The sequence below is a fragment of the Catharus ustulatus genome, chromosome 2 (genome assembly GCF_009819885.2).
Source record: "Catharus ustulatus isolate bCatUst1 chromosome 2, bCatUst1.pri.v2, whole genome shotgun sequence".
In the NCBI taxonomy this organism is placed as follows: Eukaryota; Metazoa; Chordata; class Aves; order Passeriformes; family Turdidae; genus Catharus; species Catharus ustulatus.
Window position 1 is genome coordinate 39,410,305 of NC_046222.1, and position 72,089 is coordinate 39,482,393.

Consider the following 72,089-nt stretch of genomic DNA (forward strand, 5'->3'; position numbering starts at 1 on the left):
GTGGAGAGAAGATTTAAGTACATAATGTTCACTATCAGTGACAACCCACAGGAAGGTCAGTAATCCTGAATGACAGAGTATTCAATTTTTGGGTTTTTAAAATAAAAATTTTAAAAATCGGAGAAAAAAGAATTCAGGAAACTGCAGCTTAAGTTTGTCAAGTCATGTGTCAGACAAACAGTGAAATCAATGTTGGTACAATCCAAATTCAACCCTATTTGTGTCACCCTACGTCACAGTTGTGGATGACCTCTTATTATCTCTAATGGACACATGTGTTCCGTAAGTGGATCAAGTTTTGCCCACACCAATGGGTGGGGAAATGATTATTAGGTTTCTCCCGACAAAAGAATGGTGTATTGTCAATTTGCATATCTCAATGGTGTACTGGTGGGTTTTTTAACGTGGTACCTCTGAAATTTTGAGTGGAAAAGACTATATATTCTATTGTTCTTCATATCCTACTTTAGAGACCTTAACTTTAAAAATTGAAACTGGTTTTGATTTTCCTTCCCTTCTGTGAGAGCTTAAACGTATGGTAGCTTGAATTGCCTAACCCCTTACCACACAGTGCATTTTTCAAATATCCTGTTTTCAGGATATTTGATGTTTGATATTTAATTTTTGAATTAAAATTCAAAAGTAAAAAAATAAGCTATTCTTGTTTTATTTTCCTTTCCAAATTTTCATCCATGACCCATACCATTTCTTCATAACCCACGAAGACCTCATCTACTGCCAGCCAAGTTTCACTTCATAAAGCAGATACACTCCTTTCCTTTACATTAGTTTTAAAAATAAGGCCAGCACAGCATGTTCAAAATTGCTTCCTGAATTCTTCATTTGCTGTTTTGCTTTCAGTCACATTCTGCATGCCAGCCATACCAACTCTGACAGTATTTACTTTCTTATTGTTTGAGTTAATAATCATACTGAATTAAAAAACAATTCTGAGCTACTTCCACAAACATACCTCCAGGCATTTTGTACAGTTAATGAATTACAGTCAATGCATGAATAGTTAACATTTACTATAAATATAGCTTTGTCCTAAATGATTTTGTCCTTTGTGCTAGAAGACTGACAGAAAAGCATGATTATTACTGCATGCAGATGAAAAAGTAGTTGGAGATTCTTTTGAACCTGACACAATAAAATTCTAACTAGATGTATATTTTCAACATTACGAAGAAGACTCTGGTGCAGTGAATGATTAAATACACATAAAACCACCTCAATAACTTTAATAGATGAAGTTCACCTGGAATAAAGACCATCACAAGACCACTGCCCTTCTTAATCTATTACAATAATGTTTCCCTCTTAAATACTGCCAGAGTACAGTAATTTCACGAATACAAGCCGCAGCAAGAAGACTAAAATTTTGGTGGAAACCCGAAAATGCGGCCAATATTCCGGTGCGGCTAATCTATGGACAAAAATGTGATGTCTGCCCTTACCTAGTATCATGCTGGTCCAGTCCCGAGCCAAAACAGTCTGAAATCCATGGTTTCCCGTTGTTCCGACGATGAACCAATCAGAGAACAGTTTATTGCCTGCCTGTGGATGGCGGCGTTACTGAGGGGCGGGGGTTGTTATCGGGGTGAGTTACCTCGGCAGTTTGATAAAAGTGTGTGATATTTCTCTGTACTTTTTAAAGTGTTTTCAGTCTTGTGCGGCTACGGGGCGGGCTGGGGGAGCCTCTCTCCCCGCAGGGAGAGGGATGAAGCGGGCAATCGGCTCGCAGGGAGAGGGCTGTGGGAGCTGCTCAGCCCGCAGGGAGAGGGCTACAACGGCCGCTCCCCCCGCAGTCGCAACGGCTAAAACGGGGCCGCTCCCCCCGCGGGCTGCGAGGGCCGGAGCGGTGCTCCCCCCGCGGGCCGCGGGGGCTAAAACGGGGCCGCTAGCCCCCGTGGGCTGCAAGGGCCGGAGCGGCGCTCCCCCCACGGGCCGCGGGGGCTAAAACGGGGCCGCTCCCCCCGCGGGCTGCGAGGGCCGGAGCGGCGCTCCTCCCGCGGGCCGCGGGGGCTAAAACGGGGCCGCTCCCCCCGCGGGCCGCAAGGGCTACAACGGCCGCTCCTGTGCCAGCACGGAGCACGGAGATGTGGCTCCGCTCGGAGCTCAGCTGCCTGCCCGCGTGGCTGAGCGGCTGTTTAAAGGCAACGCGGATCCATTGGGAATGCTCGCAAAATGACCACACTATTGTTCCTGTCTTTTTCGGCTTGTAAATAAAGGGTGTGTCTTTTTTCACTTGGAAACGTTTCCGAGGTCGGCAGTAAGCCAGTAAGCCCCGGCGATCCCGCGATTGTGTTACTAAATGACGATTTTGTGAAAGTTCGCTGCGAACTAAAGTGCGGCTAATATTCCGGGTGCGGCTTATCTATTAACAAAGGCAACAATGTTGCCAACACACCAGCAGTGCGGCTTATATTCCGTGCGGCTTGTATTCATGAATTTACTGTAACTGAAGTGATGTTTAGCCTTTATATTGTTTGCCACTGAAGACAGACCCATAGCACTGCCCCTAAACAGCAGCTATACCTCAGTGGTAGATTGTTCAGATAGGTCAGCTTTTGTTTCAGGCAAAACAATGAACCCAAACAGCAAGTTTCAATTTACACCATGATCTCTTGTTCTGCCTCCCAACCCTGTGAAACATGATCCATCTTACATTGCAACTGAATGGCACCACTAAATCAGCTACTGCTGACTTAGCTGGTGGTCCTGTTGATTATCAAAGTCAAAGGGCCAGACTCCTGCTGCATTGGGTTTGCTTGGCCATGTTTTGGAAGCAGGGGGTGGCAGGGGTGGTTTCTGTGAGAAGCTGCTGTAAGTTTCCTCCATATCCTGCAGAGCAAATTCCAGCCAACTCCAAGATGGATGTACCACTGGCCAGGGCTTGGCCAATTAGAAATGATGGTAACACCTCTATGATAATATATTTAAGAAGAAAAAAAAAAAAAAGGTATTGCACAGAAATAATTGTGTAATTGTGGCCAGAGAAAAGTGGGGCAAGAATATGTGACAGTAACAGCCCTGTAGACTCCAAGGTCAGTGCAGAAGGAGGGCAGGAGGTGCTCCAGGCACTGAGCTGAGATTCCTCTGCAGCCCCTGGTGCAGCCCATGGTGGGGCAGCTGTGCCCCTGCAGCCCATGGGGGTCCGTGGTGGAGCAGAGATCCACCTGCAGCTCCTGGAGGAGCCAGACCCCACCCTGGAGCAGGTGAGTGTCTGAGAGGAGGCTATGAACCCATGAAAAGCCCATGGTGGAGTAGGATCCTGGCAGGGACCTGCATGCCCATGGAGAGAGGAGCCCATGCTGGAGCAGGTTTCCTGGTAGGACTTGCATCCTGTGAGAGACCATCCCTGGAGCAGCCTAGCCTTGAAGAAGTGCATACCATGAAAGAGTGACCCACATTTTAGCAGTTTGTGGAGAGCTGTTTACTGTTGGATGGAGAAGTTCATGGAGCACTGTCTCCTGTGGGAGACGCCATGCTGGAGCAGGGGAAGGACTCCTCCCTGAGCAGGGGCGAGAACAATGTGTGATGAAGTGACCATAACCCCCATTCCCTGTCTCCCTGAGCTGCTGGGGTGCAGGTGGTAGAGCTGGGAAGGTGGGAGGGGTGGGGGGAAAGTGTTTTAAGGTCTATTTTTATTTCTCATTATTCTGCTCTGATTTTGTTAGCAATAAATTCAGATAATGTCCCAAATTTGAGTCTCTTTTCTGTGATGGTAACAGGTGAGTGATTTCTCTTGGTTCTTATCTCATCTCATGAACCCTTCATTATTTTTCTCTACCCTGTCCAGCTGTGAAAGGAGTGATAGAAAAGCTTTGGTGGGTGTCAGGCATCCAGCCAGGGTCAACCCACTACTTATGAATCATAGGTAATAGTGGGGAAACAAATTCAGCTCAGGATGTAATTTGGTTGGCCTGATGGTGGTTATCAGAAAATTATATATTCTAATCAAGCAATCACCAAGTCTGACTCATATTTTATTTCCAGAGGTCCATCATCATGTTCCAGCTCCAGTCCCAGTTCGTATTGTCCTGGCACAGAAGAACATATATGAGAGGAACAACAAGTGGATGCAGCTCTTGGTAATCTTGATGGAAGTGTCCTATTACAGAACCACTGTAATTTTCCCATGAAAATTGGACTTAAGATAATCAAGCCTTTTGTTAACATATCCAGCCTATTCTTTTTAAACTTTTAAACTTTTGCTAGATGGCAGAGTCTTGGCCTCAAGCTTTGAGGCGATTATACTTTCAAACATCTTGAGAAAATTGAAAGCTGGGTAGAAGAGCCAGACTTGCACTCTTTTGGGATAAAGGCAGTTGTAACTGTGTTTTGTGTATATTGTATCAGCCACTTGACTGATCTTAGGTGATACCTCACATCTCAGTTGATACCTGCACACCATAGGGACAATGCTAGTGGAAACTGGTGGCGAAGAATGAAACATGACCCCTATTTTTATTAAAAAGCTGCATTAAAGTTTTGTATTTGCTTGATTCACCAAACCAAATTATTCCTTGGTTCCAAATTTCAGCTCGTGTCGAATGCATGGTCAATCCTGTGAAGCAGAACTCCGCTACTCCTGGTATTGGCAGGGAGCTGCAGGCTTGTTTTTATACAGCTTAGACCATTCGTGACAGCTTTGTATTAACTTTAAAAAAAGGCAATAAGCTGCACAGCAAAATTAAATTTATTTTAAAGCATTAACAAATTCACTTCCAAGAAGTACATGACAGATTTTTCTTAGCCTCATTTTAATGCGACAAAAGAGACAAAGAAACAAAATTAGTTAGTTAGTCCCGTGATAGATTCATGGGACAGTCACCACCAAAACTTCAGAGCCTCCTGACTTCCAGTGCATCACTCCCTCCGCAGCCTGTCTAGGCCTTCTGGCTTGACAGAACTAGCAGCTGCTTGCAAAAACAAGCTGAATGACGGAGATAACAGCACCTGAATGCTACATAAACATAGGGATTGTGGTAGCTCTCTCTAATAATATAAACCAATTATGTTCTTCTGGCTCTGGTTTCCATCTTAAAAAGGATTAGTCATAGGGTTATGCAGAATAAGGGAATTAGCCTTTCACCTCTGAAAAATGTAAGTTCACATATTAGTTGAGGTCATGAATGAAAATCAGTTTCTTCCACTCCAGCTTGTGGTTATATATTAGGAAAGCACAACACAAATGGGCAGAACAGTTCCAGGAGAGGAATAGCAGCAGCAGCTTGTGGTATACACAGTGTGTGTGTGTGTGTGTGTGTGTGTGTGTGTGTGTGTGTGTGTGTGTGTGTGTGTGTGTGTGTGTGTACATACATGAGTACATATATACATATATCCACTTACACCATGGAATGGGGAAGGTGGAATAGGAGACCATGTTTAGGGATAGGATGCCTTTGAAATGTTTTGCAATCTGACACTGAGTCCGAATCAAGAGATCTGACGTGTTGTTTTAGTCCTGCAATGACCCTTGGAGTAATCTTCCAGAAGCAGGACTCCCCTTTAATCACCTGGTCTAAGCTAGTCCTCAAAGCTCCTCTTCAGTTTCAACAGAAAGACATGCACCAGGTTACCTATTCCACCTTCCTCCCCCACCCATCCAATGATCACAGGGCAATAAATGTGCACAATCCTTTGGAAGCTGATCTCTACTTCTCTCTCTCTTTCAGGCTGAGATGTACTCAACCTAAATCCCTTCCCACTCCACATCTCTGTTTATTCCAATCTATTGATTAAAGCTTCAAAAATGGATGATTGTTTTCATTGAAAATTCACAGCAAGAGGATCCTCTTCTATGCCATGGAAATTCAGAGTGACTAAAGCATCAATAAATTATTGAGACTGTGATGGCAGATCTCATTTTATGGACAATTTCCAACAGGTAAAAAGAGTTTGGAAAATTATGGACAACAAAATAACCCTCCTCTAACTAAGGCTTTGATTTCTACATTAAAAGTATTAATGTTTCATGGAAAAAGATAAAACACAGACCAGAAAATGTTAATAAGTGAATCTTCTGTTCCTATAGAAAGGAAAGACCCTTCTTGATCAGAGAAGATACACCTTTTTTGTGCAGGCTCATAACAGCAGTGGACAAACAGACTTTCATTTAAACAGTGGGTTCAGGTTGATTTAAAAATATAGACCTATATTATAAAAAAAAACAAACAAATTGTATAGAAATGAAAGAGGTATGAAAGGTATAAGACTCCATTCCCTGCCATGGTGTACACAGTGAGAACAGTCAGCTCAAACTGAGAAGAGTTAAAAGTAGGAACACTATTTGGAAACTGCCTTTTAGCTCTAAGTGCCCCTTGGTTTTGTAGAAATGTGCGCTGAAATAACAAACATAGACGAAACATAATTTCTGCTTCTATGCAATACCTGAAATTCAAGAGATTTTGCCAAAGGGATCCTCTCTCCTCAAATTCCATCTTCGGTCATGAAAAGTTTTGACTTCCGTGACCAGTTACAGATTCAGAAAGTCAATTCAACAAATCACAGAGAACAAAGTGTTTGAATGTATCACCAGGAAGCAGTCATTTGTCTTCAGAATGAAAAGAGAGGGAAAAAAAAGATACAAACAGAGACAAAAAAAGACAAAAAGACAAAAGAGATCAGCCTCAGGCAGCAGGGCAATGTATGGAATATTTGATTGCACCGCCATTCAGGCAGTTCCTGGTCTTACTCTGCAACACAAGTAGAGTTTGACTTTAGAAAACTTCAGATTCCTTTCAAAAAGGAACACAAAACACAGCTAAATTTCCTAGACATAGAAGAAAATTTCTCCAAATTTAAAAATATAAAGGTCTCAATAATCCAACTGTGAAGACTATATCTCGTTCTTTGAGATGGAGAGCTTTCTGCAACGAGTCATTTCATAGTAACTGCAACAATGGCTTTAATACCCATTTCACTCTCAAAGAAAATTTGGTTAATTTAAAATAAGGCTACTAAAAAGCTGAGCAAGATCATCCACAGATTGTTTATTGCATCTTAATCAATCATTTTACAAAGTAAATAACACTTATAATTTTTCCTTTAACAGGCAACTTGAAATAATAATTCCAATCTGTGTTACTGATACTAATGAAGAGAGTGGAAATTCAGAGCATGTAAAGAACATGCTCTTTACAGGTTTCTGAGGCAGGAAAGGTACCAGTTTGGAAAGGTAACTGTTTGTTTTTCTACTGTCAAATGCCAGTGCATCCACAAAAGTCAGACTCTTGTTCCAAAGCCAGAACACTCACTCTGTTTCACATTTTGTGGCAGGCTCATACTTCAGGCCAAGCTCAGGCTATAGTTTTCTAATTTTTCTCTAAATCCCTTGGTACACTTTTGGGAGTTATAAAACAAAGTGAGCAATGATACATAACAATTGTGTGTGACAGGCAGAAATGTATTGTTCCTCTTGTGGTGACAAATTGCAAACCTGGATAATGCCAGGAGCAAAGCCTACCTTGAAAAGACACACTTATGCTCAGGGGCAGTTTAAGCTTTTGACAAGCAGTTAGAGATAAAGCCTGTAGTAATGACAGACAACAAAATGGTACAGTTCTCCTGAAAGCACTTACACAGATTCTGGAAAGATGCCCAGAAAGAGCCTCAGGCATGAAAAGAAATGATAATATGTGTAAGTTTTCCGTAACAAGTCCATAAGTCTAGAGTAGTACCTAGATAATGGGCAGTGAGAATAGCAACTTTCTGAAAGGGGAAATTGGAAGAGGCAGATAAAGGGAAACACTGTAACGCAAAATTTATTCTTAAACTATTCTTAATATTCATGAGTGAAAAATCCTCCTTTGCACCGATGAATACAGAAAATAGGCATTTCCTTGGATCAACTACCTTTTCAATTTCTAGAGAAAGAAAAATGAAGTGAACTTTCTCTTTTATCAAGAATGAGTCTGTCCTGTCAAGTGTGCAATTAATATCTTTCTATATCAGAACTGCAAAATAACTATTTAGAAGTGATAATTCTCAGAAGAAGGTTCTTCTTTGGTTCAAGCCATGAAGTTGTGATAATTCCAGCTGCAGTCTGAAAAGGGTCCTGATGCCTTACATATTGCCTACATTAAACAGAAAGCATCTTAAGTAGGGCTGGTTTTTTATTTTATTATAATCAGTGTAAATAAGACTGGCACAAAAATCCACACGTAGGATTCTATGTCCTTTCAACTAGGACTACTTCATTTTATCTAAAATTGACTAGGAATTTAAATTGAACTACAATAAACCATATCTAATTTAAAAAAATAAAAAAAAGTCCACGAAGTAATTCTTAGCATTTTGATTGCACCTATGCATGTTAAGTCTCAAAGAAACAGTGTGCCACGGTAAGTTATTTGCCACTAGAAAAGACAGAAACTTGCCTGTTCTTCCAAACTAACTCCTCAACGCAGGTTGCCTCAGAATCTAATTCTCATTCAGAGGGGCATACCTTCCTCTGGAAGGAAGACAACGACACAGAGTGACCTGGATGGCCTGAAAACAATATGAAGCAGGGCACAAAACCCTCCCGAGTCAGGTCTGCGGAGAGCAGCAGCGCTAATTGCCGGTCCCCGCTGCGCGAGCCCGGTGTCACACTGCCAGCCAGGCACGGCGACCCGCGGGCTGCGCCCTCCCCTGCCGCACGCCTCTCGCTTATTTATTTAATGCAAATGAACATATGGTAGTTGTCACTTGGAGGGCCCAAAGGAAACTATGTGTTTCAAGTGTGACTGCAGTGTGAAGCCCGTCTGTCTGCCTTGCAGCTTGACAGGAAAATCCCGCGAAAGGTTCCCAGCTTCCGACGCCGACACGGGCGCGGGCACGTCCCGTCCGTGCGCTCGCAGTCACTGCCCCACGGGCGCTGCCTTTAGTCTGGACCTGGCCGCTGTGTTCAAAGCGGAGGCACAAGGCCACGGCGAAGGCACAGTTCCTTCAGATCTGCTGCCAGGCCGGCGGGAAGAACGTGCCAGGAACACCCGTCTGAGCGCACCGTGTGCCTGGCGGCGAGAGAGGCGGGGGGAGCGCTGGCCTTGCGCCGCCGGGAACACCGCGCTCCGAGCCGCGGGGCAGGGAACAAACAACCAAACCAATTCCCCAGAACCAAAACACAAACAACCCCCAAACGAGCGCTCTCCCGGCGGCAGATGTTCGCGGCTGAGCCTTGGGGCAAGAGCAGCGCTTTGGGATAGGGGCTTCTCCGCCGCCCTCGCCTGTCCCCGCGGCTCTCCGGCCACGCAAGCTGTCACCGGGGATGGCCGAGCGCGGCCGCCTCCGCTGCCCACGGAGATGTCGCTTCCCGCTCCGCGCCGCCGCTCCCGCCGGCCGCCGGCCGCCCCCTCCCTCCCTCCCTCCCTCCCTCGGCAGGCGGGGCCGTGCCCGCCCCCGGGCTTCCCCCACCGCCTGGGAAAGGGGAGGGGGCTCTGGCACCGCCCCATCCCCGCCCCTCCCGCGGAGCAGCGCCCGGCGCGCCCCTTAAAGCCGTTCCCGCCCGCCCGCGCGGTCAGTCCGCGGGGCCGCCGCCGGTCACCGCGGGGAGGCGCCGGGACGGGGCCGCGATGCTGGAGAACGGCTCCCTGAGGAACTGCTGTGACCCGGGCGGGCGCGGCCGCCTCGGCCTGGCGGAGCGGGAGGCGGCGGCGGCGGGCGCCCCGCGGCCCGCCTGGGTGGTGCCGGTGCTGTCCAGCGTGCTGATCTTCACCACCGTGGTGGACATCCTGGGCAACCTGCTGGTCATCCTCTCCGTCTTCAAGAACCGCAAGCTTCGGAACTCAGGTAAGGGCTTGACCCCCGCACCCTGCCCCGGCGGTGGTAGGGAGTAGCGAGCGCCCAGAATCCCGCCGCTGTCCTGGCCCTCGTTTCCAGCTGTCCTGAGGAGTCGAGTCCGTGCGGGCCGCCCGCTGAAGGCGGGGAACCAGAACCCCCATGCATCGGTTCTTGCCCTATAGTGTGTGCAGGGACCCCAGGCGCTGTCACTCTTCCCTGCTGTCCTCGGGCTCCGGGAATGCAGGTCGTTCAGTGGTTCCTCGTGAGGCATTCTGTGGTCTCTATGGAGCTCCCGAGGAGGGGAATCCGTGCCATCCACTTAACATACCGGGGACAAAAAGCGTGCCCAAAGCGGTCGGAGGAATGAAGGAGGAGCTTTTCAAACTTGCTCAAGAGTCCTAAAGATACGGTGCAGTGCATGCGTGGGGAAGCGGCTCATCCCGCTCTCCGGAGCCTGCATCAGACTTCACGGTAGTCTTTCACGAAATCGCCTGCTTTTCTCCTTCCTCATAGCATATCCTTCAACCAGAACGCAACAAATAAAGTGGGCTGTTACCTATGAATCGTGTCTATAGTTTCTCCTTGTGAGTGCTAGAATGTTGCTCTGCGGCTTTCACTTGCTAAACTTACTGTCTTTATCCCCTCTTCTCTGCCGGGCTGGTTACACGTGTTTCAAACTACAAAACTCCGTAGTTAAACACCAGCTTCTCTGATTTGCCTCCTGCCCAACTCGCCCGATTCGCTCACGTCCCGCTGCGTGCGGATCCTACACCCCGCCCGGCTCCCCCCGTCGATGGAGCCGAGCGCTCCCTGATGCGCAGAGCTGGGCACACCTGCACTCGGCTGGATGCTGGCTGTCGGTGCACTATGAAGTGCTACCCCCGAAATTGTGGTGTATCTACTACAGTTCTCATTGTACTTAGCTGTTCCCGGAACTCCTCATTCCCTTCAGACTCGAGTTCCCTCGTTTTGCCATGCGCACGCTGGTCGGGGTGGCCAAACTTTGCTGGGAGCTGACAGAAGTCCGAAGCACTGCGTTCCCCGCACTCGGAGCCAGAGGGCTCTGCCATCGCTCCTCTGTGACAGCAGGTGCTCCCTTAATACGGGGAAGGAGGGAGAGCTGCTGGCTTGTTTCTCCTGGGGGTGGAGGGGGTGCTGGTTTGGGTTTTTTTAACCAGTGTCGCTTCCCAAGCGCTATCGTGTCTCAAGTGCGGTGACCAGAGCTCCTGCTAACGGGGAGTAGGCGCTTGTTCGCCCTTGCTTTAAGTTAAACCGTGCTTAAGGGCAAAAGCAGATATGGAGGGGTAAGACTTGCGCTCCCCAATCGCTGCACCCCTAACTGCAGGCGGGGGATGCCGGCAAGTCCCGTTTACAAGGGGCTGAGCGATCACATCCCACCGACAACCTCTGGAAGGGTGGCTTGGCTGAGTGAGGGACGACAGGGGGAGGCAGCTGCTGGCTTGAGCTGTCCGTCCCAGGGGACCGAGCCGAGGGAAGCAGAGCCGTGCCGAGCCCGGTAGTGCCGGCACGCCCCGGAGCCGGAGCCCTGCGTGCCCCGAGCGGAGCGGGGCTGGGCTGGGCGCAGCGGGACAGGGAGTCCCGAGGGACCCGCCGTGACTCACCGGAGCTCTCCCGGCCCCCTCGGCCCCGGGGGAAGCCGAGTTCCCGAGGGATTCGCTCCTGGGCTCCGGGGGCAGGAAGCGCTCAGGGAGCAGGCTCTCGCTGGAGAGGGCGGCCGGCCAGAGGTATCAAATCCCATCCAGGGGGAGGAAGAGAGGGGCTCTGTTCTGAAAGGTTCTCTTGGCCCAAGCAATAGCAAAGGGGGAGGTTTGGACTGGACGAGAGTAATGCCCGGAAGAATAAATTTCAAGATACTGATCAAAATACTCTGTGGCATCCTGGGACTGTTGGGAGAAAAACAAACAAAAAACAAAGCAAACCAAACGTAGTCTTCTTATCTGGTTCAAATACGCACTAATTGATCTTCTAGGATCATCCTTAATGTGATGTTGCTGACCTTGTCCCAAAGATCTCTTTATCTTTGATAAGTACTGTGAAGAGCAGCAGGGAATTCCTTCTGCATAATCTTCATAAGGTTAAATACCTTTTAAATTGCCAGTTCTTAGTTTTACGTCAGGGAGACATGAGTCTCAGAGGTGAAACTGAAAGGGCATAGCTTGGTAAATGTCCACAGAAGTCTTTTCAGGTAAAATTTCTTAGGGAGGAAGCAGAGTGGAAGAGGACTGGAAACTGCTGTGAGTGGAGTGATAGAGGGGATGGGAAAGTGGTGGAGAGCTAAGGCAGTACTTGGGAGCCCTTAGCCTCTGACAAAGAAAGAAGATGGAAAAGCAGGTGGACTTGCAGGTTTCCTTTCTGAAAAAAGGAAGAAACGACACAATTGTACTTGCCAGGGGAGTGAATGCAGTACAAAGTGAAATGGTGAGGAAAAACAGCATGAAAGGAGTTAGACTTCGTCAGAAATGAAAAAAGATGAAGTTAAGGGAATGGTTATGACAGGAAGACATCTAGATAATCGAAGGAAAAAGGAAGAGCTATAGCATCATGAGCACTCAGTTCCCTTTGAAGAAGCTAATGAGAGATTTTTCTTGGATGAGCGTTTGGGACTTCAAATAAGTCACAAGTGTGTAAGGAATAAATTAACTGACTCTACCTACTTCTGTGGCACAAGAAATAATCATACCTTCTGAAAGCAATACGGGGCTTTAGCAGTTTTTCAGGACTTGTCAACACCATTCTGTTCTAGACTTCACAGAAAGATCTGATAACTGGAAACAATGCAATTATGCATCACTCTCCTTAAAATTAAAGCGTGACCAAAAGTAAATATATTCTAATGCTGTTATATAATGGGAGGTAAAAGAATGGAGTGAAATAAAATGACCTATTAGCCTTTGGACTTCTACCTATTATGTTCAGCAGGAGAGAAACAAAGAAGGGGTAGGATTGATGCTTCTGGACATTGCTCATTCATTCCTCAAACATGGGAATTTTGCCAGCCTTACAACATAATTATTATTTCAGATCATACAGAAGCCTCTTTCCCACATTTAAATTTGGTTTTGGGGAAAATCTGTGAAGACTCTTCCAAGCAATAATTCCATAGCATAATTGGTATGAATCAACATTCTTGTCTTACATAACTGCACCCAGTCTTTCTGTGAGAGGCTGAGCAACTTTTGATCTCTCAAAGTGATTTAATTTACAGAAATTAATGCTTTTATCAGTTCTAATTTGGGAAGAGAGTAATTTCATCTAACACACTACAAAATTAAATAAAACTTTGTATGTGGAAATAATGAAATTAAATCAGCTTGCCTTTCTATTTGGAGTGTCAAATGTGTTCTGAATTTTCAAAAACAACTATTGATTATGTGTGTCTTCTATTAAACTTGCCCAGCTGAAGGCAGCTTTTACATTGCTGAACTTTAGAAGTGTTAAAGTTTACATGAGCTCAACAACCACTGCTGGGTGATCAAGTATCCTGAAGGTGCATCAAGTAAATCAAAGCCACTAGATGCTTTTAAGAACTTTGAAGATACTTTTGTATAGCCATAGCTATAAATGTAACATTATGGGCTGGGGTAAGAACTTGGTAGGAAGCACTCTAGAAGGTGCGAACCAGCAAGGCATCTCCCAGAGGACAGAGATAACTCAAACCATTTATACTTCATTGGTCCTAAAGCCAGCATAAAATCAGTGCGAAGTGATAATTAGGCACATTAACTCAATATAATTTCAAATAGTAATGAGGATTTGGAACCCTTTGACTTTTGGCAGAATATTAATACTAACCTTGGTGCCTTGCCAAATAATGCATTAGTGGAAAGTGGTATTTTTAGTGCATTTTGTCAGCCCTCCTCACCCTCTCCACTATTTTCCTTTCTATATATATCAGCTAACACAGCACAATGAGACTGATTTCCATTTGTATAGCAAGGTGCTGTTGTAACACAAATTAAATCAAAATTCATGTTTCTTTCACTTGTAAGAACATTGGTGTATTTGCATGTTTAGTTCTGTCTAATATATATGTGGCTCTAGAGAGGGACAATGCTTCTCATATGTACATCTGTGCAAAATAAAAAATTCTGTATGTAGAATTATAATACTGGTATTTATTCATCTACTAAATAAACATGTTCAGCAATATAAGCAAGTCTTGTAGTCTTTTCCAAGCTCTTTTCCTTTCCATAGCCTTCACTCCACACCTCTGTGTTGTACCTGAAGGTGTTATCCTCATTGTTAAGTGCTGTTTTCGGTTATTCTTCATCTCTTTGGCCACACCAGTTCTCTTTCTCTTCTTTATTCCTCCCCTATTATTTTTCCTGTCCACTGGGATAGAGGACAGTTGTTTCCTTAGACATCTCTTAGACAACTACAGTGGAAAATCCTGTTTCTGACACCAATTGGAAAAATTGCCCTTTAATAGGAGCTATGACACTGACAAAAACACATTTTGATGAGCAGATCTTGAGACCCCACCCTGGTGGTTTCAGCTTTTGTACTCCTGACTTCTTGGACCCTGGGTCCTGGATTCTTAGCTCCTGGACAGGGTGTGTTTACTTCATATTCTCTCTCACATTCAGCTTGAAGGTGCTCAATGCTAAGAAATTGATGGGACCATAGCTTCAACATTCACAAACATTCAATGAACCCAACACTTAGAATAAAGCTCTTCTATCTCTTACCATGATTCAAACTCATTTTCACTTTATTTTAACTTTGTGATTATTAGTTGCTTACTCAGAGTGGATATCTTTATTTGTAGAATTACAATTGTAATTTAATTTGAATGGATTGTTTCTCCACCTGTTGAGAACTTTTGTGCAATATTAATGGCGAGTAAACACGTTTACCCCTCAACCTTTTCTTTTTTCCATAGTGAATGAGTCAAATACTTTTAGTTTCCACTAAGTAGCTGTGCCCTTCATTTTCCCTGGTTTTTTTAGGCCTTTCAGATCGCTTACCCAAAGTAAATGAATGTCTTAAATAGAAAACTGACCTGTTCACAGAAGTGCAGATGAGATACCACCAATACCCTCAAAAATATTCACATTATATTTATTTCTGTCCTTTCCTGGACAGGAAAAATGGACCTGGTATGCCTTGAAGCCACATTTTCCTTTTATGTGGTAGCATCATGTAGGTGATTGCTCTTGGTGCAGTCACTTGCTGATGCAGCTCTTTTTTTTTTTTTGTTGGTTTTTGGGTTGGTTTTCGGGTTTTTTTGCTACACAATTATTTCTTCAGTACCTGACCTCATAGCTCATGCTATTATACTCTATCCACTTTCTGGTCTTTTATACCTCTAGCAAAAAAAGATCTTGACATTTCCGTGTATCAGTGGAGGCTCTCAACTTTGTATTATCACAAAATTTCATTAGTTCTCTTTGTGTTTTGTGATGTAATACTTCTGAAACAGACAAAATTAGTTCAATGTAGGTTATCTCCCTCTGGTCCAACAATTTTCTTTCATCATTGTCCAGGCAGTGGTAGCAACAGACTGTAAGTGGTACCCTGGTGATTCCAAGGATAGATCTATTTTGAGCCACCTTCCAGATCCAGAAAGTCCAAAGCTTTTATTAAATAAAAATGATCAGATTAGTTGGGACAGCCACTTTGTGTAAGCTCACATTGACTTTTATTCCATTTGTCTTTATATGCATCTTTAATTTTCCTATCCCGCTGAATTTGTCTCTCCAGTCTTGGCTACAATTGAGATTAAGAACCCAAAGATTTCTCAATTCATTCTTCCTTTTCAACAATTTTCCACCTTGAATACAGGTGCCATGTTAGCACATACTCTATGTATGGGTAGACAAATTAATCTTCCAGAGGTGGCAACACTGTTTTACTGTTCTTATTACTCCCTGATTAATTGCTTTTCTGACTTACTGCAAGCACCATTCATGCAAAAAGAAACAGCATTTGTGCAGCACCATAGCAAAGGAGGAGGAAATGGGTAGTAAAGTGTGAGAGCACCACAGCTGCAAGTGAGTCATGGCAACACTGCTCTTTGGGATGCATGTGGGAGCCAAGCTCTGAGAGAAATCAAATCACTCAAGCCTGAGAGAAATCTGCACTTCCCTATTGGCAGTGAGGACCAAAGAACATTTCAGCCCCTTTTTACAGGTCCCACATGTAGCTCTCAATACTTTCAGAACACAACACTATCTCTGAGATAGCAGATGTTAAAAAAATCCTGCCATCAAGTATATTCCATCTTTCTGATATTTTTGCTTTATTGTAGATATGCTAATTCCTCACCTGTCAGCCTGCCTTGTCCCCAAGACCACCACTGTTGTCCTTATGGAAAAGTCTAGCAAAATCTTTCTCCAAACCACGGACCATTTTACCTCGATTTTTCAGGGTTCCCCTCCCCCAGTAACTTATCTTTCCTTTCTTCTTTTTTTACTGTGCTGAGAGGGCATTTTAGTCGTTTCAGAGGTCTTTGCAAAGTCAAAGAAGTTTAGGGGAGTTGTCAGTTTCCATTTCACCCATTTTCCCTCTCTCTAGCAGTTTTTTTTGGTGGACATATCTTTTACTTCTACCCTCATTTCTTGCCCCCAGTATCCTTGCTGAGACAACTTCTCCATCTAGATCTGGAACTTTTTCTTATATTTTTCCCTCTTTTGGATGCAAGTTACATTTTTGTACCTTTAATATGAAGAAATGCCAACCTTCCTCCACATTCAAGTCCCTAAGCTCCTCAATACAGCTGATTTCGCTTTCCTAATTAGCTTCTTTTATTCATCAAAATGTGCAAGCCCCCTTCTTAGTCTGCTTTGTTTATTCTCGTATTTAATTTAACCAAAATAATCTCATCTGCTTTCAATACAACCTTATTTTCTATGGCAGGCTCTTCAGGGATGTCTTTGTTCTTTATGAAAACAAAGGCCGGGGGAAATTGGCAAATAGACTCTGAATTGAAGAAATCTGCTGGGTGTATATCCAGAACTCAGCTGCCATTTCTGGGCTTATTTTCCCCTTTACATATGAGGACCTGCATTGTCCTGATGTTAAATTGGCTCCATTAGTGTTTTCCTACTAAAAGGGAGGCGTTCTCATCCTATTTCAGTTTTCTGCATTCTTCACTGCACATTGCCTTTACAGCTCTTCTCCAATACGATTTTGGCTTTTACCAGGATATTCTCTCTTTCTATATACATATATATATATTAATTTTCCTTCTTTTATGAAGACAATGGACCTTTTGGTTAGTGTTTCTCTTCTCTGATCACCGGCGCAATTCCATTCTAGCAGAATTGATTCCATGAAGTTTTATTGTTGTTTCTCACTGGGCTTGGATCCCCTATTTTATTGTATAGGCTCCTGCACCCTTTAACTGACTCCACTGCTTTTTATGTTACCACTCCAGTAGAATTCCACAATGTTTGAGCTCCTATTTTCTATATTTTTTTTGCCACCACCTTCCTGGCACCAAAATTCCCTTGCCCTGGGTGTTAAATGAAGAAACTATATGGTTTCTTCTCAAGCTCTCTTCCCATATCTCAACTTCAAGTTCTTTTTATTCATTCTGCCAGCTTGGATTGCAAGCTGCTATCCCATATGCTTAGGTGAAGTCTGTCCATGAAGATACGAAGCCTCTTCCTCCAAATGATCAATACTCCAAATCTTTCTATATAACTTCTAGAACTATTCAGTCATGTGCCCATGACTCATCTCATACTTCTAATTATGCTTCTTTTCTTGGAAAAGAAACAGAATAAGTTCATCACCGATTTAATCCTCTTTTTTTGGTGAGACTTTGTTCAAACAGTAACCAAATGAGAAAATAAGTCTTCAAAGTTACTTAGGAAATAATAACTCTATTTTTTTTAATGCGTAAATAATTCCAAAAGTAGAAGAGCAAAGTGAAAAGCCAGTATTAATAATTTGCAAAACAGGAAAATTCTTTAACAAAGGAGGTGAATCTTGCAGATAAATTTAGAAAAAAAAGTGAAAAGTGGAAACCTAAGATTGTTCTAGAAGAGAAAAAAATCCAAAGGACACAGAATTTTAAAATATTTCAGAAATAGGAAGTTTGTAAGGTAATTATGAGCCTAGAGGGATTGGAAGAACTATTTAGGAAGACAGAAATATCATAAAGAAAAATAATTATCAATCTGCATCACAGGGAATCCTGTTATGGGTAAAATTGTAACTTGGGGCAGGTTATTCTGCAGCCATAGGTATTTTGTATCCTCCTTTGAAACTCTTATTATACCTTATTGACAAGTTATAATTGCTCTGAGTTATAATTTATCTAATTATTATTATTATTATTATTATTATTATTATTATTATTAACTTTTATCCTGTACAGTAAGTATTCTGTTTATTGACAAACAGATAGGAAGTTTATTGCCAAGATCAGGTCCAAGATACTTCTATTTTAGAATGCAATATTAACTCCTATTCCACTTAGGAAGTGGAGCTATTGGCATGCTTATCTTTGGAGTACATAGAATGATAAGGATTTATTTGAGCTGTATGTTTTCTTGAATTTGTAAAAAAGAATCTAAGGGTGTATTTATGCTATGTATTTCATTTGGCACAAGTCCACACTACCCATGTTTCAAGGGAAGGGAAACCAAAGGATGCTGTTAGTGCAATGCTTTTCCTGCAACACTGTGTTCAGGTTCTCCATAAGGCTTAGTCTAACACAGTCACATGGCTTTTACCTTTTTCTTTTGTTTTGAGGGGTTTTTTGTTTGTTTGGGGGTTTTTTGGGTTTTTTTTTTAGCTCAGAGTATGAACAAGTTTCCCTTTGTCTCCTTAAAATAACCAACTCAAACATACTCTTAGATACAGGAAATTTGAAGGAGCTCTTAGCATCTATATTATGGCAGTTCCAGTACCTCTTAGGAGCACTCCCTTTCCTGCCAGCTCTCTCCTGGACTCTGGACTGACATTCCTTTTCCAAGACTCACTGACTGCATGAAGAATGACCTCTCTGCAGTAAAGGTCTATTCTTGGATGGACCAGCAGAAGCAATTCAAGGATTCATGGAGCTCTTTGGCACAATCAGCCAGAGACCAAACCTCCCCACAGAGTGCTAGGACAACTCATCTTAAAAGACTAATTTTTTCATCTATTCTTAGCAGATATATATTCACCAGGTGACTTGAATCATTGCATTGAGGATGTTATAGGAGACTACTCTCATTCCATTAAATCAGTGACAACCCGTTCTCTGCCTCTAGGAGTAAATTCTACTCCTACTCCAATTCAGATCTATTATGAGTACCACTACCTTCAGATATGTTTCAGATTTTAGCTTCTTAGAAGTTTTCCTTTACAAGTATTTGTACCTTGACACCGACTGGTCATTGCCTGGTTCCCAAGAATCCAAATGAAAACAGCCATGTTATCCTGAGCTGATAAAACCATTTTTTTCATTTGCAGAAAAGAATGCTAATGCTATGGCAATTTTCATCTCTCTGAAAATCAGTTTGAACAGTTGTTCTGCTTCTTAACCTTCCACCTTGATATGGGCATAAAACAGATTTCCTGACAGCAAAATCCCACAGAAACATGTCTAAATCACTGTGGTGTGTCTTCCCTAACAACAGTAGCTGCTTTAGAATCTTCTGTTTTACTTTTGATCCCCATACTGATAAGGACTGAGCATTTTCCTGACATTTCAGCTGCACATGGGACAGCTGTGTCTTGACATGAAAACAGATAAAAACACCCTAAACATGTTCGTCAAATGACTAGAATCTTGATTGTTGGGATTCTTTATTAAATTATTTATTAATTGTAGAGGTATTTGGTTACACCCTTTAATAAATGCTGCTTAAATTATGTCTGCAGAAAAACATAAGCCTTCTAACAAACTTACTAATTTTTTTTAGCTGTTTTTTATGGACTTGGATCAGTTTCAATGTTTAAATACTGTATGAAGATAATAATTTATATAATAGTTCCATAAATACTGTAATCTTTTTGCTATAGAACAACATCTGCTTACCTGTTGGTTTAGATTGCTGTATTTGCACAACATAGGCAGCTATTGTTGTCAGAAGATATCACATGCAGCTACTGGTGCTAACAGTCTGACTACCAGGAAAAATATCCACTTGGCACCTCAGCCCTTGAAAATATAATTACATTAACTAATTGTAAGTTTAGAACTAGCAGCAAATTGTAAAATATATCACTGCAAAGAAGACAGGAACCAATAAGCAGCATCCTCATGTCTCTATGATTTGTTCCAATACTGCCTGAAATTCTCAGTGTCCTCTCATTCTAAAACCAGTTCCATTTTTCCAAATAATTCAAGTATACACAGCATTTCATTTGAGTACAAATAGGCAAAAGAACCTTTTGTGAGATGGCTGTCACCTATGAATATATGGAATAATACTCAATCCAGGTATTTCTATGTCCTACTTCCTATTCAAGCAAAAATGACCCACTTATTGAATATTATCCACATAGTTTAATGAAAAAAGTGTCTATTTATGATGCCCATTCTGTGCAGATCCTGTCCAAGGTGAAATTCATTAGAGCTACTTTCCTTAGGACTTTTAAAATATGTTCTTAGAAAGAGTCAACACTTATCAGATCTTCTGCTGACAAATAAAAGGCTGTTATATTAAAAGATGTTACTTTTCTTCAAGACAAATAAGATGTGCAAGTGGCATTGTCACTACATTCCAGCTGGGAGTTGTCCATCCCTCCTTTCTGTGAAGTGCCACTTAAGGTTCTTAAGAGTCTTGGGAATATATTCAAGAGACTAAACATTCCAACCAGCTTGCTTGAATCAGTTGCTACTCACTGGAATACACAGGGTGTAATTTTTGAATTGTTACAGAGGAAAAAATATTTGATTAATAGGGGACTAGTATCTTCGTATGCCTTTGTCTTGTTGTGTTAGAGGTCATGACAGAAAGAATATTTAAAATTCAACCTTCCCTGCCACAAGTCAGATAGTGCACCATAATACTCCAAGTGTTTTACTGGCATAAAATACAGTGTCAGAAAGTGAGTGTTGTGCTGTAGAAATTTAGATCATTCCTACTCAAGGACAAGAAGTCTCCCTGTGATATTTTTAAAGTGACTGCAAAAGTACTTGTTATTATATTCACAGCTGGGGTTAGAGCCCATGGACAAAAGATTTCCTTCTGAATCAGTTTTCATGTTAAGCAAGACTTTACTTTCTCTTTTTATTCTTCACTTTGCAGTCATTAGAAGCAAAATGTGTAAAATATTAATCAGATATTGGGGCAAGCCTTGTAAAAATATGGTTTAACTACACTGATTTGCCTAGAAAAAATTATCTACTGGTAAGTGGGTTGAAAGAGTTTGTAAGATTTCACCTATGATTACCATAATCATAGGTAAAATTGGTGCTGGGTATGAAACCTCAACTACACAATCCAGAGTCCAATTGCAGCACTGTGCATCGGTTGTTTCAAAGTAAAAGAAAAATTGACTAATCTGAGGTCCTGTAATTATGCCTTTGGTTAGATAATCTGAAAACAATACAATCCTCTTTAGTCACTCTTACAAAACATCTGGTAGGCTAGGACCATAAAGACTATAAAGCTTTCTGTACAGTCAGCTTCCTGGTTAAAGATGAAACAAGAATATCTGCTCTGCATATGGAGAGCAAACACATTGGTGAAGTAGGTGACCTTCAAACACATTTCCATGAAGTATATATATATTAATTTCCATTTGAGCCTGACTCAGTAAAAAATTGTATTGGTTCAGTCCAGTTTGCAAGTGTATTCACAGAGTAAAAGACTCAGTAGGTTAGGCAGGTAGAAGTCACGCACAGCTCTCTTTCTGGCTCGCAGGTCACCAGGTCACGCACTGGTGTATCAGTTGGAGCTGCCACAAGGGGCTGGTCTGAAGGGCTGGTTGCACAGCTCACACTGCTCAAAGGTCGTCAAAGTAGCACGTGGAACAGGATTCTGCAGTCGTGGTAAGCTGCACCCAGTGTGTGAGGATCTAGATTAGGAGGAACACTCTAGTTTTGCTAAAGCCCATGGAAATTGCTTTCTGAAAATAATTTTGCCAGGAGCTGGTACCTCCTGCCTCTTTCCATGCAGCCCTTAGGAACTCCATGCTCCACCCCACAGAGCTCTGTACCTTTACCAGTCTGTAGATTTACTGCTCTAGAAATGTTTATTGGTCCAAGTTCTCTGTTTAGCTCAGATTATTTTGTCCAGTCAAAGATTGTTCAAAAGGTTCTGCTGTCACAAAGGATCCAAAGGCAGAAGTATAAGAAAAACAAAGCCCCATCTATTCTAATCTGCGCTGGGGTCTCTTCTTCTGACCAAGCAAGTCTAGCTCACTGTTAATGACCTTGTCTGGTCTCTGCATATGGAACACATATGATCTTAAGTACCCACTGCTATTTAGTAGATCAAGTAGGCCCTTCATCTGTCACAAAACTGACAGCATCTTGCCTGTATTCCCTAGTGAAAACAGTAAATATCCTGTACACTGATTCCTTACTGGAGCAGGTCACCCCGAGAGGTTGTTGAGCCTCTGTGGCTGTAGACAATGAGAGGCTGACTGGACATGGTCCTGAAAACTCCACTGTTTATCCCTCTTTGAATGGGAGGGTCGGACTAGATAAATTCTGGAGATCAAATCCAACTTCCATGATTCTATGGCTATATTGGTTGCATGCCTATCACCCCTCATTTGCCTATCTCAACAACATCATGACTTGCAGGCCCAACCACAGCAGAATTGTTGTCTTGTCATTTCTCAAGGCTTCTACTGGCTCTCAGAAAAGACCTTGATTCAGCAAATGATCATTACACACTTTGTCTGTATTGAGTTGGAACACAATGCAGCTTATACTTTAGAAGAGAATACACAATCATCTTCTGTAAAAGCATTTTATTTATTCATCTGTTCACATGCTGTTTACAAACCTGTGAGTATCATTATAAGATGAATCATATCACTGTACTTTGCTTTAAGACCTTATTTCCAAAAGAAGCAGATGGCAGAGACTGACAACAGCTTCTGAAGACATTCATCTCCCTATGCATGTACAGTAAAGAACGAGGCCTTCCAAACACTCAGAACAGAAAGGGTAAGACTTTTCCTTACTGCAAGGTTATAATGGCCAATTTCATCATCTATTTTCTTTCTTGGTGAAACAGAAAACAGGAGAAGAAAGGAAAACTATAATGAAGGGACTCCATATGTTGTTAGAAGCATTGGCAATCTGTCAATATAAGCATTTTCCAATTAGACTATTTACTGCAGTGTATCAGATCCTATTTTATAAAAATCCAGGATCCTCCACCATGTCTCGGAGTCAAAACAGGAACACCCAGAAGTACATAGTAGGAATAACGGGCTTAGGTTTGGTTTCTTTTTGCAGATGGAATCAGTTGACAAGTACATGCTTTGCACATGTTTGTCGCAGGCTGCGAGTCCTTCACCTGCAGCCCACGGAGCAGTCGAGCAAACCACTGTGGAAATTGCCACTCGCATGAATTTGGCTCTGTAAGAGGAGATGTCAACATTTACACTCGTCAAAAAGCTCTGGGCTGTTTAAATTGGTCTGCAGGGCCAAACTACAAAGCTGCACCTTATCATGGCTCATCAAATCTCTTGGCAAATTGGTCCTGAGTGTGTCCCATAGTCTCCAATAGTTCCCAATTTTATTCACTTCATATACCAGCCTGATAGCCTGAGTATGTTCAGTAATATCTTAAGCCTTATATTTTAAAATAGAACTATTTAATGTCTGAGATTTGTTGGTTTGTTTGGTTTCTCAAGTTCAACTAATCTGCTAGCAAATATTAAAATAAAACAAAACACAAACCAAACAGCTTAACAAAACAAAACATGGTTTTAGTATGAAAAAAATTATTTTCCTTTTCCAATTTCCTTTTTTTCTAAAAGAAGGTGCAAGTTAAGTTATTCTAAGGACTTAAGAAATGTTTTGTTGCAGCAACAAAGAAAAAAAACCAACATAATTTCCTGTGACACAAATGCAGTTTAAAGACAGTAGCAAAGATGAAAGTAACGAGGAAGGTCATGGAATGAACTGGTGTTTCACACAATACAAATTAAAATCTGTCAGGGCATAATAAAGTTTTTTCCAGAGCTTTTAGAAGTGAAATAGCCTTACTTTGTTTGCTTCCACACTTCAGCTTTTTATGGTTGATTTGGAACAGGTTTTGCATAGGGTTTTTGTTTGTTTCTTTCACAAAGCAACATCTTATAAAATCCTACATATTTCACCTATTTTCTATGACATGTAATATAGTGCTGGGACACTGGAAAAAAAGTTATTAAAAATTATAGGTTTCCCAGCTCTTTATGGGATCTAACTAGATTGCACCTGTTGTATTTTACAGCTTTCTGCATTAGCCCCTTTGTCAGCAGTAAATGAGTTTTCATAGTTGCAGTTGTACAACTAGGTTTCCTATTCTTTCTTGGTTGAAGCAATCAACAGCTGTGATTACTTCAAGAGAAGAAAATTAAGTTGATATGTACTGGCAGATATAGAAAACATGACTTCTTTCATGAACCAGCGAAAAAACAGTCTGTATTCGTTGTTATGTAGTGATTGTGCTCAGCAACCGGAGGTTCTGACGCTGGGCTGCCACTGGTGCCCTCAATGCTAAGCCCTCAGAGCGAACATCTCAGCTTTGCTCCCTGTGTGACATCTAAACTGAAAAACAGGAGATTTTAAACTAAAGAGGGTAGACCTAGATTAGATTTTAGTAAGAGATTCTTTACTGTGATGGTGGTCAGGCACTGGCACAGGTTGCCCAAAGCCTGGAAGTGTTCAGGGCCAGGCTGGGTGGAGCACTGAGCAATCTGACCCAGTGGAAGGTGTCCCTGCCCATAATAGGGAGGTTGAAACAAGATGATGCTTAAGGTACCTTTCAACTCAAACCGTTCTATGATTCTACAAGTTTCTGATTCTCTCAGCAACAACAAGGGGCCTTTTCCATCCTGGACTATCCTCAAGGCAAGAGCCTGACTTCATTGTTGGGGCATGGATATAAGGGATCTTCTCCCCTGAGCCTGCTTCAAAATGCAGCTCAATTTCAGATGGCTGGACACACAGAATGAGGCATAGCTATACTCATACTCTGTCTTTAACAGTAGATGGAAGCAGGCACTGAGGAGAAAAAAATAACAGAGCCACCCTGCATGATGCTTCGGTATTATTACAACTTGTGATTCCTTCCATCTCAGAGAATTTCCTAAACTTAATATGGTCTGTTAAGTAAGCTTCAAATGTAATACTTCAAATAAGTACTGTTACTAGTACTTTTCCAGTCTTCCTTTGAACACAAGTAAAATTTTTACATCTGCAAAATCTGTTCAGGATTTACTGACTAGTAAATCCTTTTTGTTTGCTTTTAATACAGCTAGCCTTATTTAATAGCTATTGGCTCCATCTCTCAGTGTCAGCGTGCCACTATGACATCGTCTGGGAGAAGAGAGCTGGACCAGTGCTGCCACTTTTCTCAGAGTATGCCTAACAGAGGTGGTATTATCTGACAGAGAAAAGTAAGAGCAAGATGCATGAACCTGAAGTGTTCTTCCTAATCAGTGTCTTGGAGAGTTCCTGCGCCTATCTCAGTTTCCCAGCTGTTAAGTCACGAGAAGGATTTCCTACCTTTTTTTTTTTGATGAGCATGCTGATAAAGAGCACTCTGCAATACAAGTGATAACCTGTATATTCTGATTCTAGGCTGAAATTCTTGAACATAACCTAGCAAAAGACAAGCATGCTAACCCCAGAAGAGCAGCAGGGCTGGTGAGTAGGGCACTCTCTGGGGACTACAGGAGACAAAAACTCAAGTCTTTTTCAAAGAAGGGTTCTTCTGTCATGGAAGTGTGCTAACCACTAGGCAGCTGTGAAATTTTTAGCAGTAGAGCCTGTCTTGCCTCTTCTGCTTCCCCTTTTCTCTCTGAAAATACCCAGTACTGGAAAAGCTCCTGCAATCTCAGAAAGTATCAGAAGCCCAGAAAAGCGTTTATGACTCCATAAATGTAGTATCTGGTTAACGATCAGATTTTTCTTTGGAAGAACCAGCCGCTGACGTTTTCCTCCTGTCCTGCTAGGTGATGCAATGTGCTGTCTCTGCTGTGGCTCCTGCACTAGGTGGCAACAGAGAACCACCACCGTTCCCACCAGCACCAAGGAAGGAAGCCACAGGCGAGCAAAACTGCACCAAGGGGTTACAAACCTCAGCCCTTTTTACTCAGCTTTTAACAGCACAGCACTTCTGCACCTGTAGTCTATTGGCAAGGCGCCAAACTCACAGCAAGAACAGGCGCTCCCATGTTTAACCAGAAGGAGAAGAGTGAGCATGCAAAAAAAGTGGAGGTTTTGTTTTGGGTTACATTCATGCCTAGTTGGAAAATCATGATCTCAAAAACCACAGTGCAACTTAGGTACCTCTTTTCAGTAAATCTGTGTCAACAACTGAAAGATCTGCCTAATAAGCCTAAAATTCACCTCCTGCAAATGTAGCTTCCAGCACTAACTCATAATTCCAGATGTAGGGCCAAGAACACAACTCTGTTCCAGTCCAGGAGTCTTCAAGTCTCCTCGGCCACAATCTCAAGGTGCTTTTTACATGCTAAGCTTTTGTTCTCGTGAGACTGGCATTATTCTTCAGGCCAGTCCTGTTTAATATCTTTGTCAGTGATCTGCCAAGGGGATCAATGCCCCCTCAGTTTGCAGACAACACCAAGTTGAATGGGAGTATTGATCTGCTGGAGGGCAGGAAGGCTCTGCAAAAGGATCTGGACAGGCTGGATTGATGGACTGAAGCCAAGTGTGAGGTTCAACAAGGCCAAGTGCTGGGTCCTGCACTTGGGGTCACCACAACCCCAGGCAGCCCCAGAGGTTGGTGGCAGGGCTGGGAAGCTGCCCAGTGGAAAAGGACCTGGTGGTGCTGGTCCACAGAGGCTGACCATGATCCAGGGTGTGCCCAGGTGGCCAAGAAGGCCAGTGGCATCCTGGCCTGGATCAGCAATGGTGTGTGGCCAGCAGGAGCAGGGCGGTGACCTGTACTGGGCACTGGCGAATCCCATGTTCAGTTCTGGGCCCTCTCTACAAGGAAAACACTGAGATGCTGGAGTGTGTCCAGAGAAGGGTAACAGGGCTGGGGAGGGAGGCAGCCGAGGGAGTTGGGGGTGTTTAACCTGGAGAAAAGTAGGCTCAGGGGACACCTTACTGCTCTGTAAAACTACCTGGAAGGAGGTTGTAGCCAGGGATTGGCCTCTCCTCCCAGGTAACAAGAGAAGGGCCAAGAGTAAAACAGACTCAAGTCGCGCTAAGGCAGGTGTAGATTAAATATTAGGAAAAATTCTTTCCTTGAAAGAGTTGGCAAGCACTGGAACAGGCTACCCAGGGAAGTGGTGGAATCACTATCCCTGGAGGTATTTCAAAGGGATGTAGATGTGGTACTGAGGAATGTGGGTTAGTGGTGGACTTGGCAGTGCTTGGTTAAGAGTTGGACCTACTGGTCTTGAAAGTCCTTTACAATCTGAATGATTTTATGATTCTACTCCCAGTGGTGGGTTTTTCTTTGTACATATAAGAGGATAATTATAGTGACCAATAATTCTCAACAGTTTCATAGAACACACATTTCCTAAAAAAAAAAAAAAAAAACAACAAACAACCTGGATGTTCCATGAACTGAAGACCAGCTTTGATTCATTGTTTATGCTATATTTTTTGATAGAGTCTCTAAAATATGCTGTTCTAGTGGAAATCTCTTGCCTGTTCCTTTCCCTTTTATCAAAGTCTATAGTATACCTCACTAATATCTGAAATCATGAAACAAAACTACAAAAGAGCATATCACTGCCTTTAAACTGTCATATTCAAAGAAAACAAACACCCATCTGGCATTTGTTTAGAGCATTATGTTACACCTTCTGTTAGCAACACATTGTTCAGCATTATACCAAATTAACATGTCTCTGCAAATCAAAGCTTACCCTAGGTCTTGGCTTGTACTTCACAGGGAATTCAAATGTCAGTGTGTGAAAGACTTAATTCTCCGCTCCACCTGCTGCCGATGCCATAGATGGAAGAGGGTGATGTCTGTATGCAACATATAAAAACTTGCTAAACAAATGTGTAACAACCAAAACAACCAAAACCTAAATAAAAAACCACTCCAAAAACACCATGATATATAATGAAACTTTTTCACCAGTTTAAAACCAAAGACAGAAGAAAAACCTTTTTAAAAATGCTCACTGTAATTGCTTCTGGTTTTAGTAGAGACATTAAAAGTCAGTTGTCTTTTCAGAAGGCAGATGCTTTGCCCTTAGAAGTTTTTGCCTTACCAAAAATTTTGTTCCATTACTAAATTCCTGCAACATCAAGTCATATCAAGATTACAAGAGGATGTGACAGCTCCCTTTCTCCTGTTAGTTGTAGTAAGAAAACCAGTATGCAGGAATGTTTCCTGAAATACCGGTCTAGTTCTGTTGCACCCAACGTCAATATTAGAACTTATTCTCTTTTTTATGCACACAACTATCAATGTTTAAAACAACACAGATGTGCATATCTTTTAATATCTAGCAAGACATCTGGCATTTAGTAGCTACTGCTTGTAATTAAGGGGTCTTTCCATTCCAGTGAATAAATGAATATACCTGTCTCTCTTCTGAAACTGAAATCTAACAACAAAGTTAATCAAGTAAATTCCAGACGCAATTAGAATAATTCCATCTAGATGGAAATTCAATGCTTTCTATTCTGTTACAAGCAGCAGTTACCTCTTTAGTTATATTATAAATGTAATTTAAGCCAGCATGAAAGCCCTGGGTTAGGTGTATCAAGAAACTTTTACTTTCTCTGAACATATAAAAGATGTCTAAGACCTTTGATTTCTCAAAATGTTGATTATTTATGTTTTTTGAATTTGAAAACTTTCTCTATACTTCTGTAGATTATTCATTGCAGTAATAAACATTAAACTTAATTCTGCAGTCATCCACAAAGACAGAAAAATACCATTGGACCTTACTTTGCAATGTGCAGTGGGAACATTCAACCCTGTAAAAAGCCATAGAAGTGACAAATCACCTGAGACCTTTATAGATATTGGACCATTTTTCTTCTGAGTTGTAAACTAGTAAATTATGTTTTCGACAAGTTCCTTGCTCCCTCTATTTATTCATTGCACCTGGAATTTTCAAGAAGTCCTAAATTGCGCTCCAAACTTTGAAAATATCTTGCTAAATGTACTTCACAGTAGATTTCCAAATGTGATTGAAAGAGCTGAATGCCCACTCTATTTCAACTGAACAGTTACATTTTGGATAGAAGCTGATCCTGGAAGGCTTTAGACTTTAGATTAATCTTAGTGCACACACTAGACTAAATTCTCTCTTTCTCCAAAAGGCATTTTAAAACAGAAAAAAGTCTTTTTTTCTTCCATCCTTTCTTCCGACTTCCAACTTCTGACTTCTCTATCTTCTAATGTCAAATACAGTGATAAAAAACACAAGAGAAATTATTGTTGTCATGATGTAAATACATTCTGAAAAGATGCTCCTGTTCTTTTGTTAGTTTTGGTTTTTGTCCCATTTGCCAGATGGCTCCAAGAGGCTTCACAGTCATCTCCTTTTACAAAGGGATCAATTTTATCTAGGCCAGTACTGACAAATACTTATTTTATGTTTTCTTACAATCTTCAGTGGCAAACTGAAAGCAAGGTGTTCCCACATTTCCTTCTTCTTGCCATTACATTTTTTTTCTCTGTGTCTACTTTGAAGATTCCTTATTGTGATTGAAGCTTATTTGGATTCACAACAACCATAGGAACAGGGTTGCTTTGCTTATTTGAAGTTACCATGGCCCAATGATGACTCAATTGCCTCCCTAATTTGTTCAGTCTTTCCTCATAAATCATAAAACTGCAGCTATGAAGACTTATGTAGCTTTTTAAAATACATAAAACAGGCTACTGAATATATAACAAGGAACTATTTAAAGTTGTGCCCCACTCTTGAGATGGGCTATGTTTCTGAGGGTACAGATGGATAATCCTGCTTTCCATTAAGTTTACTTGCTGTTGCAAATTCTGATGAGCATGGTGGTCCCCTAAAGCATATGGGAGAAAGATAGTTCCCTATCTCTTAATTCAGGAAGCTATAGATCTAAAGCAGGCAGAGCAAACAGAGGAGACATGAAATTCTGGCATTTTTGATGAGTATATTTCTACATGGTTGTTGCTTTTATGACTTCCAGTTAATGTCCTTCTTAACATGACATGGAGAACTGCTTTGTTAGTTGAGGACTATTAACCTCACAATTTGTAGAATGGAGCATCTAGCCGCTCTTTTTAAAAAAATATTATGTTCCATGCACAATTTTAAAAATTGCTTGGATTTTTTCTGTATCAGTTCATGCTATGAAGGACTTTTGGGAAAGAAAAAAGAGTGTGCAAGCCATGTACAAAACCATAAAAACCATACACATTTTATGTTACCCAAATGCCAAGAATTCAAAATTAGTACCTCTATCATCTAGAGTGAGGTTCCTAAAGAGCATTTCTCAGGAATATAGTTTGCTATCTCACTATTTTATAAAAATACCCTTAGATACAATGTCAGAAATTTCAAACTGATGAAAAGGACAATGGTAAAAGAGAACCAATAGGGTTTAACCATATCACCTCTATTCCCCTAATATCATCAACAGAAAATATTAATATTTTCTCTTGCATTAATGGAACTTTTCTTTGTATAGTTAAATATGTCTTTCTGCAGAAGGTGGAGAAGATAATTCACTCTTCCTTAGACATTCCAATGAGAAAATAACTGCAGTATGGATAGACCATTCATACAGAAAATGTCTATTCTATGGAGTATTGTGTGGCAATTTAGAGCATACGTGAAACAACACATCCTTCCATTAGCTGTAGACCTAGTCTTTGTATATCCTTCTTCTTTCTGCTTGTCAAGCCCATTAGCATTCCAGTGATAGGTCAGAATGGCATAATGGCTTACCTACCTGGCACTGTTGAGACTTTTTTCTTTTCCATTTAATCAATCCAACCATGGAGTTAGCTACACTTAAACAACTCAACATGCTCCCATGTAATGGTTTACTGATTGCTATGTTTATTAGAGATGAAAAGAGCATGGAGGATATAATCTAGTCACCAACAGATTTGAAACATGTTGTTGCTGCAGATATTTCTGTGGTGTTCCAAGCTGCATTGTAAAATCATTTCCCTATTGGTCCTATATATTAGCTGCTTGCTGATGTCACGAATAATTTAGCATTGCAGAAATCCAAAATAATGTAACATTTTTCTTCTTCACAGCTATGCTGGCTTTCAGACTTATGCCTCTGTATTTTTCTTTCCTTCCAGGTAATGCATTTGTGGTGAGCCTAGCTTTGGCTGATCTGGCAGTGGCCTTGTATCCATACCCACTGGTGCTCTTAGCTATTTTCCACAATGGATGGACACTGGGTGAAACACACTGCAAAGCGAGTGGCTTTGTGATGGGACTAAGTGTAATAGGCTCTATTTTCAACATCACTGCAATTGCAATAAACAGATATTGCTACATATGTCATAGTTTTGCCTATGACAAAGTGTACAGCTGTTGGAATACAATGTTGTATGTCTCCTTAGTCTGGATATTAACAGTAATTGCAATTGTGCCAAATTTTTTTGTTGGCTCTTTGAAGTATGATCCACGCATCTATTCATGCACGTTTGTCCAGACTGCAAGCTCCTACTATACAATAGCTGTTGTGGTCATTCACTTCATCGTCCCCATCACCATTGTCAGCTTCTGCTACCTTCGAATTTGGGTTTTAGTGCTTCAAGTTCGAAGACGAGTCAAGTCAGAAACAAAGCCAAGATTGAAGCCAAGTGACTTCAGAAACTTTCTTACCATGTTTGTTGTTTTTGTGATTTTTGCCTTTTGCTGGGCACCTCTGAACTTCATTGGACTGGCTGTAGCCATTGATCCTACGGAAATGGCACCAAAAGTTCCTGAATGGCTATTCATTGTAAGTTACTTAATGGCCTATTTCAACAGCTGCCTTAATGCAATAATATACGGTCTTCTTAACCAGAATTTTCGGAATGAATATAAACGAATTTTAATGTCACTGTGGATGCCAAGGCTTTTCTTCCAGGACACATCCAAAGGAGGAACTGATGGCCAGAAGAGCAAGCCTTCTCCTGCTTTAAACAACAATAACCAAATGAAAACTGAAACCTTGTAAGTGTGTAATAGTCAATGCAAGAGTTTGTCGTGGACAAAACCAAGATCATAGTTGTAACGTTAAGGGTTTTGGGAGTTTCCACTTGAATCACACTTTATGACTGGAATACTGTCTTCATAGTAAAGCACATTGCTCTGGATTCGTGATTTATACAAGATATATATGATATGGAAATGTGTTTCAGAATTAAAGCAGCAGGTGGGTGCAAGCTGTTTTAGTTCTGAGAGCTGAATCCTGCTTCCAGACATATGAATGAGGTATTTTTTTACTTCAGCAGGAGCTTTGCATTCTTTATACAAGAGCAGGATTCATTTCCTAGAAGATGTCCATGTGTACAGCAGCTCATCAAGGCTCTGGAGTGGTACTTTCCTCCCTTCTGTATCTGCACAGAGGGTGAGACAGACACTCTATTTTCCACATATAAGCCAAGCATTGCATTTCTGCATGTGTACTGGTGACAATAATGGTGTCTTTGAATCCAATTTGTAAACTAGAGAGAAGAATATTTGTGTAAAAGCAAATATTAACATTAGAGACTTTCCTCACAGGTTTTTCATATTCACATACTTTGAGAATGGGAATACAGTGTGTCTACTCTGTTCATCTTTTGTGGTTAATTTTATGGTAGATAGTGTAATTGGTTGATTTTTCACAGATCTACCTTACACTGTATTCTTCCTTTAGAAAAGATTGAATTTTCATTGAAGTTCATTAATTTACCAAAATATCTATATAAAATGTCTTTTGATGCACTTTAGCACACCTTACACAGTTGCAACAGACTGGAAATTATAACACGTGACCTATGATCATTTGGAGTAGCAACTGGACACTGGACAGGATATCTTAGATCATCTCAAATGATGCTAGACCAAAAGAAAATGCCCTTTTGACTATAATGATAGCTGATATACTTGACTCATATGTCTACATCTAATCTCGAACAAGATCCACTGCTGATGTCTAACCTACAACAGCCTTCAAAGTTCCCTATAGCTGAGATAAGTTTCCTTCCATCTCTGAGGATTAACACACATCCAAGGATAAGTTTCATTGCTTTGTGGAGGTGCTGGTCTCCTTTCACTGACTTTAAAAGCAGCTTTGATTACTAGTCCAAACACCTACTTTTGGGTAGCTGGAGAGGGATTTATCTTCCTTAATTTGGGATGAACCCAGTGTAGATGTTTGCATACAATCCATTTTCTAAATACTCACAGTAGTCCTTAAAGTTCTGGGAAATTATTCCTTTCCTTTTGAAACAGATATCTTTATTGATCAGGGGAGCTGATCTGCAGAACCCAGTAGCTGTACTTGCACTGACTGCAACAAAGATCAGGTAGCTCTCACACACACATTTCAGGCAAAGATGGGTCATCTTAATTCCATAAATAGTTTACCTACACTTCATATTTGCAGCTCATAAAATAAAAATATTTTTTTCCACTTTATTTTTAAACTCAGCTCAAATTCCAACTGGATTTCTACTTTTCCAGGTAACACATTGTAACAGTGACTGTGCAGATCAGATTACAATTTGTGTTATATTCTAGACCATTACAGTAATTTACACAATGTGATTGTACTGTCTCTAAATCAGCCTAGGGATCTGTGCACAAGCACACAGTCAATGAACTTATCGTTAGGCTTCAAATGAACATTATTCTTAGCATTTCTTAGCAGGGAAGAGGAGCTAGGTCTCTGGAAAATCCATGTCAGGTTTGAAATGGGACAGTGAGGAATTCAGGTTGCTATTACATTCCAGTCTGGGTTTCCTGACCTGGCTATTATGAAAAAATATTTATGTAGTAATATTAATTTGTACAACAAATATAATCCTTCTGAGACCATAAAGATTATGTTGCTTAGAGTGATAGAAAAATAGCAAAGAACCACAGTATTTTATATGTTCTAATTGCTTGCCAAAAAACACTGTGAAGTACAGCAAAGTAACAAATGTGATTGTTATTTTATCTGCTTTCATGTTCTTCACATGATTTCTGATAATCTCAGAAGTTCAGTACCCTCAGACTCATACAGTAGTAGGCTGATAAGAAGCTGATGAAGAGATGGGACAAATATAACCTCGTGGCAGAAAATAAAAAGATTGTGGGTAAAAGCAGCAACCATTAATAAGTAGTTTTTACTTGAAACACAATTTTGTAAGTCTGAAACAATTTTGATACGTATTGTCTTTCTTCATGACTTCCACAGCAATATACATGTATATCTATGTGTGAAATTTCCCCCAGAGTAAATAAGGAGTTTCAAGAGTCTGAAACTTGTGGGAAAGAACACAACATTTGATTCCTGACAATCCTGTTTTTTCTGACTTCTCTGAGTACTCGAAATTGTGACTTCAAAGTTAAAATTGTCTGGCTTATAGGTGAATTATAATTAGAAGTAAATTGATAGACCTTGGTTTATATCTCGCTGGAATGAGTCAGAATAGAGTACAAAAATTATTGGTTTAGCTCCATAAAATGAATTTAAATGATGGAACCATTTCTTTGGCCATAAAAATGAGCTGCTATCACTCTCAATACTCGTGAGAAGACTTGAAATTTGTATGAACTAATTTTTCAAATTATATCTGCTGTTTAAAAATTAAATATCACTTTCAGAATCCTTGTTCTGATGTGTTCCCAACTATCCTAAATGCAGTTCACACAAGTAAATGAATAGAATCACTGAGTCATGGAATGTCCTGGGATGAAGGGTCTAGAAAGATCATCTCATTTCAACCACTCTGACCCAGTCAGGGACAGGGACCCTTTCCACTAGACCAGGCTGCTCAAAGCCCCATCCAACCTGAACTCAAACACTCCCAGGGATGGAGCATCCACAACTTCTCCAGGTCATATGTTTCACCACTGTCACAGAGAGAAGTGTTCCAAAATTGAATCCTTCCTCACAAGGAATGGAAAATTTTTGGAACAGTACTAAATGATTAGATGTGGATTTTACCACCACAACATTACCTGAAAGGAGCCCTGCACTGCATGGTGGTTGCAAAGTCAGCTTTGTTGTTATTGTTCCAGGTACTGGTATGGACAATAACTCACACCTGTTAAAATAAGTATTATACCACATATTACTACGAAGAGTTGCATTTGAGTAGACCTGGAAATAAATCAAATCCATAAAATTTAATTTTTCCCTTCAGTAAATCAAATGCATAAAAATAATATTTAGATGACTAAATCCAGCTCTCAGTGGTGAAAAGTCTTTGTGCAGTAATGTATATTTCTACCTACATCAGAAGTCTTAAATTAATTTTCTCCTTTCTTACTTTAATTCAAAATCCATTTCCCCAAATTTAAGTTTGAAGGAAAACTTTACAAATGCACTGTCAAGAGGGTTGATATGGTTACAGCATGATTTGAAAGTATAGTCAGGAAGAACATATCAACTCTGAACAGATTTATGCATTTTTGAGGAAATTATTACTTTTTTTATATAAAAGTATTTACACCAGCATATCTGATATAGGCACTTTAAGAAAAAAGAGGGAAAAAGTCAGGTTGACCCTACGTCCTGCACAAGGTAACTAGTGAGGGAAAAACTAAGGCCTCAGGGAAAAAGTCTGTTTCCAGAAATGTAGAGTGTTTTCAAACTTTCAGTGTTACCTTGATTAAAAAGTGTTGTATTTTCTGTTAATTGAAAGAAGTAAATGTGTTCTACAACTGTTCTTACAGTAGATTTCAGATTAGAAAAAAGCTTACTCTTGCATAGAGGGGTGAAGACCAGTTGTAAATTCTGTTTCAGTAAAGAGAGAAGTGGAGGTGTGGTAAAGCCTAAATGAGACTGAAACAATGCATTAGTCTTACCCTGTCTCTCTGTGCAAATAAAGATGTCACTCTCAAGGAAGAATTAAAACTAAAGGCACAGTCCTATTACTGTTGACTTTGATGAGATTTCTCACTAAATTATTGACTGAATGGAATAATTCTGCCTGGCTCACTCTCAGGGGCAGAAATGTGTTTCTGTGTGTCCACTTCTTCCTTTAAGAACATACTTACATAAAAATTAGTGCTTTCATTTCCCAATTGTATTTTAATGAATTGCACCGGTCTGGGAATTTGCCAATGAATAAACATATATGGAAGATTGTATATATTTCTTAATATGTATATAAAAGAGTTTTGGTCATCTGAACAATTTGTTGCACTTAAGGATGTTTACAGATTTAATGGAAAATGAGGAAGACAATTTAATTTCAGTCATCTATTGATATGTTGTTAGTTTAACTGGATCTTGCACATCATTATTATCTGTAATAATAAATCAATATTTTACCTCAAGTCACAATGAGCATGCAGTGAGACCACTATGAATGTCAGCTGCAGAACACACAACTGATTCCTTTTCATTGTCTTGTTAGTACTACCTCCATCTGACTAATGAGATTATTTTTTCAGTCTATATTTATAAATATTTGTGGCATAAAATTACTCCAGGTTAAGAACGTGAAGAAGCTGCAGAAAATTTGATACTCCTAATTTAATAACTGGAGTTGGAGGTTGATGCACTGTGTGACCCCCTGGGCTCAGTCACAGAGGTGGAACTGTCCCATTCACTAACTAATAGAGACTCTTGTGTTCAGCCCTGCAGGTTTTACTCCTCCTATCCTCATGGATAGCTGGGAAGGTTCTATGGAATGTTGCTGTGGTTTACTCACAGAACAAGTTACAGTAATTTCACGAATATAAGCCGCACAATTTTGACTCAAATTTTGTCCCAACCAAAATGTGCGGCTTATAATCAGATGCAGCCAATATATGAACAAAGTTCAGAAATTTGCCAACCCGGAAATACGAGCACGCCGCCCCAGAGGGGTGGCACTGGGCAGAGGCAGGCATAGCCCAGTCCCGGAGGGGTGGTGCGGAGCAGAGGCAGGCATAGTCCAGCCCCAGAGGGGCGGCCGCGAGCCAGGTCTACCTGGCCCCAAGCCAGTAAACCCCGTGATCCCGCGATTCTGTTACTAATTGGCACCTTTATGAAAGCTGCACGCAGATCCTCGCTGTGAACAAAAGTGCGGCTAATAATCCGGTGCAGCTTATTTATGGACAAAGAACAAAATGTTGCCGACACCCGGAAATGCGGCTTATAAATAGGTGCGGCTTGTAATCGTGAAATTACTGTAATTTAATGGCATTGTGCGGGCAAAACTCCAAGTACAGTGGTTGTAGAATGAAACCTTGAAATTTCCGTATAAAGGAAGAATTCTTCTTCGGGAGAAGAAAGGAGAGCTGGCCACAATAACAGCATTTTTAAAAATATTTTTTATGTCTGAAATACATAGCCACTAATTTTACTCTTGTGTAAACCTACTGAGGTTCCCTTTACCTACAGTTATGTGATAAAATCAACTAAATGTGAACTGATGATACAGGCAATCATAAATGAGGTCTGTTGATACCAGATGTGTTTTATTTACAAACTAATGCATAGTGAGGTTTTGTTCAAGGGAAAAAAAAAAGGAACAAAAAAAGTTCTGTTTCAAGGAAAAAGATACTCTACTCTAGAAAAATGCGCTTTCCAATTTCTAATTTTCAGAAGTCTCCATAGGACATTGAATATACACACAGGATGGTGTGAGGGCAAAACGTGGAAGAGTACACAATTGCAAATTTAAATGCTTTTTATTTTGCACACAAAACAGAGCTTCCCTGACTATTCAGAAACACATCTCAAAACTGTTGTTAAGGGACTTTAAAATAAGGACTGCCTCTGACTTGGAATGTTCATATTTCTGTGGCAATCAGTATATGAACAGATAGAAATTTTCCATCTAAATCTCAAGGACACTGTCAGAATTCCAGAATCATGTCTTAGGCTGGGAGGGATCTCCAGAGTTCAAAGTGTTCTATGCCCTGCTCAAAACAGATCGAAACTGATCAAGTTGTTCAGGTCCATGCCCAGCCAATTTTGTGCATGTCCAGGGATGGAGACTACACATCAGTATGGGATCCTCATGGGATTTTTTTCCCCTAATATTTATTTGGAATCTCCCACCCTGCAACTTACTCCCATTGCCTCCCATCCTATCACTGCGTGCCCTTGAGAAGACTCTAGCTCTGTCACTTTCTGATCAGCTAGTTGTGGGCAGCAGCACGGTCTGCCTTTCAGCTTCTCTTCCCCAAGCTGAAGAAATCCAACTTTCTCAGTCTTTACTCATATGGCCTGTGCTTCATGTTCTTTATCAGCTTTGTGGTCTCTGCTGGACTCACTCCAGTATATCTATACCAATCTTGTATTTTAGAGTCCAAAAAAGGACAGACACACTGTTCTAGATGTGGTCTTAAAATCATGGAGCAACATGGATCACTTCCCTTGTGCTACTGGTGACCCTTTTCCTAATGCAGCTCCCTGCCGCAAACACATGCTGCCAGTTCTGGCGAGTTTCTTGTCCACAAAGGAGCCCCACATCCCTTTCTCCAGAGCTGCTTCCAAGATGGTTGACCCCCAACCTGTTCTGTTAGATGGTGCAATTCCATCCAACCTGCAGTATCTTGCTCTTACAGAACTTCCTGATGTTCCTTGTAATCCATAACTTGTCCAGGTCCCTCTGGGTGGCAGCCCTGACCTTCAGAGCATTGACTTCTTTCTCTAACTCGTTGTTGTCTACAAACTTACTAAGGATGCACTCTGTCGCATCACCTGGGTTGTTATTGAAGACTTTAATCAGGATTGGTTCTGTTACTGACCACGGAGAACCAGTTACTGACCATTACCCAGACTTTGCACCAGTAATCGCGGCTCTTCGGGTCCAGTTGAGCCAGTTCCCCACCCACTGGTTTGTCTGCTTATACAGCCCTTGTCTTCCAAACTCAGTGATACAGGACACTATGGGAGATTGTGTCAAAGACCTCATTAAAGTCAATGTGTGCAACATCCACTTGCTTTCTCTTGGCCACAGCACCCATCACCTCTTCGAAGAAGGCAGTGAGGAAGGTCAGGTATGATTTCCACTTGCTAAACCTGGAAAAACAGGTAAAGCCTGGAAAAAAGAAGGCTTTAGGATGACCTCACTGTGGCCTTCCTGTATGTTGAGGAAACTTATAGAAAAGATGGGGCAAGACTATTTACGAGGGCATGTAGTGACAACATGAGGGGAATGGGTTCAGATTGAGACTAGGCTTAGATCAGATTTTAGGGAAAAAATCTTTACTGTGAGAGTGGTGAGGCACTGGAACCAGTTGCTCTGAGAAACTGTGGATGTTCTATGCCTGGAGATGTTCAAGGCCAGGTTGGACAGGACTTTGAGCAAACTGATCCAGTGAAAGGTATCCCAGTGGGGTGAAACTAAATGATCTTTAAGGTCCTTTCTGACCCAGGACACTCTATGGTTCTATGATTATATGGTAAATCTGTGCTGGTTTCTTTTAATCTCCTTCTCATCTATTTTTGAGTTTAAAAATTAATTAAGAGTCTATTGGCCCCATCAACTTCCTAGACACAGAGGTGAGACTGACTGGTCTGTAGTCCCCTGAATCCACCTTCTTGTCCCTTTTACAAATGATACGATATCTGCCTTTTCCAGTTCTGAGGAGTGCCCATAGTTGCCATGACATCTCACAAATGATGTAATGGGGCATCACAAGATCATCAGCAAGCTCAGTTGCATCCCACCCAGTTCTATGAACTCATGTATGCAGAAGAGGCTTAAATGATGCCTAACTTTCTTCCTCTGCCATGGGCACTGGTTTGCTCGCATGGATCTTGCTAGAAGGCCCAGGGACCTGGGAGCCCTGAGGACAAGCCTTCCAGTGAAAAAACTGAGATGAAAACAGCAATGAGTGCATCAGTCTTTTCCCTGTAGCTTCTTATTAAATTCCCTGCCCTACCGGGTACCCAGCATCCTTACCCTTCCTTTAACACCAGTGTGTTCATAGATACTGCCCTAGTTGCCCTTCACCTTGATTGCTCCAGGTGACCAAGGTCTTCATTGGTCTTTATGTGCTGTGTGAAGGTGATTACTGTACAAATTCAATTTCAATCTCTGTGCTCCAGAGCCTGAGGAATCCTTTCCCTTTCCATTCCATTTGCAGTCTGAGATTGTGGCTGGGAGAACGAGGTGCTATTTTGTGTGACTTAAGGTGAGCTGGCACAAGGTAATCTTAATGATCCAAACTGAATGCACAGCCCAGGGTGAGAGAGACTTGTGCTGGCAAGTCATTTAACATTCCTCAACAATGACATTTTGATCAAATGCTAGAGCAAGATGAGAAGGACATACTTTTGTGAAGGAATCAATCAATCAAAAACATAGAACAGGCTTCGGGATTTTTTTCTTCCTGTATTTCAGCAGCAATATAGGGAGTTCTAAAGGATATTTTTGAGATGGAAAATGTTATTATCATATCCTCTCACTTTCACTACTATTCTGCTCTTTTTCACTATTCTCAATCTGAATTTCACTGAAAGTCCATTTCATCAGTCTAGTTCAAGCAGTTGTGTCTCTCAGTGTTATAGCATCCTTGTCAAAAGTTGCTTAGCCAGAGGAAATACTGCAAACCTATTTTCTGTTTCCTTTATAATTCACTTTGCTTAAAAGGCAATAAACCAGAAATATTTAAAAGAAGTGTATATCATATATATAACTTTCAAAATTTAACCTAGATTTTTCACTCTTTACTATATTCACCAATCCCACATGCCTTAATTTATAAATTGTAATCCATAAAGTCAAGAGGTAGTGATCCGATGCTTTCCAGATAGTAAACCCTAATTCAGTATTTAATCAACTTCAACCTTTTTGTCATGCTTCAATTACTATGCCACTGGAAATTAATGCAAATTTTATATTCACAGAACTGGGTTCCTGAAAGGGTTAATTAGTTTTAGTCTAAACACTTTACAGAATAGCACAGCAGGAAATTGGAATGTCAAGCAAGATTACATCATTAAACATAGTACATCAAAGATTCTTCCCTTTGCCCTGAAGTAGCACTGTTCTTAAATTGGGTGTCACTGCAACACCATGAAAGCCATTCTGCTGCTAAATTTCAAGCAGATATTCAGTAATTTGGAGTATTTTATACAATTAACAGATACAAACTATCAGAAAAGATACTTCAGGGATTGAGCTGGATACTCTTGGGTTGGACTTTAAAAAAGTGAATACAACGGCTCTAATAGCCCGTTCTGCTACAGATCATAAATTGGTAGGGCATTCAAGTCACTTATATAAAAGTGCTTTCTGCATACAGAGTTCGTGTGGAGAACAATTAAAAAATAAAACTACAAAAAAAATCCTCGAACAACATGATCATGTCCCATATACAGTGACTACCTCTCAAATGGATTCAATTCAAAGAAATAGGTGGCTGCAAGTATCAATTTTTGGGGAGAAAAACTTATAAATTCTACAGTTCTGTGCTCTGTCTTGTTCTCTGGCTGACCTTCCAAAAGATACACTCGCTCCTTGAACAACTTCTGCCGTCATCTTAACTTTTCCAATGCAAAAAAATCCATGAATTGAACTGAAACTTTTGAATGAAAAATGATGTTATTTGATAGAATTTGATGTTGCTACTGATGCATTTAGTTCTGTGCCCCTCCCCTATACCACCTCAGAGGGTTTTGTTACAACAAGGCCATGACCCCATGTCCTTTTTATCCTGATAGATTCTCTCTTATGCGCTCATTTTCTTGGGACTAGGCAGGAATTTTACAGTAAATTTGAATGTGGCTCTTTCAACTACATATAATTATTTTTAAAAAGTATCAGAAACAGAGAGGTCTTTTTCATAGTTTGCATAATGGATGGCATCTGAAGTTGCAGGAATCACCAAAGAATGTGCGTGCAAATCATGATCCATTCTGTCTGTCCTTAGGCCAGTATGCAGCAAGTGGGACAATATGCAGACACCATGGCTTTCTTTGTTGTTGGTCTTCTTGAATAGTATGTGCTTGTTACTCAAATTAATTCCAAAAAAAGTTGCCTCCAATAAGATTTTAAACATCTCATACTTTTTATTCATGAAATGAATATGAATTAAATTCATGAAAGGCATCAGTCTTAAAAATCATAAAAGTCAGTCCATGGTATGAGAATCTCTTAGATGTCACACACCATGCATGTGATTACTTGCCTACACTGAACACTCTCCAGAGCAGCAGGAATCCCTGTCCTACATGGCATCCTGAAAATGAAACCCAGGTAAGCATATTTCCTACCCTGGCTTTTTTCCCTTGATCCAACAGATTTGCTGATGCTACAAATCATACTGCTTAAAAAACAGAGATTCAAGTAAAAAGTCTGATATACTGGTTGTGAGAATGAATTTGTTGTGTGCTACTGTGATGTAAATGGTCCAACACGGAACATATTTCTGCTCCTCAGAGTAACAACCTCTGGAAAGGACCTCAGTTGCCAACACATATGCAGCTACAGGCACTGAAATTTCTCACACCCTCCTCTGGGACACAGGCAGATGTCTGCAAAACCAGGTTCTCTGAAAATGTTTCAGTAGGCTCAGGATTCCTCGATGATTCTGTCAGCAATATTTGCTCTCCTCCCGCTCTAATGCTGCCATTAACACTTGTATCATAAGACTAGATGCTAAAGAAAACACTTACTTATCATGAAACTTATGATAAAACCACAGGGGTTGGACACAATCAGAATAAAATGGGAGTATTTTGGAAGGAGATGATGTTTAAGGTCACCTTCACTTCATAGACTATTCTATGATTTTATATTGTTCCTTTTTTTCCTAGATGATATTTCTTGTAAGTAGTTTGAATGGGATGCCTTATAGTTTAATGATACAAAGCTAAAACATGCAGTATTTTTCATGGTTCCATGGAAGGCTGAGAGGTTTGGTCAGATGTCTTGCAAGTATTAGTATTCCAAGTTTAGAACACACCACCTCATGACCTCAAGGTAAGGACAGGAAGCCAGCACTTCTCTCAGCTTTCAGATCTTTCTGGATTTGTTCCACTGAGGTCCTGGGCTTTGCTCCTACCCAAAGCCTAGAGTCACTCCACAGCCTCAGCATTCAAGGGCCATGCTGAAGCAGCTGAGGAGAGGACAGGGCCTCCACCATGTGCCAATTCCTCATGACTCCATGGAACCTGAAACCTTTTGGGATCTGTGCCCCTTACCAGTTCTGCCTTACTTATGTACTGCCCATGCATGTGGGTGAAGGAAGACCCAGCCTTGCCCAGCTGCTGGAAAAGTTTGGTATGGTGGCAACTTATTTTTTAAAATAGGTTAAAAATATCAGCTACAGATTTGTGTGAACATGTAATACCACACATATAGATACAAACTCCCCGGAGTTCTTATGCCATAAAAGACTGCACAAGCAGGATGGGATTAAAATGTTATTTATTAAGTTGCAACACACTGTGAGCCTTCAGGAGGGATATATTTAAGAAATCAAGACATACCAATCCTCAGTTAGTTCCATGAAGTGGGAAAATTTACTTGACACTTCCCACTCCATCCTTTAATCCTATTTTCTTAAATTTATGATAAAATGTTTACTTAAATTGGTAGAAATAGGATACGAAGGTGAACAGTTCTGTGATGTGAATGACATTTTGACTCTATCACTCATCAGAAGTACATGGAAAGAAGTTTATTTTATTCTTCCCCAAATATCACTGCCTATTTATATATTTAAAACCAGCATGTGTGTTAAAAATATGTTCCTTTAATATTAAGGGCCTTTTTTGTATTTAGAGACTCATTATTTCATTAGGATTTCTGTTTTGTAAAAGGTGTGTGTGCTTTTGGAGGGTAAGCAGTAAGCACAGTCTCTCATTAGGCCACAAGTAGCTTACCCATTTCTATTTTCCAAGTGGCTGACAGTTCACTTGTCTGCTGCATTTAAGCAGTGCCTTCATCATTTTAATTGGATAAATTGTAACACAAAGTATTTAAAAATTAAGAAAGATTATTTTTGTGAATCCCTTAGAAGAAAACACCACCTCATAGTTTCTGTCAGGTTTCTTTTGCCTTTAGACACACTGGCAGACCTCTTTATCTACAATGCGAAGCACCAGAAAAATAAGCAGGAGCCCAAGCGCTCTTTAGGAAAACTTGATAAAATACTGTTTGTAGCATCCATATTTCTCCTCTGCTATATGAGATGTGAGAGCAATAAGAGCTGAATCATTTCCTATGGTTCTTCAGAGACAGTAGCCTATGGAAGGATAATGGCTCTCCTCATGTAGAGACAAATGATTCAGACTTTACTGAGGCTTCCCTGGTCACCCAAGTGTTAAATTAGCTGATTTTGAAAGAATGAGTAAACTAAGCCTAAGAGACTTTTTTTTTTCCAGATACTCTCATTCCAGGCAACATTACATAGCTTGCTATGGAACCTCTGTAATTCTTCTCATAGCCCTTTTCATTTATGTTTACTGGATTGGCACTGGCTGCAATATTTAACTTAGGGTTTTCAAAAGCCTATGATTCTTTCTTTTGAAGGTGCAAAATGCCCTTCGTAAAAAATTCACATCCCCAGCTTTGAACTTCAGTAGCAGCCTATTATTATAACACTTCATATAAATGTTAATATGCTATTTTCTAAACTTCAAACTGCTAAACTTATGCATGATTTCCAGACTCCACAATGAAGGTTTCCGTGTTGGAATGACATTTCCTCTAGATTGCACAGATACAAGTCTCCATAATTAGAGAGAAAAGATCAAGGCAAGGGCTCTGGCAGAAGGAAGCATACCTGAGTTGTTAACTGAATAGCTGCACTGAAATAGCTGAGGACACTCATTCTCAGACTGCATAGCATTTAAAGACACTTGGAAAAGACCATTTAAATCTCCCATGCAGCCACAAAACCAGACAGAAGCCTCACCCCATGCTGCAGTAGCCATCTATCTGTGCAACTGATGCACTTATGCAAGACATACATACATGTACAGTCCCAGTTAGTTTCAAACTGCCAATGAAATTAGGGATGCTGCCTTTTGGTGTAGGAGTGAGCCTTCACATTAAAAATTTCATTTTTCATCATAGGTGGCTATTGTATGGCACCTGTTCTGCAACAAGGTTGTATTTTAAGTTAATAAAAGGTAAGCAAAAAGATTCTGTGATTTCTTGTCTTGGTGAAAGGAGAAGGAATTCTCTTGACCAGAGTGAAATCAAGCAAAAATCTCCAAGACATTAAAAAAAAAAAAACCACTAAAAAAAAATCAGCTACCAATTCTGTCCATTATTTGTTACTTCTTTCGATCAGTGCAGGCACAAAATTTCAACCCTTTTTTCCTGGAGTAGGAAGAAACAAACAAGACAAGTATAGAATATTTAAATGTACTGAGCATTTCTCCCCGTATTCAGGGTCAGCTACAAGGGCACCATTGTTACACATCCTGCATATTCTTCATCTAATTATCTGGGTTCTGGAACATCCGAGAACACAATGTGGGTTTAGATTTGCCTGATTCCTGTGCATAAGACTAGTGCATTAATGCATCCTGTGCATTTTTGTTCGTGCATTAAGTTACATATCAGGCATACTAAGCCACCTAGCCCTCACACGTGTGCAGAGTCCTAAAGATTTCCTGGGAGCACCTCCTAGTTGCTACAGGGCCACATTTTTAAGCTGCATGATGAGTTTTTGGACTAAGGTCTTCAAGATGCAGGAAGTAGATTGACTAATTTCAGCTTAATTTTGGTTCTCCTACAGTCCTTCATTTTAACATGCTCTCACTGTACTGGATATGGAATATCAGGTTCAGTTTTCCTCCATAGGTGAGCAGGAACTTCAGGCAAATAGATAAATCTATTAGATAAATACAAATGGATAAATCTATAAATAGATAAATCTAGAATCATGTTCCTATAAATCCATAACATACAAACAGTAGTGGGATCATACCTGAGATATCTGAGGCTGTGTTTGAAGACCAAGGCTCTGTGGGAGATGTGCAGATTTCTCCAGAAATCTCCTAGGGCATTTCAGATGGTTTAAAATGCCTTTGCATAGCCTGGTCAGTCGGACCTCTTGTGTCGGATCAGACAATTTGCTTTCAGTACCAAATGGGTTCCGTGAGTGGATCTGTCATAGATGAGAGCTTAGATACTTGGCTCATAAATGTTAAACTTCATTTTGATGTCTTAATTTATGACTTAAACCTATTGCTAGTGACTTCAGATGATGTCAGATCCGAACTCATTGCAGTATAAGCACCATACCTAGCCCTGAAAACAAGGAGTTAAGAAACAGCAAATTTTCTGGTCAGCAAGAAGGACTGGTGGACAGGCAGCAATACTCCTTCTAGAGTTTTTTGTTTCTTTTTATCAAAACCAGAAACAAAACTAAGATGAAAACTCATCAAAAGATTCTGAACAGGAATAATAGGGATGTGTAGTCAATATAAGCAGAATCAAAGAATCCTCTGGAAGGTAATTAAAATTTTTCTGGCATACTCTACAGCTCTAATTGAGGTCTGCTGGGGCAAAAGGTTTTGAGAAATTACTGTTTAGTCAGTAATTCAGAAAGGTCCTTTTTATTTACAGCCATTTGGGTTTATTGAGTAACTACATAGGATATTTATAGTATCTGCAGTATGTTCACCATTAGTTTGGAAACAAACAGAGCAGATCCACAGTTGGTAAGTTAAAACCCTGTATTATGTCATCATGGTGGAGGCAAGAGCCTTATACACAGCATTTAGGAACACCCCCACAAAGATCTGAATCATACTGCGTGTGGAGTTGTGGGCAGCTCTCCCTGTTGCCTCTCCCTACTGACTCAGAGGGGGCTGCTCTACCACAGAATAAGGGGGATTTTCTGTGGGAAATCTAGCCAGGAATCAAGCTAAATCAAGTAGGCAATTGACATGCAAAAATCAAGAAAAATATTTAGGATTTTAAAGCTTTGCAACATTAATAATGAAAGAATGACTTTCATTAATTAACAACAATGAAAGAATGACTTTAATTAATTAACAACAATAATGTATCTTTGCAACACCATTAAGGAAAAACTGGCACCAAAGAATGAAACCTCTCATTTGCACTGCTGTGTTGTAGTGGTTCCTGGAGATTTCGAAATCAAAGGGTAATTCCATATGAGAATTAGTTTTGAGTGTGGTCTCTACCTGCCTCAAAACTAAGGATCTGTTTGACATGGTTTTCAACTTCTTCCATATTCCCAAAACACCAGTTTTCTTGCAAAAAGCAGCTCAGATAATAAGTATTTGTCAGCTTTATTTTGCACAAACATCTTTAATATAAACACCTAGCAGTCCAGAAACTAAATTTAATACGAGAATTAATTGGAGAAATTAAATACATTTATTAATTTACAATAATAAGTGTCTAGTGTAACTTAAAGCGTGTCAGTGGGTTTTCTTTCTCCTACTATAAAACCTCAAACCTCTAAAACATTTTCCAACAAATTTATAGACTTGACTCAGCTAAATGAGAGCTGACTTGTTTTTCTGGACCATTTAGAAGTTTTCAGTATCTTGTGATCCAGTTGAAAACACATCCAAAAGACAAACAATTCCCAAGGTTGAGAAACACAACACAGGTTAAAAGCTTAATAAATTCAACTTGGTTGTCAGTGGTGGGCAGAGCCAATCTGTGGAGGACTTGACACATAATTTAATACAATGTCAGCTCTTTAAAGAAGAAAAAAGAATGGCTCCCAAAATAACCAAGGAAAACATCTCCACTCTTCTCAAGAAGGGAACTATCTTAAAGTTGGTCATGAGGCTTTTATCACTCATTTTCTCCCTTTCAACTCCTTGTTAGTCTAGATTAAATCCTGACAACCACTCATTCTTGACTTTTCAGTATTTATAGCTCAAAGTTAATTTGAAACCTTACTGTGCACTCAATAGCAAGCTCTTTTCCACAAAGGTCTATATTCATGATTTGTATTCAAAATACCAGAAGATTGGTGTCACATATCCTGTCTTTGGTTGTGGCTGACCTGGGTGAAAATTTTTCTGTCCCTAGCCTGTTCCCAAAGGCTGATTGATCATGGCTTTTCATATCCAATGGCACAGCTGTCCGTGTAATTGCTCCTTGGCAGAGTTAATACAATACAACTAAGGCTAAAAGAGATCTACTACCCAAGAGAAGGTAGATCATGCCTAATAAATTAGATTAGAGAGCCATTCCACAGGCGCTTATGCTGGTAAATAAAGGTTCAGAGTCGGCATCAGTAGCTCAGTGAAGAATGATTCCAGCAAAGCTCTGGACACACACTGGTAACTGATGTGGTATGGAATCACACAGAACAATCTGCTTTTAGTTTCCTTCTTTGGGTGTAAAAACTTGAAAAAGGGTAACTGGAGTTTGGATTCATGGCAAGAAGAATAAAACTCTTCCAGATGCCTTCCAGGCAGACTGGAGTGCTTCGGGTTTGTGGCAACTTGTCGTCCAACCAGGGACTTCTGCCTAATGATCAGAAGTGCAAAAGCAGGTAAATATAATTATATGATGTTGGAACATCTTCACAGTTTCCAAATGTCTTGGACTCAGATTTGGGTACAAGTAAAATTTCCAATTCATTTAAATAATTGGAGGAAAATAAAGAAAAAAAATTTTAATGAAAGAAAAATTCAACTTAAAGAACAACCCAAGCCATGGGTGATCATTAAAGGTGTCCCTCCTCTTTTTCTATGGGTTTTTAGTCAAAAAAACTTTTGGTATAACAATAAAATGCCGAAAATTTCAATACACTACTGAAAATCATGGAAATTCTCTCTAATGCATGTTTCTGGACTTTACTAATGACCAATTTGCTCCATAATGCCCCTCATGCAATGAAGTCCTTGTTCAGTGGAGCACCACCTTTGTACTTCTGTTCTGCCTTGTTTAGATGCTAAATATTAAATATCAGTCAGACTTTCAAACTATCTTCTAGGATAAAAGTCTCATTTTACCCTAATCGTGTAGAGGTGCTCTCAATAAGGAACTAACAGATCACTATAATTGACGCAAATTAGGTCAACTCAGCTTCTCACTTGCAGCTATTCACCAGTGAAAAACGTGTGGGCTGAGATCTTCCATCTACATTGAATATTTCTCTTTCTCACTGTCCATCTTTTTATGGGAGAGATTGGGCTATAAATCATGATTGTTATGATTTGGTTCAGACCGGAGCGTACATAAAGCTTCTGGAACATTGTAAAACAAGTTTTGGCTTACAAATGAGCACACTGGATACAAAGGAGGTTTACAGAGAGAAGCGATGTATTTTCAGACTGAACTGCTAGTGGTGCAATTGAAAAGAAGGGAGTCACTGCTCTTTTTTGCCTCTCTGGAACCAAGTCAAAGACAGAGTTCAGGTCTTGAACCAGGTTCTAAGAATAAATGTACAGCTGATCAGAAGGCCCCTTCTTGCTGAGACACCCGATTGCAAAGCTGCAAGACGTCACAGCTCTGAACTTCCCGGCCTGGGGGAATTGGCACATATAGGTAACCAAGGGCAGCAATCAAACCACAGCTGAAATGCAAAGAGTACACTTATTTCATTATCTCACTGATGCTTTATTCTGTGATGGAAATAAAATCTTCCAAGTTGGGACTCTGTCAGCCTAATTCAGCAGGCTTCAAGTTGCAGAGACAGTCTATATGCTGTGAATAAGAACTCTAAGTTTTACATGGAAGAAAGATAAAATGAAAAACCTTTGCATTCTGTCTAGTCTTCCCTGTGCAAGTGTTAATATCTTCATTAGTCATAATATGTCACTTGATCTTACTTCCATTCAAAAACAATTGCTTAATTTCCTTATCACATACAGCAAGGGATGAGGCCTGGCAGAGACGCTCTTTGTATAAGAATGGGCAGCACATACTGTGAGTAAAGATAGCTCTTGATTACTTTGACCTTTCATCATTATAACTTTGCTTAATATTGTAATTAGAATATGTGCTTCATTTAGCCAAGAATGTGATAAAAAGTAATTATTTCTGGTGTATTTTTATACACCAGGGATGAATAGGAATTCAGTCAGTGTGTGGTTTTCCATTTTCTTTCCTATATCCCCTTTTTAACTTCAACTCATGAGAACTATTAAGTTAGACCAAACCTTAATTATTGCATCCGTTTTCTTGATAGACTGAACTATATCACTAGAATCATTTAGCCTAACACCCTGGAATCACCACTTCAAACAAATAAGCCATTAAGAGTGAAAAAAGGTGTGAAGGAAGGGGATGAATCAGGGGCATGAGAAAAGGGCTCGACTTGTGGAGTAAGGAGACAAAAACAGTACCATAACTGAAGGAGCATGAGATATGCTAAGATAAATTTAGGAATATCTGGTCATTTGTCTAAAAAAAATTAAAATCACCTTCTGGAACAATCTTTTAACCCATGCTTAAGATTTGATTTTCAGTACATTCAGCAGGGTCAAGATTTTTCTGAGTGTTCAGAAATTGCCTTGATTTCCTACCCAATATATTACGTTATGTCATGCATGCAAAAAAGCTAAAGTCAGGAGCCCACTGTTAGCTGCTCATCCCAATACATCTTTTCTAAACATGTACTTTCACAAAATTTTGGGAGGATTTGAAAATGTGAATTGGAGACTTTCCCCTGTTCCTTTGTTGCATCATTTTTTCCCCCAAACAATGAAATTGTTTGGACTTTGCAGGCAGCAAATTTTGCATTTGTGCTGGGAACAGTGTTGATAACACAGAGATATTTTAGGTACTGCTCAGAAGAGCTTACACAGATTTAAGGTTTTTTCTGCTTCTTACCCCACCCCACCAGCGATAGGGGTATTCCAGACCTTAAAGCTGGGAGGGGAGAGAAAAAGGAAGAATAAAGAAGGGGAAGGGGGGGAAGGCATTTGGAGTGATGGTGTTTGTCTTCCCAAGTCAATGCTGTGCATGATGGAACTCTGCTGTCCTGGAGATGGCTGAAAACCTGCCTGCCCACAGGAACTGGTGAATGAATTCCTCAATTTGTTTTGCTTGTGTATGTAGCTTTTGCTTCACCTATAAAACTCTCTTTATCTCAACTCATTAATTTTCTAACTTTTACTCTTCCAATTCTCTCAATGTGAGAGGCTGTGTGGGGTTTAGATGCCACTTGGTGTCAAACCACAACACAGTTGTAAAGAGAGGAAAACTGTTATGCCTCAGTCTGAATTAATAGTACACGTTTTCCAAATCAAAGTCAGACAGGATTGTGCTGGCTTCAGAAATCCTGTGGAGTTGAGTAGACATAAGATTATCTGTGTTCTGAGAAACTCCTGCAGATCCCTGAACTGTGAGTAACATCTCGTAAGTAGCTCAGGATTTCTTGAAAGATTAAACCATTTAGCAAGAAATCAGATACCACAATGAAGGCAGACTGCAGATCCTACAGCGATGACAGCCACATGGCCTTGGGGTGCTCACAATCTGCCATATGGGGTGGGCAGTACTTGAAGACTGCGCAAGAATAATGCTGACCCATGCAGTGGTCCCAGAGCTCTTCTAGCGCACGACTGCCATGCAGAGGCCCTGGATGAGGTGCATCAGGAGGAACCATGCTCTTACAGAAATGGATATTGCCTGTGTTGGGGAGCATAAACCTGATCCAGGGAGCATCAGTGGTAGCTAAGCCAATTTCCATTTATTTGAAATGAAGGTGATTGGCAGTTTACTTTGGAATTAGGTGTGTATATATACAGTGCGTAATAGTACTCTGCAATGTGATTATATAAGGCAATGCTCCCAAGCCTCTAGGATTTTGATCATGTCTCAATTTTCCTCAGTAGCTAAATCCAAACTCCCCTCTAGTCTTCTCAGTTCTTTTATTTAGCTTCTTCATTTTTTTGTTCCGACTTATAAAAATATAATAAAAAGTCCTTACTTGTGCTCTGTGCATTTTGACTGTACATTAAAAATAAAACACCTAACCAAAATCTTACGTGAAAAAATATTACAGTAATTTCACGAATACAAGCCGCACCAATTTGACCAAAATTTTGGTGGAAACCCGCAAGTGCGGCCAATATTCCGGGGCGGCTAATACATTAACAAAATTCTAAAAGCTGCCAACACGGAAGTGAGAGCCCGCGGCAGCCCCAAGCCAAGCTGGAGCCCGACCGGCCCTGGCTGAGGTGGGAAAGCCTGGCAGAGGCGGGGCCAGCAGTGCGGGGGGCGGGCGGCAGAGCCTGAGCCAGCAGGGCGGGGCAGGGGGGCGGCAGAGCCGAGTCAGTAGGGCAGGGGAGCCCGGGAGAACTGGGGCTAGCAGTGCAGGGGAGCATGGCAGAAGCAGGAAGCCAGGCGGGTGGGGCTGCCTGGCAGCGGGGGAAGCCCAGCAGAATCGGGGCCAGCAGCGTGGGGGAGCCCGGCGGTGCAGGGGCCTGCAGTGCCGGTCAGGGCGAGGAAACGCGGCGACAGTGCAGACGGGAGGGGGCGGCCGGCGAGCCCGGCGGCGGCGGCAGCAGCCCTGCCGGCGGGGCGAGCGAGGCGCGGCGCGAGCAAGGCGCGGCGCAGGGCGAGCGCGGCGCGGGGCGAGCGCGGCGCGGCGCGGGGCGGGCGCGGCGCGAGCGAACGCAGCACGAGCGAAAGCGGCGCGAGCGAAAGCGGCGCGGGGCGAACGCGGCGCGGGGCGAACGCGGCGCGGGGCGAGCGGCGAGCCCGGCGGCGGCGGCAGGCCGCCGGCCGGGCGAGCGAATGCGGCGCGGGGCGGCCGGCGAGCCCGGCGGCGGCGGCGGCAGCCCTGCCAGCCGGGCGAGCGAACGCGGCAGCGGGGCGGTGCTGACGGGAGAGGGGGGCCAGCGAGCCCGGCGGCGGCGGCAGTACCACCCGGCCAGCCCCACCGAGCCGTGGCGCTGAGCTGGGCCACCCGGCCCCGTCGGCAACCATGAGCGGGCCGAGCCTGCCTGGCCCCGCCCCGAGCCAGTAAAGCCCGCTATGCCGCGATCCTGTTACTAATTGGCCAATTTGTGAAAGCTGCGCACGGATTCTCGCGACGAACGAAAGTGCGGCTAATATTCGGGGTGCAGCTTATCTATTGACAAAGACAGCAACATTGTCGAGGCACCGGGGTTGCGGCTTATAATCCGTGCGGCTTGTATTCGTGAAACTACTGTATGTAACCTGGTTTTGAAGGACTCCACCTTTATGTGTTATCCAGAGGGTAAGCAGCATGTGCTCTGAATTCCGTACCGTGAAAGCAGCAGTCTGGTGAGCTGTAACACAGCCCTTGCATTATTTCACAAATATTGAATAGCAATGACACCGAAACCATGACACCCTAGAAAATCATGATTGTGCCTTAGGCCACAGGAGATCAGAGTAGACTCAGAACCAAGTGTTGTGAAGGGCAGTCTGTATCCCTCTGCTCTAAATAAGGTTTGTCCTCAACAGTAAGGAAGTAAACCCATGTGCATGCTTGTGTGTGCCTCAAACCCAGAGATCAGTCCTTGTATCCCCCTGTTTAGCAGAAGAGATGTAACTTCTGTGCTCCTTTATTTCTTACTGTGAAGAACTGTTGACTCCCTGTTGAAGGCAATGAGGTCCAGCAGAGAGGTCTTGATAAATCAGAGGACAAGACAATCACTATCCATATGAAGTAAAGTACTGGATTCTGCATCTGGGATGGAGCAACCCTGGATGTATGGACAGACTGGGGAATGAGATGCTGGAGAGCAGTGCAGGGACCTGGATGTCACGGTTGATGGCAAGCTGGACATGAGCCAGCAGTGCCCTGGCAGCCAGGAGGGCCAGCACTCTCCTGGAGACACAGCATGGCCAACTGAGCAAGGGAGGGATTGTCCCCTCTGCTCTGAGCTGGGGCAGCCTCATCTTGAATATTCTGTGCAGTTTTGGGCACCACAATGTAAGAAAAATATTAAACTGTTAGAGAGTGTCTAAAAGAGGGCAACAAAGATGGTGAAGGGTCTTGAGGGGAAGCCATAGAAGCCAAGAAGCAGATGAGGTCACTTGTTCTGTTCAGCTGGGAAAAGACTGAGAGGAAATATCATCACAGTTTGCAATTCTTTGTGAGAGGAAGAGGAGGGGCAGGCACTGATCTCTTCCCTTAGTGACCAGTGACAGGACCCAAGGGAATGGCCTGAAACTCTGTCAGGGGAGATTTGGGTTGGATATCAGGAAAAGGTCCTTCACCCAGAGGGTGGTTGGTCACTGGAACAGAGTCCCCAGGGCAGTGGTCACAGCACCAGCCTGACAGAGTTCAAGGAGCATTTGGAGAATGTTCTCAGGCACACGGTGTGATTCTTGGGTATGCCTTGGGCAGGGCCAGGAGACGGACTACCTTTTGGGTACCTTCTAACTCATCTTATTCTATGATTTTCCCACTATCATGAGATTTATGTTTTGGTTGATTGGCTTTTTTCTTACAAAGTCTCATCCACACTCTTAATTTGGTGACCCACTTGTTCTGTATGATTTTTTTTCCCTTTCATCCCTACCCAGAGATTTTCAGCATGACTCACTTCCTACTACATTGGAGACTTCAGATCTAGCCTACATCTTTGACATGCAAGAAACACTTCCTTCTTTTTGTCCATGAACACACTATACACTTTAAATTAATATCTTTAATCAATATGCCAATTATGCAAATTTTCTCTCCAAGTCTATTCTGTAAATTAAATCACATTCTGATCCTCTGCATGAATAATTTCAGGTTTACAGATGCATTCCCCATGGTTTTTATCATATAAAGAGACTTAAAACATTTGGCAGTCTATTCTATAATCCCCTCTGATACTCGAAAACTCTGTAAAAGAAAATATCTCTTCTAGTTTCATGGTCTTTGTCCAAGTCAGCAAGCAGCTTTATCTATACTCATCTGTAGTGTACTGTCCATTGCTACTCTTGGTCCTGGTTTAAACCTCTCCTCAACAGATTCATAAAATAATCTTCAAAGCTTTTCTTTCCCTTTCACATACTCTGAACTCTGCCATCAGTCAAAGAATGACTCATGAAATATCCTTGCATGAAGCAGTGAAAGCCCTCCTGACAGCACCATCTGCTTAGCCATGGCTTTGTCAATTCATTTTTGCGTGGATGTGCTTTGTCCCTTCACTGGAGGAACAGATGGAAGTCCCCAGTCCTTCAATTTTCCTTTCGCCATCTCACAGTCAGTTTGGATCAGCATAGGGAATGCTAGCAGGACTCACAAGAAAAAGCACAATTATGCCTTGGCCAACAGTCTGGATGTACCTCAGAAACTTTCAGTAATATTTTACCTCCCAGGTACTCTCCAGTACATATCTAGGAGTCTCTGGGAGCCTGGGCAGAACTTTTCCCCTACAGTCCTCACAATACTGACCTGCTGACTTTGACAGAGGCTTAGAAACTAGAAGAGATATTTTCTAGAAGAGAAATTTTAGAAATGTCTCCATTTTGGGGGAAAAAAAAGATCTATCAAAAAACTAAAATTAAGCAGAATTTGCAAAATTTGGAAAGTTTTGAAAGATGAAAGTGAAACTAAAAACAAAGAAACAGAATCATAGAATGGTTTGTGTTGAAAGGAACCTTAAAGATAATCTAGTTCTAACCTCCCTGTTGGGCAAGGAATATTCCGTTAGATGAGATTGCCCAGAAAGAAAGAGAAGAAAACAGAGTATTTGCTAATTTTCTTCCTTTTATAACTTACTTTATATATGTTATATTTTGACCTCCCAACCTTTCTACAGATTATACTTATTGAACAATATATTTTAAAAGTCTGGAAAACTAAATTCTACTAGAACAACCCAATAACTACTTCATAAGCCAAATCTTTATCACTGTAATCTGCTGAAACCATGACTTCATTACAAAATTAGCTTTGCTTTTTGCTTTGTTCCTAGCCAAAACCAATTCCAATTAACAAGTACAGCTCAATTTTCCCATGCAGCTAACGTGCTCTGCTGCAGGAAGGTGTTACACTTCTGTGGGTAACAGGACAATTCCAGTGGATTGTGACAAGAATTCAGTTACGTCAAGAAGCCAGAGTGTTAATGAAAGGGATTTTTCAAAGTCAGCTTATTTTCTGTCTTCATTTCTGCTAGTAAAAAAAAAATCTTTGTAAGGCTAATGCATCAAGCAACACATATTGAGAGCACCAGACTGCCTGCAGTAAAAAACCAAATTATCTGATTTCCATTATTTGGAAACTTTATGCAATTAATCAGAGGTAAAGGCATAATTTAAAGCTACATTATTCTTGCTGCAATTGCTGCAATGTACTTTTTTTTTACTCCTTGCTATAAATGGTAGAAGCCCACAGGCAGCCTTGCCAATACGTGGTTCCTGGCTACATGGAGCTCTTGCCAAAGAGGGAATTTAATTACTGACAACAGACCTGCAAATTAATAGTGGTCACTCAGGATATCACTACGGTTACAAGAGATAGTTTCTCTGGGATATTCCTGTTAGCAAGGGAAGAACCAGCAGTTCATAACCTGTCATACAAAATCTATAGTTTTATTCTTTTGTGTAGCAGAGGCTTAATACACTCACCTGTCAACCCCTTGAGGCATTTTAATGGCATCCACATGTATCCAGGAAAACTAAGGTTTTCATGGCCTCACAATATACACAATACTGTACATATCTGTTTTTGTCAGGAAAATGTTTACCTTTAAACATCCAGTAAGAAAATAGCTTTTTTGATGGTACTCCAAACACTGGGCGTATCATGTTCTGGTTCCCCTTTAGCACTGGGTGTTTTCCTCTGGTGACTGCGGTGCAATCCTTATTTTTGCAACCCAGTCAGAATTCTGAGATATCTCATTGTTAGTGAAATTTCCAGGGTCACTATGAGTATACAGCACTGTTTCCGTTCTTTTTAGTAATAGCAGTGTGATCTTTCCCATAATTTCTGCAAAAGGCATAGTTTGTAAAAAAATTCTAGAAATATCTAGATTTAAAGAGACCTCTGGAGCTCATATGGAGTCACCCATAGCCTTGTCAAAGGAGTTTTGAATTTTTCCAGTGATAGGTATCCCTTGAACTCTCTCAGAACACATCCTAATGTCACACAACAGTCATGCTGAGGGTTTTTTAGTTATACTGGTTCAGTTTCCCATGTTGCAACTTTTGCAACATTGCCTCCTCTCCTTTCACTGCACACATCCAAGGAAATGATAGTTTCATCTTCTCCACATTTCTCATTATGAGAGTGAAGAACTGCTACTAAATCAACCTTCAGCTTATTTTGCTCCAAGATAAACATACTCAGTTCTCATCATTCAAGCACATCTCCATGTTAGTGATCCTGACTGTGTTCTCTCCAGTTTGTTAATCTCTGTTGTGCGCCAGAGACCCCTAAACAGGACAGCGTAATCCAGGTTCAGCTGTCTTCTTCCTTAGCATAAATGCCAAACCTCAGAAGTTCAGTACACATCTTGTTTTGGTAACTCGTTTGGGAATCAAAACTCATTTTGGTATCACATTTGTAGAGCACTCAACACCATGGGACTCTGTACATGTGTGGATTTTGTCTAATGAAATCTAAAGGGGTTCAAGACAAAAAGGTTATGGCTTCCAGCCTGTAAATGTTTAACATCATGTATGAAAAGTGTAGGGACAGGTGAATTCAGGACTAATGCATCAGTCAAGCAAAACAGGAGCAAAACTGCTCAGAAAAGTTCTGATAAAAGAAGAAAATAGAAAGTCGTTAGGATATTCAAATTGTGGGAGATTTGTAAACATGAAAACCATGTTGACAGGCTGACACCTGTCCAGAGCACAGAGATCACAAGCTAAAAACTGTAAAAATAATCAAGATGTCTTTTCTGTAGGCAGAAGACAGCTGGTAGTGACCCTGGCCTCCTGCTGAACACTAGGCTCACTGCTGTGAGCACATTTACCCACTACTGACAGGTTCTTGTGCCAGGCACAAGAAACCCAATGTTCCATCCACAGGCATTGGAGGACCAGGCAAGTGATCCAGGCTGCAGCTGAGCCCTGCAGCCAAACTGGAGAAGTCAGAAATAAATGAGAGCATCTTGGTGTCCCAATCTGGGAATGTGTCCTAAACTGCAAACACAATGAGCAAGAGAGAATATACCCAAACATATCTAGTAAAAGTTCTTACCAGTTTTTCACTATGGTAGCCACTGTGAAGAAAATTAACTTGATCCTGGCCAAAACCATCACAGTCACGCAAAAATAAAATTCTAAGACATGCTTCTGTGCCATTATAATTTCATTTTCTTTTAAGTAATATGGTTCAATATTTCTTAACTTCAAAATCAGCCCTTTTTATCTCTCCATAATAGAAGTATCTCTCCATAAAAGAAGTAGTGTTTTTCCACTATGGAAAAACAAAAATACAACAATTGGCAATAAAACACTATAAACGTCTCTGACTATAACTGAACGAACACAATTTGAAAAGGTTCATTTTCTTCTACATCATGAGATGACAAATAATTGTCATCACTCCCCTGCAAGACATCCACTGTGATTTCTATTTTGTAACGATGAAATTAATGTGAAATGCAAAATCCCCTCTAAAAGACGCTTGAACTCTGAAGGGACATTAAAATTTATCAGTCTCACATCACAGATGTCTTGATTTTTCTGCCTTTTGGTTTCTGTTAATATTGCCTCAACTTTCATTTAAATGTCAGATTAAGATTAGATTTCCAGCCTGGCTAAATTCTGACAACCCACTTGGTTGTGAAACTAGACTGCAAGTCTAATCTAATAGGACCAAAACTAATATCTTATCTTCCTGAGTACCCAGGGAAATAGATAGCTTGGACTGGAGAGACAAACGGAATGGGGACAACAATGGAAACATATTTAGGACAGGAATCCTAGATGACAGTTGTTCAGCTCAGGAAAGAGAGAAGCTGCAGAGAGCAGCATCTTTGGCAAGAGTATTTCTTCTGTGTTAAGAGTAAAACAGATTAATCTAACTCATTTTATACTCAGTATGCTTTTAACAGTTTAATTTGTGAATCTTCACATGTTCTAGTTTTGTCTGGGATAGTTACAGTAATTTCATGACTATAAGGCGCACCCTTTTGACTAAAATATTCCCCTGAACCCGGAAGTGCGCCTAATAGTCCGGTGCGCCTTATATGATGGACAAAGTTGCGAAATTTGCCACCCCAGAAGTGTGAGCCCTGAGCCGTGGGGTGAGCTGGCAGTGCTGTGGCAGCTGGGTACAGGTGGGCCCGGGGGCCCACGGCACCGCCCCTGCCGGGTGGAGGCGGGCCTGGGGGCCAATGGCTGCCAGGTTGAGGCGGGGCCTCGGCCAGCAAATGCGTGGGGGGACCTGGGGGCAGAGCTTCGCTGCAAAAAAAAAGTGCGCCTTATAGTCCGGTGCACCTTGTATGATCTACAAAGTTGCGAATTTTGCTGACTCACGGGGGGTGCGCCTTATAGTCCGGTACGCCTTATGGTCGTGAAATTACTGTAATTTTCTTCACAGTAATTTGTATGGGGCTGTGTTTTGGACACATGCTGAAAACAGTATTGATAACCCAGGGATGTTTTAGTTACTTCTGAGCAGTGCTCACACAGGCTCAAGGTCTTTTCTGCTTCTCACCCCACTCCACCAGAGAGGTGGTTGGGTGTGCACAAGGATTTGGTTGGGGACACAGCTGGGACAGCTGTCTCCAGTTGACCCAATGGATATTCCATTCCATAAGGTGTCATGCTCACAGATAAAGCTGGGGGGAGAATAAGGATGGGAAGGCATTTGGATTGATGGTGTTTGACTTTCCAAGTCACCAATATGTGTGATGGAGCCCTGCTGTCCTGGAGATGGCTGAACACCTGCCTGTCCATGGGAAGGCGGGAATGATTCCCTTTTTCTCAGATTTGCTTGTGTGCACAGCCTTTGCTTTACCTATTAAACTGTCTTTATCTCAACCCATGGATTTTCTAGCTTTTACTCTTCGAATTCTCTTCCCCATCCCATCATGGCAGGGGACTGAGAGAAAGGCTGTGTAGAGCTCTGTTACCAGCTAGGGTTAAACTATGACAAAAGATTAATCGAGCTACTGTCAAGAAAATCTCCCAACAGACATCCCACAAAACAAGACAGAGGATGTCATGTTATAATGATGATATTTAAAAGAGAATAAAGCCTTAAAATGAAAATAAGATCTGAGATATTGCCTTTGTAACAAAAGATATCTTAGCTGCTTGGCCACCACATGAGAAGCCCTGGCAGGCAGACCTGATGATATAAGCGCCTGTCTTATCATACCTGCTAACTCATTCAATTTCCTCAGCTCATCCTAAAATTCAGCTCTTTGTTTCTAGTCTAGGTTTCAGAAGGTACTAGTCAGCAGCATGAACTGTCTGACCAACCATCATATAAAAAAATCACAGGGGAAATTTCCAAAGCACAGAGTTTTAAAAATAATGAGATTCAAAACATTGTAGTTGTAACCCCTTTTTGTTTCTGCTAGGAGCCTCTGTCTTTCAGCTTTCCAAATTTACACAATTTCACTTTTGAGATTCTAAAAACAAAAAATAAATTTCAATAGCTGTCAAGTATCACATGAAGAAAGAAGAATGAGAGAACACCATTATTTCCATGGACCTTAAAAGTATTCTGTGTAACAGATTATTAATGAATATCTATGCTTCAGCTGCCAAAACATAGGGTCTTTGGATCTGATTCAACTCCAAGAGCTGGCAGAATAGAAGTCTGCCACCAGGAATTATAGTCAGCATCATCCTATTATTTTCTTTTCCTGAGGACAAGCAGCCTAGATTCTTCAAAACTAAAATATAATTTCATGCAGTTTTCCCTTGTCACACTTGATTGTATTCATAAGTGAAGTTACCTCCTTGCACATGATCTGTCTTCAAAGCAAACAATAAAATTGTGCCTTCCCTCCTGCAGTACAGCTGAGATGCTCAAATAACCTTGCACCTCGGCTCCTGTCAGCCCCAAATACTGCCATCAGTGTTACTCATAAACAGCAGAAGTCAAACTGTCCAAAACTGCTGGATTCCAACTCTGTCCTCATTACAGGATGGTCTCTACTTTCTGTACTCAGTGTCAACACAAATGTTTGTCACAAGATTTTCTCTCACTCACTGCAAGACCACGCTGATCATGTTCACTTCCTGCCTAGGGGTTTCTCAGCTGTGGGCCACAGCCCACTGCACAACAATCACCTCTGTGACCAGACACTGCTAAGGAAAACTACCCAGCCTGGATTTTCCACTCTATATCTCATTACTTAATGGGCAAAAGTGAAGGAGTATCCAGTACCATCAGAATTCAGGACTGGTGAGAACTGTCAACTGGATAATATAAGCCAGTAAGGGAGCCATAGGATTTCCTATTACAAAAAGTCACACCAACAGCTTCAGCAGGGTCATTGATCAGGACACTAAAGTGAGCAGAGCTTAGTGTTCACTGAATCAAAATCTATTTGCACTGTTCCTAGCTGCTTGAGACATAAGCTCCACCTCTCCTGATTAAATTTCACAGTGTACTGAAGCAAATTTTTACTGTTGTTCTTAATGGAAAACTCCTTCCAATAAAAACACCTGCGCAAACAGATCTTACCAAGCACTGACTTGTTACCAAAATTAAAGGACCACAGTCATCCAACCCCACAAACAATTCAAAATATAGTCTCATGCGAGCGTGTCCTCCTCTGCATCCCATCATACCATGCTCTCCTTCTTTCCCTTAGCAGATATACACATAGTTACATCCATTTTAGCAAAGGATTCACCTTAAATTTCTGCATCGATTTCCCATACCTTACACCATTTGGAGCTGATGGAACTGTACATTCTCTTCGAGGAATAACCCATTGGACTGTAAGGCTCTAGAGAAGTGACCACTGGTCATCTTGAGTCGATTTTATGTGTTATAGTTAATCCTAGCAATAGAACAACAATGGCTATCTCCAATTTGCCTTCCACATGCTATGTCCTCATTTCTTCCTCTCAAAACCAAAATAAAGGCACAGGGAGAATGCTGGAAAAGAGACTTGCCTCTGCCCTGCCATCTGGGCTGTATTTTTGCCTGCCATTTGTTTATGTGAGTCTTGAAGCTTGTGCTTGTTTTACTGCATTGAAGCAGAGCTGGAGTACACCAGCTCTCATTGTTCCTGTGCTAAAACTCTTCTCCAGTTTTGAATTCCCCTTTAGCATTCTTACTTGGTACCTAGCTCTTATTTCATACTTTCTTTCTTTTTAGTGAGTCTCAGACCATTAATTCTTTACAACTCACAGACATCCAACCTTCACACTGCCAAGATGGTCTTGTGTCATGTAGTTAACTTTGCCTACAGATTGTTAAATGCTCCCCCATGAGTCAATTCAATTTAACATCATCCCACAGTAATGGTTCACAGGAATATGGATGAGATGCTTTCTCAATGCTGGACCTCAACTAGATGGAGAAATGAGTTGACAGGAATCTCATGAAGTTCAGCAAGGAGAAGTGAAAAATCCTGCACCTGGAGCGAAACAAGAAAATGGAACCAGGGTCTTTTCAGTGCCAGGTCCAGAGGCAATGGGAACAAACTGAAATGCAGAAGGTTCACTTTGAGCATCAGGAAACACTTCTTTCTTGTGAGAACTGCCACAGATTGGCCAGGAAGGTTGTGGAATCTCCATCTTTGGAAGTACTGAAAAATGTGTAGACATGGTCTGGGATAATTGGTTCTGGATGGTCTTGCCTGAGCAGGGGGGTTGAACTGGGTACCCTCCAGAGGTCCCTTCCAACCTAAACCATTCTGTGATTCTGTCTAAAAGCAGTAATATTTCACTTTTAGAATCTTTCAACCTGCCTAAGAAACAGCATCAAAGTCAGGTTATCTTGTCATATCAATGGAAACTGTAGGAGGAAGAATGGGATTAATAATTGGTTCATGTTTTAGTGATTGGAAGTGAGCATCACATGCAGTTGGGATGAGGAGAAACAGGGCTACCAGGTTTTATTGCTACTTCTAATGCTGCTTTTATGGATAGAATAACTTAATCCCTTTGAGTTTTACTTAATCCACATGAATAATGAGAATACATTTTACTCCTTTACATAATTACCACTGGATAAGGTAAGTCATTTATTGACCTTAACACATTTTGATATCATTATGTGTAAGACACCACACACAGTGGTAACATCAGCTATTGAGATGAGTCTACCAGCAAGAGAAAGATTTATGCCCTAATCCAGGAATGCATCCTAAACCGTGAACACAGAGTGTGTAACGAATTTGAATATACCCACAACAAGATTAAGGCATAAACGAGGTCAAATACTGGTAACCAAAATGATAACTCACTTTTATTTGCTACCAAGGAAGACAGTAAGGAGGAAAGATAGAAAAGTAGGAAAAAAGAAAGAGCAAGAAAGGATGTCACAGCCCGTTATCACAGCAGGTCCTCACCTGCACATCACATGGACCTTGCCATCAGCAGCTCAGGCGTGAGAAGCTGCCATCTGCTCCTTTTGTTTTTTAAGTGTTGCAGCTCCCTCCAACAAACCCAAGCAGTGGTGAAATGGGTTGTTTTATAGCAGTTCCACAATTAGAGACCAAATTAACATGTGGCTTAACATGTGAAATTGCTTTACATAAATATTACTATTTAAATATAGGTTGTAGAAATGCATGTGTTGCATATACGAATATTAACAAATGCAGGGCCTATTTGAACAAGGAACAGGCAGCCTCCAAACCTCCAAATAAGAATCTGAGTCAAAGTATAATTGTGTGTTAGCTCAAAACTCTGTCATTAGTGTTAGCAGTCTTCATTAAAGCAGCCTTCATTTCATTAAAGCAGCCTTCCTCCTGAAGTCACTTTAAACCACGTATCCTTCTTTCTCTGACCAGAAATCAGCACTATTTTGAAATAAATATTTGGGTATTAAATCATTAAAGCTCTTTTGTTTTTTGAATCATAATGTTTAGCCAGCAAGGCAGTTAAGTTTAAAATCACTCAGCCAAGGACAAATTCCAGCTGTGGAAGTGGAAGATAACTGGTTGTGTTTGAAGAGAATGGCAGCACTACAGCAACAGGTCTCCTGTGTTTGATGGCTTGAAGAGAACAAGGCACTTTGGTTATGGGGGGACAGGGGGCATTTGCCACAAAAGGACAAACCCAAGAACCAGCATGGAAGTAAAGAGATGTTGTGGGTTGGTGAGATTTAGAAATTTTTCCCATTATTATGTTAATCTAGCCGGGATGGCTCTCTGATTAGCCGTTAAGAGCTGAAGACAAAGGAATGGCTGAAACAGCCTGATGGCCCCATTAGGGAAAGGTGGAGTCCTGTTTTTGTTTTTCGGCAAGTAGGAGGACACTCGGGGTAGGAGAACTCTTGCAGCTCGCCAGCCGAACTGCAGGAGAGAGGTTCCTTTTCTCCTGTTGGGATCAGGCTTCTTGGATTCGGACTGCTAAAGCTTCCTGCTTCCTCTGAACAACTGCGAACTGGGACGCCCACGGTGAGCAGAATTCCTTCCTCACCCTTTTCTTCCATCTGGGGCGGTGCCGCCACCTGGCCCCCTCCCCTGCCCCTGCAGCAACCGCGACTGAGAAGCCGCCTGCCCTGCTCCATCGGAGAGCCATCGGTGACTGAAAAAGGGACTGGGACTGAATTCCATTCTGTTCTGTCACTGTTTTTTTTTTCTTTCATATAGCTGATGCTGGTTTTGTTTGTCTTATAAATATATCAGTAAAGAACTGTTATTCCCAACCTATACCTTTTTTGCCTGAGAGTTCCTGAATTTCCTTTTCCTGGTAATACTGTCTCTTTAAACCGGGATAAGAGACCACAGGGGCAAGTGCCTGGAAAGGGAGTTTTGAAGCTCTGTTTGAAATACAGCAGCTAAAACTTTCAGAAATGTTCCATCATAAAGTCTACAGAGCTTTAAATGATTGACATTGTGTACTAAATTGCTATCAGTGTAATCTTGACTTTTTGATATTTCCTTCTGTAAGAATTTGGTTGTTGTTCTTTATCATTAGGAGAAACAGTTTGATGAGATTTGGAAGACTAAGCCTCAAAGCAGGTAATGTGCAGCTAGGTGTACTTCAGAGTGGAGCTATTTTCAAATGAACTGTGCAAGTGGGAGATATGCAAGTTTGGAAGAGAATTTTGGTATCTCAAGCTGCTTCTCTCCTTCAGAATAACTGTCCAAATATTGCTCTTGGATTATGATTTTGGCTTTCTAGTTTTGAGAAAACCAAAAGATAATAACTGAGTTTTTGACACCTTGTCACAAACCTTCACACATTTATCCCTAACCTAAGGATTGTGGTTGGAATAGCAAATCCAAAAATACTCAATTTTCTTAACTCTTGGCAAAACTATTTGCTACACAACAGGAAATGGAGATCAATCAAGTGGCTCCACACACAGAGAAGGCATCAGTCAGACAGCAATTGAACCATAATGAGTCTCTTCTAGAGAGTCTTCCCTCTTCTAGAGTCTCTTGGCAATGCTCTTACCAAAACATTACGCAGCAGTTAAGATAGCAAAGCTTTTATCTATTCCCCCTATGAACTAAAAGGAGGACACCCTGCAGTCAAAGCAGAATGCAGGGCAGAGGACAAGTAAGGTTAGCATTTAAAGCTGAGGTGAGCACTTCAAAAAGTTCTTATTATTTGACCTCATTATGTTTTTACACAGTAATAACAGTCTCCAAGAGCAACTATACCATGTCAATCTGGAACTACAGAAAAATAATTAAATAGAAGGCTTTCAGTCTAAGCAGTTTACATCTAGATAGTTGCAGTGTTATTAAATACTACAAACTTTTTCAAAGTCCAAAGTGTAGGAGTTTACTGACTAGGCACAAATGCACTTTCTTCCACTTTCATCTCATTCTTTTATGAAGCACTGAATATTTAAGTACTTTTAGTTATTTCATTTTTTTCTTGAAGCTGAGATGAAAGCTCAATTCAAGCTTCCAATGTTATAATTCCAATGTTATAAGAAATTTTCTAAGCCATCTAAGATCTTTTAGCCATGAGGTAAGCCAATCCCACCAAGAGGTATTTTTAGTGTTCTCCTATTCCAGCATTGCTTTTTCAATTGATGATATTCCTGGTTGCTGAGTATTTACTCCAATTTCCCCTTTTGGGAAGGAGAGAAGTTTTTTCACTCTACTTCCATATATTACTTTCAATTGATGTCTGACACTGAATTGATCATAAACGAATTCCAATAATGATTGTGATAATTATAATACAGATTAAGGCCTCAAGTACTGTAGTCAACCCTTCAGTGACTAGTTCTTAATTTCCTGCCGAATTTTGTTTAGCTGATTAGTCTCTGCAGCCTGTTGGAATTCCTTGGAGAAGTGTCTGGCTCACTGACTCAGTGATAGATATACAGGTGGTGATTTTACTCAAATTGCACATTTTGCCAAGCCCTTGAACTAAATCTAGTATAAGTTTCCCAGTTTCTCCAGAGGAAGCTGCATCTCTTTGAGCTACTATTCTACAAAGTATAGAAATATGGTCTTCGTTAAACTTTTCATTTCAGACAAACACTACCATGCACTCTATAACCATCAAAAAATTCACTTGATTCCAAGTATAATTCATTAAGGTTTCTTTTCAATCTTATCTGTAAAGAATGTGCTGTCTCCTGAACAGTCCAGTGAAATGTTTCCTGGTTTGGGCCGGCTTTGTCCAGGTTTAGTGAACCCAGGAGTCTCAGACAACATTTTTCACAGCCATGTGGGTAGCCAGGAGAACCTGGAATAGTCCTTTCCACTCTTCCTTAAGTGGTTCATCATTCCACATGTGGATGTATTCCTAATCCCCGGGTTGATGAGGGTGTATCTAATTGTCCAAGGTTGCTGAGGATGCTAAACAGCAAACCTATGCAAAAATGAGAGCTCTTTTCCCAAAGATGATACATACTCTTTCCAATTACTATTTCCTAGCACATGGTTTTCTCCTCAGATAGTTAGTTTGATACAGCCTGCCTTAAATAATTTCATAAGGACTTAATCTTTCTTTCAATCTAGGCTATACTCTAATTCTTAATAAGGCTAAAGACAAAGCCTCAGGTCATCTCAGTGAAGTTTCTTTACAAATCTTACATATTTGCCATTTCAAGTTTTGCTTCATCCTTCCTACTTTTCCACTGGACTGAGGTATCTAAGGAGTCTGAAGATTCCATGTAATTCCCAAGCACTTTGCATAAACTATGAATTGTTTCAGCCACAGAATGAAATTCTTTGTCTGAAGACAGGCCCAGTGGTACTCCAAATCTAGATATAATTTCCTTTAACAAAACTTCTGTTACTTCTTGAGTTTTGTTGGTGTGACAGACAAAGGATTCTCACCATCCAGAAAACCTATCTACCAAGAACAATATCAATAGTCATCTTCCCAGGGTAGTTCTAAAAAACAGGTCTTTGTTTAAGACAGTTTAAAGAGGTGGACACTCTAAAATTAGTTACCTTCCCTTAGTTCCATCCAGTCCCTTTTCACCAATAAGGAACAAATAAAAGCAGATATAAGTGAGTAAATAACAATTTATTAATAAGTGAAACAGCAAAACAGCAACAAACAAAAAATAACAGTAAGTAATCACTAGATAGTTATCACTAAATACAAAATTGCTAAATTTTACAAATCCCATGGAAACAGACACCCAAAATGGTGGAAACACCCACAGGGTGACCCAGTCTCATGGACTGGCTCACTTTGCAAACTTCACTCCAAAACAGTTTTTGATAGTGTGCAGAAAATCACAGTGCCAAAGACCACTGTCCCCCGAGGAGTCCTACAAAAATTAACTCTATTAGAACAAAGGGACAGTCTAGTGAGCTATAACCCTATGGAGTCTCTCAAGTTTTTGGAGGATCCAGCATCCTTTGATCCTAAAATCCCAACTGCATGTTGCCCTTCTCCTTTCTGCATTGACTGAGGTATTAGGACTGTACAAACTTCCCAAACCACCTACTATATATCTTCTTTCCAGCATGTACCCCCACACCCATTCTTCTAGAATATGATTGAGTCTTTCAGGTTATCTAGTTATATGGTCTGATCTCTCCTAGACTCTCTCTAGGAAAACCTGAAATTTTTTATATTTTCTCATACGAATATCGAACTAGGCTCTGTGGGTCATGGACAGGGAAAGCTCTGAGTAGCTTACTGCGGTAAGAGACTTGCTGGATTTCCTCAAAAACTTCAATAGTCTTGTCTTTTTGCTGAATAGTGGTTTCCAGCCTTGCCATTGGAATTTGGAGCCTGAAAAAGAAGTACAGGCCTTATCACAGAAGTTCCAAAGGAAGAGCATGAAAGAGCATCATCTAAAACAAAAGCATCTTTGAAAATCATGTATTAGTATCTCATTGGGATGCAAGATGACAGTCCTGTTGTGTTCACAGATTCACACACAGTGAAGCCTTGCTCCACTGTCTTACCGTTGAACGCGCTCTTCCGGCGGGGGGATAGCTGCAACTGAAGAATCAACCAGGAGACCTTGCATGATCCTCAAAACTGTTATTACTTTCTTCTCCTTTAAGGCATTCTTCCCTGACTCAGTGTAATAATCATTCTTGTGAAAAGGTTCTTTCAGGTCCTTGAGCTGTCAAACCACAAGAACAATCCCCAGTAGAAAGCTTTTATATCTTAAAAAAGTAGAGTGCTTTGACTCTGATGTTAACTTTCAAAACCTGCGTTACTTCTTCATCTCTCTTACACTGATTTCCTTGGCCAATGGCTAAGGAAATGGTGTTTCATAAGCACAGCAAAATCTGTGCAAATGTGACAACAAAAGCAATGCTTTTACTGATAAAATTACATCATTAGATCAGTCTACACGTAGAGGGAGAGGTTGGCCAGCAGGTTGAGGGAGGCGATTCTCCCTTTCTACTCTGCTCCTGTGAGACCCCACCTAAAGATCTGTGTCACTCTCTGAGGCCTCCAGCACAAGGCAGACATGGACCTGATGAAAAGAGGAGGGCCACAAAGGCATCCACAGGGCTGGAACACCTCTCCCATGGAAAAAGGCTGAGGGACGTGGGATTTTTCAGTTTGGGGAAAAGCAAGTTCTGAGTAAATGGTATTACAGCCTTTTAGCACAGAAAGAAGGAAAGATATTTCTACCAAGGATTGTAGTGACAGGTCAATGGGCAACAGTTTAAAATGAAAAGATGGTAGATTTAGATTATATACACGGAGGAAAATTTTTCAACTATTGTGATGGACCAGGTTATCCAGAGGAGTTGTGTTCAACCCTGAACATGTTCAAAATGAAGTTGAATGGGATTTCAGGCATCCTCTTTTTGCAACCCTTCTGCTTCAAATACATATGAAATTAGGTCCAAAATACAGCTCGGGTCCAGAATAATTACCGCCTCTCAGCACTATTTCAAAATGAACTCACTAGCAAGAACACATGTGATTACAATGATAGGTTCTATTTAGGGATACTTGAATCTGTCTCTAACACTCACCTGTTTCTCCTGCCCAGAATCTGTCTGAGTTGAAGAATCAACCTTTAGCAGAAGATAATCTCTCTGTAATGTAGGAAGCTAAGCAAGCAAGAAAAAAAGAGAAACAAGAATTGGGAAACGTACAGCTCGGGTCCAGAATAATTACCGCCTCTCAGCACTATTTCAAAATGAACTCACTAGCAAGAACACATGTGATTACAATGATAGGTTCTATTTAGGGATACTTGAATCTGTCTCTAACACTCACCTGTTTCTCCTGCTTAGAATCTGTCTGAGTTGAAGAATCAACCTTTAGCGGAAGATCTTCTCTCTGTAATGTAGGAAGCTAAGCAAGCAAAAAAAAAAAGAGAGAAACAAGAGTTGGGAAACGAATCCTTAGCAGGACTGCGGTATAACAATGCCTCCAAGCAGAGAGCATGAAGAAATGTGACTCCTGCCAAGGATAGTGTAAGAGCTCAGGAAGAGAGCCAAGTACCTTATTCTCGGAAGAGGAGATAAAATGTTCCTCCTGTTCTGCTCTTGCAGCTGAAAGCAGAGATTTAAAAGAATAAATAAATAAGAGTGTTGCTGTAGTTAGTGCCTCTTTCACTTTGCTTTTCCAGGACAGACTCCCTCCAGAGAGGCCTACAATGGTAAAGAAACCATGTAGTCCCTCTGGAATTACCTTTGTTGCGCCCCGCTGCAGCAGAGCTCACGCCCACTCGGTCTTGGTCTGCAGCAGGAAGCTGTACATTGGCCAGCACTTTCTCTTCACCTTCAGAATCAGTCTGAAGAATTTAAAAATGTGAGAACTATCACAGTCTGCTTCCACACCCCTTTCCACCCTCAAAAGCCAAGAGGCCTAACAAGAGACGGATCACATGGTGGAAAGAACAAAAGGGCAAACACAGGCAGCACATTTGGCATGTCGCTGGAGTACAGTAATTTCACGATTACAAGCCACACTGACTATAAACCGCATCCTCCGGGTGTCGGCAACATTTTGTTCTTTGTTCATACACTGTCTGCCTCGGAGAAGGTACCTCAGAATCCCAGGGAGAATCATTGTCTTCCTGTTCTGCCTCTCTCCCTGCTGGTTGCAAGACTCTGTCTTCCTGTATCCCTTTTTTACAGGCTTGCTTCAAGACCCCTAAGAAAAGACAATGTCCTAGGTTTCAATGTAAAGATATGCCCAAAAAGATCAGGGGGAGCTGTGATTCTTATCTCTGTGGGAGATATCCCCTGCTAATGGGCCATCTGTTAAGAACCAGATGGGGCAATGTTCTTTATCTTTACCACCACCCACCCTTCCTCCAGGAACATCTCTTCTCTTAATGGGTCATGGAGTCCCATTGCATGACTGAAAAAATTACAACATCCCATTGGGAGATGCTCCATCTAAGGGGAGGAGCCAAGCCTTTCCCACATAGATAAAAATCTGACATTTGGAACACCAAAGCAGCTTATTCCCACTGGATTCCACTGGAAAAGTGGCCCTTTCTGCACTCCCTACTACAACTGAACTACATCTATCACTCCAGGAGGATTGCAGCCACCATTTGACTTGCACTGCAACCACCAGACTAATTAGCAGGATATCAGGTTGTATTCTGACCCTGCCCATGGGGTTTTTAACGCACTGTTACATGTATTTTATTTTATCTCTTTAGTTTCCCTATTAAATTGTATTTCTGACTTGGAGTCTGTCACTGGTTTTGCTTTCAAAACCCTTACAGATAAGCACATCATAGCTATGAGTATTTATTTTACTCTGCTTTTCTGCATCTGATTCACTCCAGAGAGGCTTACAAAGGTATCCATATAGTCCCTCTGGAATTACCTTTGTTGCGCCCCGCTGCAGCAGAGCTCATGCCCACTCGGTCTTGGTCTGCAGCAGGAAGCTGTACATGGGCCAGCACTTTCTCTTCACCTTCAGAATCAGTCTGCAGAATTTAAAAATATGAGAACTATCACAGTCTGCTTCCACACCCCTTTCCACCCTCAAAGCTTCCTCTTCAGCCAAGAGGCCTAACAAGAGACGGATCACGTGGTGGAAAGAACAAAAAGGGCAAACACAGGCAGCACATTTGGCAGGTCTCTGGAGCAATCTTTCCAAACACAACAAAGTCCACCTACCCAAGCAAGAGAGAACCTAGGCAGAAGAAATTGCGGGTCATCGGGAACCATTTGACATTGACTGGATCCACAGAGGAGACTCGTGAGGTAGGAAAATTCAATTGTCGCAATGCCAGCGTTCTAGGATTTCAGAGGACTGTAACCAGGAGAAGTTTTACTTCTTTGCCCTAGAAATCCCACATGCATATCACTTGTAAGGAGATCCACGACATTATCTGGACCTCACTTTGTCCCAGTCCCAGCTGAACAGCTTGTCTGAAGCAGCAGCAGAATGCCAAAGTGCAAGTTATGAACGTGTGGCACAAGCAGCAGCAAAGGAAAAGGAAGCAGGTGAGTCAGAGGAGCCCCCACTGTCTGCCTCGGAGAAGGTACCTCAGAATCCCAGGGAGAATCGTTGTCTTCCTGTTCTGCCTCTCTCCCTGCTGGCTGCAAGACTCTGTCTTCCTGTATCCCTTTTTTACCGGCTTGCTTCAAGACCCCTAAGAAAAGACAATGTCCTAGATTACAATGTAAAGTTGTGCCCAAAAAGATCAGGGGGAGCTGTGATTCTTATCTCTGTGGGAGATATCCCCTGCTAATGGGCCATCTGTTAAGAACCAGATGGGGCAATGTTCTTTATCTTTACCACCACCCACCCTTCCTC

At 41.3% G+C, this 72,089-nt stretch overlaps 2 protein-coding genes across 2 annotated transcripts in view; one reads left to right on the forward strand and one right to left on the reverse strand.

Moving 5' to 3' along the window:
* Nucleotides 1-9,560: 9,560 nt before the first annotated feature.
* MTNR1B (melatonin receptor 1B) lies at nucleotides 9,561-36,132 on the forward strand. The gene is made up of 2 exons (XM_033053253.1): nucleotides 9,561-9,777; nucleotides 31,152-36,132. The coding sequence occupies exons 1-2, from the start codon at nucleotides 9,561-9,563 to the stop codon at nucleotides 32,018-32,020; spliced, it is 1,086 nt and encodes a 361-aa protein (XP_032909144.1). The 3' UTR covers nucleotides 32,021-36,132.
* Nucleotides 36,133-67,511: 31,379 nt separating this feature from the next.
* LOC116992644 (myb-like protein V) overlaps nucleotides 67,512-72,089 on the reverse strand; it is a 6,633-nt gene continuing 2,055 nt past the window's right edge. Inside the window, exons 4-13 of the mRNA XM_033052470.1 lie at nucleotides 71,819-71,925; nucleotides 71,151-71,253; nucleotides 70,354-70,460; nucleotides 69,996-70,098; nucleotides 69,807-69,856; nucleotides 69,579-69,656; nucleotides 69,332-69,409; nucleotides 68,297-68,460; nucleotides 68,026-68,120; nucleotides 67,512-67,650 (exon numbers count right to left, since the gene is read on the reverse strand). Of these exons, the coding sequence (XP_032908361.1) occupies nucleotides 67,616-67,650; nucleotides 68,026-68,120; nucleotides 68,297-68,460; nucleotides 69,332-69,409; nucleotides 69,579-69,656; nucleotides 69,807-69,856; nucleotides 69,996-70,098; nucleotides 70,354-70,460; nucleotides 71,151-71,253; nucleotides 71,819-71,925 (920 nt within the window). The 3' untranslated portion in view covers nucleotides 67,512-67,615. The remainder of the gene's footprint in view (nucleotides 67,651-68,025; nucleotides 68,121-68,296; nucleotides 68,461-69,331; nucleotides 69,410-69,578; nucleotides 69,657-69,806; nucleotides 69,857-69,995; nucleotides 70,099-70,353; nucleotides 70,461-71,150; nucleotides 71,254-71,818; nucleotides 71,926-72,089) is intronic.

Excerpts from the sequence above, each read along its gene's own strand:
- MTNR1B (XM_033053253.1), top strand. The coding sequence starts at position 9,561 with ATGCTGGAGAACGGCTCCCTGAGGAACTGCTGTGACCCGGGCGGGCGC. Across the intron at positions 9,778-31,151 it reads CCGCAAGCTTCGGAACTCAG|GTAATGCATTTGTGGTGAGC; the intron begins GTAAGGGCTTGA and ends CTTTCCTTCCAG.